The sequence below is a fragment of the Oncorhynchus mykiss genome, chromosome 16 (genome assembly GCF_057628025.1).
Source record: "Oncorhynchus mykiss isolate SJ-2025 chromosome 16, ASM5762802v1, whole genome shotgun sequence".
NCBI lineage: Eukaryota > Metazoa > Chordata > Actinopteri > Salmoniformes > Salmonidae > Oncorhynchus > Oncorhynchus mykiss.
Genome location: NC_143037.1, coordinates 50,837,110 through 50,892,669, shown reverse-complemented (window position 1 = coordinate 50,892,669; position 55,560 = coordinate 50,837,110). Strand labels below are relative to the sequence as shown.

The 55,560-nt window shown below is 41.1% G+C and overlaps 1 protein-coding gene across 2 annotated transcripts; it reads right to left on the bottom strand.

Moving 5' to 3' along the window:
• Positions 1 to 7,839: 7,839 nt before the first annotated feature.
• LOC110492157 (chemokine-like protein TAFA-1) lies at positions 7,840 to 37,026 on the bottom strand. 2 transcript variants are annotated; one of them, XM_021566214.3, is made up of 6 exons: positions 36,546 to 37,026; positions 34,715 to 34,865; positions 11,708 to 11,848; positions 9,007 to 9,131; positions 8,707 to 8,765; positions 7,840 to 8,571 (listed from the first exon to the last, which is right to left on the bottom strand). In XM_021566214.3, exons 2-5 carry the CDS (start codon positions 34,860 to 34,862, stop codon positions 8,724 to 8,726), a joined length of 456 nt encoding a protein of 151 aa, XP_021421889.1. In that variant the 5' UTR covers positions 34,863 to 34,865; positions 36,546 to 37,026; the 3' UTR covers positions 7,840 to 8,571; positions 8,707 to 8,723. The 2 variants fall into 2 exon arrangements, with proteins under 2 accessions (XP_021421889.1, XP_090059265.1); XM_090203139.1 differs by having other exon boundaries at positions 34,715 to 34,862.
• Between the last annotated feature and the right edge of the window lie 18,534 nt (positions 37,027 to 55,560).

Here is a 55,560-nt window from a genome sequence, read left to right as displayed (position 1 = left end):
ATATATACTTCACAAGGCGTAACCCTGTAGATTTATCACTGTAGCACTTTCACAAAATAGAATGATTGTATTCTAAAAAAAGATTTTGAAATATCACTTTCCCTGACCTTCATTCTAATCTGTATACTATATAAGTATGTTATTATCAAACATGCTATATGTATAATTCATAGGAATTAATCAGTGCATTAGATTACTGCCAAGTTGACGTCATGACATGATGACATACAGCAACAATTTTTACACAAATGCTTAATGATAATATGTTGAGTGAATAATGCTATGAGTTAACATCAACTGGTATACTATTAGTAGGATTCATACATGACTCATATGATGTCAGTAAATGTTTTAAAGATGACAATCTAGGGGCTTTTAAATCCCACAAATCTGGTACTGTTGAATGTGTTATTGTTTTTGTTTGCTTGATCAAGTCTTTAATCATTGATAGAGCCCAAATGGTGTGGCGGCCCCGGCCTTCTCAGCATGAATGATTTAGATGAAAGCTGGAGGAGCCGGGAGAGGAACCTGATGTCAACTTTAATTAGAATCCAGTTTGGTCCACGTTATCTTGACTTTGAAATCCCAGCATCCCACAGGGAAACAAGGAGACAGTGCCTGGTTTGCGAGGATGTGATTAGACTTGGTAATATATTGGTGGCTAGCTGCTGCCTGTTGTACTTGGAGAGAATGGCAAACACTAGAGCAGTTTGATTTACTCTCCAATCTATGTACAGTCTGTATGTGGCCATGCATTGTTTTTTGCCAGTTGTCCACATAAACTACTGTACATTAGACATTCACTTAAATGTAATGATGGCTGAAGTAGTGGCATTCACTTTAGAGGTTCATTAACTCCCTCTTGATACAATCATTGACTTCATACCTGACACCACCCATCATGATATTGATACTGACTGACTTTGAAAATGTGTAAATGGGTTGCTGCAGATCTAAAGTACCACATTGAGCATGAATATACTGTCAGTGTCACCCAGTTTGAATATGTTCATATCTAAAGTATTCCATGGGGATCCAGCAGGAAAGGGGTCCCATAGGTACCTCAATGTTCAGCCTGGTCTCAGAGACAAGACGTAACATATAAAATGTAAATCCGGGACACTCAAGTTAGTATGTGATGTTACGTTTGGTATGTTTACATAAGACAGAAAGTTACTTAAGGCAAAATCAAAAGGAGGGTGGTTGTTCGGGAGGATGGGTTAAAGTATAACGCGAATGTCTAGCAAACCAAATGCTGCGTGTTCGAATGTCATCACGGACAACTTTAGTATTTTAGCTAATTGGCTACTTTGCATGTTTGCTAACCCTTCCCTTAACCCTAACCTTAATCGTTTAACCACCTAGCCTAGCGAACGTTAGCCACAACAAATTGGAATTCATAACATATCATACGCACTGCAAATTCGTAGCATATTGAACGAATTACAATTCGTAACATATCATACAAATTGTAATTCGTAACATATTATACGAAATGGTTGATGGATATGCACTAATTCATACATACCATACAAAACATAACATATCATACTAAATGGAGGAGACAGATTTACAGTTACTATGTTACGTCTCCCCCTGAGTCCAGATTGCACTGTTGTCCCATGATGCCTCAATCACGTCCTGACAGAAAGTCAAGGCGGATCAACGTCAGTTGTCACGTATTTGTCACGGTTCTGCACCCAAATGTGAGAAATCAGGCCCCTTGGGAGAGGCCCAGAGCGTGACTTAAGAATGTCTGATTTTATGGTGCTGGTGCTACTTCAGAAACTCCTGCACTTAGCTGACATTAAATTATCAATAGTGCCACAGTGTTTGGTAGTGTAAAGGAGGACCAAACAAATCAACTTTAGTTAGAAACAGAATATGGCTGAATGTCAGGTTCCGGGGAAGTGGGAGAGGAGAGTGACTGAATGAGACAATTGGAAGCTGAGATTGAGTAGCTATTGGTAGGATAAGCAGCCGTATTGAGAATGTCGCTCGGCCAGAGCACCAGGATTAACACCCATATTCTGGTCACACAATTTTGAATGACCACTGAGAGTCAGGACCTCAGTTTCAACAACTCATCCACAGATAATTGAAGATGAGGACTTTTCAGAGTACTTCAATTGAGCTGATCTGCGCACCAATTTAGCTGAGCATGCGCAGATCAGCTGGCAGTCTTGTTCACAGTAATTATCATTCTCTCCTTGTCCCAGTCTGTAATCCCCACATGTTTTAAGATGACTAACATCCTTCCTGTTCCCAAGAATTCTAAGGCTTTATGCCACAATGATTACCACCCTGTAGCACTCACAGCTATAATCATGAAGTGCTTTGAAAGGCTGGTTATGGCACACATCAACTCCATCATCCCAGACAACATAGACCCACTCCAATTTGCATACCGCCCCAACATAGATCCATAGATGACGCAATCTCAACTGCACTCCACGCTAGTCCCCTCCTGTACTCCCTGTTCACCCACGACTGCGTGGCCACACATGACTCCACCACCATCCTCAAGTTTGTTGACAACACGACGCTGGTAGGCCTGATTACAGGAGACGATGAGACAACCTACATGGAGGAGGTCAGTGACCTGGTAGTGTAGTGCCGGGACCACAACCTCTCCCTCAAAGTCAGCAAGACCAAGGAGCTGACTGTGGACTGCAGGAAACGGGGTGAGCACGCCCCCATCCATATTGACAGGACTTCAGTGGAGCAGGTCGAGAGATTCAAGTCCCTCGGGGTCCAAATCATTAAGACTTAAAATGGGCCACACACACACACACAGTCATGAAGAATGCACAACAGCGCCTCTTCCCCCTCAAGAGGTTATAAAGTTTGGCATGGGCCCTCAAATCCTAAAGTCTTACAGCTGCAACACTGAGAGCATCTTGACTGGCTGCATCACTGCTTGGTATGGCAACAGCACCGCTCTCGATCGCAGATGGTAGTGAGGACAGCCCTGTACATCAATGGGGCCAAGCTCCCTGCCATCCAGAAACTCTATATTAGGTGTGTGAAAGGAAGGCCCAGAAAATTGTTAAAGAGTCCAGCCACCCAAGCCATAGACTGTTCTTTCTGCTTCTCTATGGCAAGCGGTACCAGTGCATCAAGTCTGACACCAACAGGCGCCTGAAATAGCTTCTATTCCCAAGCCATAAGACTGCTAAATAGCTAACAAAATGGCTACACGGAATATCTGAGTTGACCCTCGTAATTATTTTATTTGTGCATTGTCTCTATGCACACTCACAGGACTTTACACACTCACTGACACTGACACTCTAAAACACAAATGACATGCACACATTTATACTGACTTTGCAAATTCAGTTTCTATTGGGCAAATTCAGGTATGTTTATCCCCATTTCGTTCCGTTTGAGAAACATTTTTCAACCTAATCGGTGGAAGGAATCCACCCATATCACACACAAACACAGTTCACTTTCATAGCAGCCACATAAACAGCATGATCACTTTGCTCCTTGTATATGTAATTACTTCTCACAAATATTCTCCTCCTCTCACCTTTTCCCTTTGCTTGTGGACATCAGTGAAAAAGGCGAAAAAACTTTTCCAAGCCAAACCTTCGTATCATGACCGCTAACTACTACACACAGCCTACATCGTTGTCAAGTCATAGTTAACGAGAACTACAGTACTAGAACTAAAGCGTTAGTAAATCCGCTACATTTATGCAGTACAGTACAGACAGAATGCAGTTTAGCAGTTACAGTGTACAGACAGAATGCAGTCCCCGGCGGGCCAAGGTGGCAATAAATTAATAAAACCAAAAGCTTACCTTGATTTGGAAGAGTTCCAGTGTTGGATAGCCATAGCCAGCTAGGTAACATAGCATCCCTCTCTGTTTGAGCCAGGTGTTTGAGTAGGTTAAACTAGCTAGCCAAATTTTCTTGCTAAGCGAAAGTGAAAGTTTAAAAAATACAACCAAATATGGCTAACTTTCGCTCTCTCTTTATTGCTTCGCCTTCATTTTGGAAGAAATCAATTTGTTCAAAACCATTCAACTATTGTCTTTCTCTCTGTTTGAGTCAACTACTCAACACATTTTATGCACTACAGTGCTAGCTAGCTCTACTATAGCTTATGCTAGATTCATTCACTGATTCTTCGATTGGGTGAACAATATGTCAGTTCATGCTGCAAGAGCTCTGATAGGTTGGAGGATGTCCTCCTGAAGTTGTCATAATTACTGTGTAAGTCTATGGAAGGGGGTGAGAACCATATGTCTGCTAGGTTTTGTATTGAAGTCCATGTACCCAGAGGAGGACAGAAGCTAGCTCTCCTCTGGCTACACCATGGTGCTACCCTACAGAGTGATTCCAGCTAGCACAGTGGATCTGGGCCAATTCCAGCTGAGAGTCGGGGTACTTGGCTGAGAGTCAGACTCGGCTGACGTCAGTCTGGGCCGCCTTCGGCAGTATTACTTATGGCTAGGATGCAGGGATTGAGCTCGGGCTGATTCCGGTGTGAGTTATCTGACCCAAATGTATTACTTGGGGCTCGGGCCGATTCCTGTGAAAGTTATCAGGCCCAAATGTATATATTACTTGGAGCTCGGGCCGATTGGGGCAACTCTCTGGCAGATTATTACACATTTCATTATTTCTTTATTTTTCCATATTTTCCTCATTGTTTGTTTCTGTGATCAACATTTAAATGAAATTCTTTAAGAGTCCTATGTAGTATTTTTGTATTTTGCTACTTTGTGCAAGGAAATTGATAAGCATTAAAAACTTTGTGGCTGGAACTTCCCGAGTGGCGCAGAGGTCTAAGACACTGCAAACTGCGTTTCTACAGATGCTGGTTCGAGATCCGTTCCGGCCGTGACCGGGAGACAAATGATGCGACACCCAGCGTTATCTGAGTTAGGGGTGGGTTTGGCTGGCCGGGATATCCTTGTCCCATTGCGCTGTAGCGACTCCTGTGGTGGGCTAGGTGCATGCGCGCTGACACAGTCACCAGGTGTATGGTGTTTCCTCTGAGACAAAATGTTTTTTTTGTGGATGGGTATAATTTGTATGTATAATAATAATATTTAAAATTACTAAATCGGGAAATTTTGTATACATTAATTTAAATTTGCATCGGGCCGCTTCTGGGGTGATTCTGGTAAGATGCCGGCAAAGTCGGCTGAATTCTGGTAGACGGAAACGGCCCGATGAACTTGGGCAGATTCTGGGCAGTCATTCATTTTGATTCTGGGCCGAGTCCGACACCCGATTCCGGGCCGATTCAATCAGTTCCGGCCCCCCGGGCTGCTTCTGGGCCGATTCCTCATTGCTAGCCGGGCTGTTGAGGCTACTGGAGACCTTCATTGCAAACAGTGTGTTTTAATCAATTATTTGGTGACGTGAAAATATTTAGTATTGTTGTATCTAAAAAGGATAACTTTTTAAATGTTTCACTATTTACATTTTTGGGAAATTTTCTGAGGAAGATGGTCCTCCCCTTCCTACTCTCCTCACTCCAGTATCCCTGCACATTGTAAATGTTGTATTGGAACTGACCCTGTATATTCTTACTTTCTCATTTTATTATTATTATTTCTTGTGTGTTTTTGTTCTACCTTATGCTATTTTTTTTGTACTACATTGATATTGATCACTGCATTGTTGGGTTTAGAGCTTGCAAGAAAGGCATTTCACTGTACTTGTGTATGTGACAATTAAACTTGATTCCCTCCATGAGGCAAAATGCTGCATACCGTGGTTTCACCTTCAACTACCGTTAACCTCTCTCATTTATCTTTTTCCCAGAATCCCAGCAGCCCAGTCTCACCAGCTGGTGTCCTCTGTGCTTAATCATTTCATCTGCAGCATGATTGTAAAGGGAGCCTTTAAAGGAAGCACATAGTCCATTAAACAGTGGTTAAGTAATTATTTTGCTCTCTTAGACTGTGTCCTTACACATGTAGTGTGCACACTGCCAGTTTATCAATCGGTCGTTATAAATAAAATGTCACAATACAGTGCACATCATTCGATTTTGAGATGACCAGCTCCACTAAAACCATTGACAGCTATGTACCGTTTTCAAGGGATCGTTAATTAAATGTTAGAATTATTTGCTAAGGATATCATCACCTCTGGAAGAGTATAGTAAGAACTACACATTTCCGATTATTCCACATTTAGCTCTATCATCAGAGTTATACAGCAAGTAACAGCATGCTTTTCATGATCACTAAACATCAAGTGATCATGCATTTTCAGACACATGAGGGTAGCCTTTTCATTTGGCAAATAGCTAGCTAGCTAAGCAAACAACATGTGTCATTTAGCTTGCTCCATCAGAGATTAGGCTTTTGGAAAGAGCTTGATAATGGCAAGTCCTCATCCTGGTAAAGTTGTCAGTCAGACTACTGTCATCGCCACTATAGATGGCAAGCAAATCAAACAATATTTGGATATAGCCATCTAGATTATCCCCTGAAAGTTAGCTAGTTAACTAGCCATATTGACGTAATCTGTTATTAGCTAGCCCAAAGGCTGGCAGATGGCGATATTGAGTCTTTCCATCTTACAGTCCAAATGCATTCGAAGCCACTAGCATGGTGGTGGAAAATGCCTTTGCAGCCTGAATGGACAATGTTTTGGGTACGAACTGTTCCACGAGAGATATGAATGCATTGCCAGCTACATACAATGTGTTTGGACAGTAAGATGAAACCATCAATACCATATCAATATCAACATCTGCAGGCCTTTGGGCTAGTTATTAGCTTGCTATCTAATTGACGTGATCAACCAATCAATGTAGCCCATCATGCCAGTCAGCAGCAATCGTTATTAAACACTCCTAAAAACAATGTTGAAAAGGTGATCATGTTAGCAAACTTTGCTAGGTAGGCCTATGATGAAAAGAAGGGACTCCTTGTCCCTCAGCAGGCAAATCGAACGCTCTGCAGCTTATTGTGATACTGATAACAACCTATTGTTCAGTTTGGAATCCTCTTTAAGAAACGGTATCCACAAAGCGTCCATATAATCTTATTCATTATGATCTAAAAGGCTAAACTGATCTTAGATCAGCACTCCTACTTTGAGATGCTTTGTGGATACGAGCCCATATAAGACTTTCTAGAATACAGTTAGGATACAGTGCCTTTACTTGCATATTGCATTGTGTTGTCTCTAGCCTTCCTGTCGTTGGTGTGATGTGATTTCAGTGTGTGTTTGTACGATCTTTTTGATCCACACAAATGAAGATTTCAGAAAACATGTGCCAGAGAGCAACACTCAGGGTGTCTGGTGGATTTAAATCAAATTTGCCCACTGGCTGCTTGGTTCCCTGACGCATTGTAATAGCACAGTCTTTGTATAATCTGCTTCATGCTCCGTTGAGCATTCTTTGTTAAGTGGAAGACTTCAGAGAAAATGTGTTTTTCATTGACTGTCCTTATTAGTCCTAAACAAGCTCATTTCTTATTTACAAGGAGAGCAGGATACCAAAAAAAAATATTTGTTAGGTTAGAATTATGTCAGGGAAGAGAGCTGGAGTTTTGTTGTTTTAGTGGAACAACTGGTCTAGTACCCATTACAAAGATACATGTACAAATTTAACATTGATATTCTGTTCATGTGTTTTCCTCTACTTACTTAACCCAGTTAGCAAGCTAGTTGATTGTGATCGTTGTGCTTTCTGACATCTGTGCGCTATAGAGGCAATTATTATCCAGATTTCATCACTTAGTAGGATAGGCTGATTAGTCGATACTTCAATTTTAGAGGTAAATGGCTCTGTGCAGCCAGTACAAAATATATGTTTAATTACATAACACAACATACTTTAATTCAATATTTACGCACAGAGCAATGGTAGACTTTTAATATGTTGTTGAAGAAGACACACATAAGGCATCTAAAGGAGTAAAAAACAAAACAAGCATACTGTATTTTTGGTGAGCAATCAACCTTTTGAAGGATAACTGGACTATTGTGTTGTTATTTCTAAGAGGGATGACGAAGCAACTGAGTTGACTGAATGCATTCAAATACAAAAACGTTTTTTTTCCATAACAAAAATATGTTGTTATATTGGTCAAATTATTCCTTTTAACAACCAATGTACAGTTGCATCCTCACGTGATGTAAAACCTATAGGTTATTGAATGTCTGAGAAATATTAGACTTTTGGCTGTGGTCTGAAACCTAGAACACATGGACAAGAACAGAACAGATCAGGGTTTGGAATCATTTACATCTCACCACCATCATACTGTAGACAATGCTCTTGTTAACATGAAGACACTGAAACATGGTATATACAGAATCCTGACTCCCCACTGCAAGTACTTGCTAAAGGTAACCCAGAAATGTCTGCCCATCTCGCAGAGTCTGTCTGAGTTTTCTGACGACAGATGTGCTGTACATCCAAAAGCAGTGTTTCCTCAAAGAACAACATTCAGAATTCAATAAGGTCCCCCATTGGTATCCTTGAACTGCATCATTCCCAATACCCTTGAGCAGCAGTTTCTTTTGAGAATTCACACATCCAGGAAAGCAAACTGAGTGTCTTTGTTGGGTCCTTGGATTGATCTGAAACAAACAAAAGGGAGAGCACTAAGATATTGTGATATATTGCAGTGCAGCTATAATGTTCATCTTGTTTATTAGAGGATTTATGATAAGATGGTATACAGTAACAGCTCCATGGAACATGTCAAAGCTGACCTCTGCAGTTGGTCCGTCTAAAGTTCGAGGTATTCTTCGCTTGCAGGCTGTTGGGTGTTCTAAAAAAGAAAGGAGACATTAGTAAAACAAATCAAAGTGTACAGTGAAATGCTTACTTACTGGCCCTAACCAGTCAAAAATAGGTATTAGGTAGTATAGATATATACTTCAGTCAATACCTTGTGCCTTTGTCTTTAAATGTAAAGTCTGTATTGTTCTATTGGTGCAAATTCCTCATGACTGTAACTCTCCCTCCTCTAGTATGTCTCTGTTTCAAATGGTAACGTGAGGCTATCTTACCCGGGTGGTTTTGATCTTGTTCCCAGCGTAACACATCCAGCCTGAGTTGTCAGGCAGCGTCTTGCACTCCTCTCCCTCCAGACAGGGCTCCATCTCGCACCACCACTTCCCAATCACTATGGATGCTGCAGGCAACAAATGGATAAGGTGACCTGAGTATGTCTTACCCAGTGGAACTGTGATAGTGATAGCAGTGCATGACTTGGAGATGGATTGGTGACTAGAGGGTCTGTTGCTTTGTTCATCAAATGACAGACACACACATCTAAATTGTGGGAATCTGTCTGACAAATATCAAAGTAACTGTCAACTCTCCCTTGTCTTAGATCTGTAACATCCCTACCTGTATGGTGTAATAATCGATCAAAATCCAAATCGGAATCCTTGTACCAGTACTTACAAAACAAAATATGCACTGAAACAACCCTATGTGAATTATTGAAAGAATTGTATATCATTGCATTTCTTACATGCGTCATAAATCAAAGAGACAGACAGACGTCTAGACATGTGTAGGAGGAGGCATAGCTGTGACTCTAATGCAGGCCATATTCTTGCTCTGGGAAAAGAAAATTGCCTTAAATACAGGTTAAATGTCCAGCACATCTCAGATGTTTGACAGAAGAAAATACCCTGTCAGTCCTGACAGACAGAATAAACCTGAAATTCCCTCACTCTGTCTACTCTGCTCAGTAATTATGGCAACATCATCTAATGGTTAGAATCTAAAGAAGCATACAAGCAGGTGAGAAGTAATGCTCGCTGTACAGCACAGGAAGAATATATAGGGAGGGATATAGGCTAATATTGGCTTCTGTTGGATCTTTACTAGAGATGGTAAAATTGTGCCTCATCAGTCAAAAACCCAATACATACAATTCATAAAGCATCACTGCAATTCCGCAGTACAAAATGAGGTAGTTGTGTTGTATGTGGCCAGTAAGTTCAGAAAATATTTGGTTTGAGTGTTTCAATTCAAATCAAATGTTATGGACTGTATAACACTGTATTTACAAAAAAGAGTGGGTAGTGACTTGGTCACACAGTGGAATCAATAGTATATAATTGAACAACAGCGTTGTGTGTGGTGTGTGTGTGTGTGTGTGTGTGTTTGTGTGTGTGTGTGTGTGTGTGTGTGTGTGTGTGTGTGTTCTAAATGTGTGCGGGTAATTGTGTGTGTGTGTGTTTTATAGGTGTTTGTGTGTGTGCAAGTTTGTGTGTGAGGGTTGGATGTTTGAGTAGTCAGTGCAAATAACCTCTAAGGTGTATATAGTCTCTAAGGTCCAGGTCTGTGCAGGGAGACAGCTAGAGTTAACTGTTCAGCAGTCTGATGGCCTGGTGGTACTAGCTGTCTTGGAGCCTGTAGGTCCGAGACCTCATGCTCTGATACAGCTTGCCAGATGGTAACTGAGGGAACAGTCCGTGGCTTGGGTGACTGGAGTCCTTGACGATCTTTCGGGCCTTCCTCAGTCACCGCCTGGTGTAAATGTTCTGCCCCCAGTGATATATTGGGCTGTCCGCACCACCCTCTGTAGAGCCTTCTGGTTGAGGGCGGTGCAGTTGCCGTACCAGGCGGTGACGCCGCCGGTCAAGATGCTCTCGATTGTGCAGCTGTTTTTGCCTACCCTCACCACCTGGGGTCTGCCTGTCAGGAAGTCCAGGATCCAGTTGCAGAGGGAGGTGTTCAGACCCAGGGTCCTGAGCTTAGTGTTGAGCTTGGAGGGGACTATGGTGTTGAACACTGAGCTGTAGTCGAGGAACAGAATTCTCACATAGGTGTTCCTCTTGTCCAGGTGGGACAGGGCAGTGTGTAGAGCGATGGTGATTGCATCATCTTTGGATCTGTTGGGGAAGTATGCTAATTGGAGTAGGTCCAGGGTGTCAGGTAAGGTGGAGCTGGTGTGGTCCTTGATCAGCCTCTCGAAGCATTTCATGATGACAGAAGTGAGCGCTACAGGCCATTAGTCATTAGGCAGGTTATTTTAGTTTGCTTTGGTACAGAGACAATGGTGGACATCTTGAAGCATGTGGGGATCACAGACTGGGACAGGGAGAGGTTGAAATGTCCATGAACACTGCAGCCAGCTGGTCTAACAGTGTTCTTTACTGTCGCAGTCTAAGTGGTTTTCCAGTCATACATATTCATCACCCATGAGGACCTCACTTGGACCTGTTCCTTATGGTAAACAGGGTTACCAAGGTTTGTTGCCAGGAGGCTGGTCGAACCAAGGTTATAGTGCATCTATTAATCAATAACAACAACTCCTTGGGCATCCTGTCTTAGACTTGACACTATTTAAAACAAAATGCACAATAAATAAAGAACCATGGCAGCTTCTCTAGGTCTAGAAAAGTATTGCCATTGATGAATTGTATATGTTCTCCGATACGTTCTCTCATGTTCATACTTCTACAGTCATCTAATCAGATGAAAGGGATAGAGCATGGGGCTCTCTATTTCTACTGGCCACCTGCTGTGATATTTGCTATTCCAGATCTATTGGGAAAGGCGGAAGCATCATACACACTCCAAATGATATATTGTACTACTTTTATGCAACCCTGGAGAAACATATTTTAAAGAACTGTTGAATATGGGTTCTATTAGCAGCACCTGTGTGAGTCCAATCAGTGATAGTGCCAACACTTCTCTTGCGCCTGCAATACCAATGGGGATTGTGATGGTAGTGGTGGTACTCACCGTCAACACAGGAGGGTCTGTTCCTGGTAGTCCCTGCCACCTTCCCTGGTAGACAGGAACACTTGACTGTCTGGGACCGCTCTTCAATCTTGTTCTTATTACAGCATCTGTGAGCAGCAATCACCTCACATGTTCCTCCCTCTAAGAAAAAAAACAATTCAGAATAACTCCTGAGCTTAGTCCAGGGTTTCTTAAACCATCACTGTATCCCAAAGTGGGCCCTGGGCATGTGAGTGATAGGTCGCGAGTTAGGAGGATACATCTATAATCACATACTATTTATTTTCAATTGGGGTCATTGTAGGAGGATTTGGGTCATGGAAGAGCGGTCAATTTCTCATTTGGGTCTGAAGCTGAAAGATCCCCTGGCTTACTTGATAGCGAAGTCAGCACAATTAACAATGATTTATGTAGCTGTATATGTAGGATTGTTGGTGGTCTGTTAAATAGCTTCACCACCTGTGTATGTTTTAGGTTTTTATCACAATATCAACATACAGTAGATGGAATATCTTTATGCAAGACATTACAAGTTTATTACATGTGACAGCTATTAATATGTCAAGCAGATTTATCATAAACAAGAGTAATGGCTGTTGTGCTTTGACTGAGTGAGGCCCCTGGTGTGTGTGTGACAGAATGATGATGATAATGGAGAGCCAGTAGATAAAGACATATCTATAAGCAGGATGAGAATGTCTTCAGGGGCCATCCCTCCCCCTCAGTCTGAATAATGGCCCTTCATGTAATTATCAGGAGGTTGGTTATCTTTGCCTACAGGACACCTGCCCGCTGTCCCTCTTTATCAGCCTGGCTGGCTTACTCTGCCTACAGGACAGACATCTCCCTATCAGGAGGCCCCACCTGCTGTCCTCAGCAGTCTACCCCTACACCTAACACTGTCAACACAACAAGTAGGACCCATCCAACAATTAGGCCTGTCTGTTGACCAGAAACAAGGAAGGTTTATTGTGAATCAGGTAGGAGAAATGTAAAGCTTCCCATTTGGAGGAGTTTGTAGAGAGAAAGTATATTCCTTTGTATTTTCAAAATGAGGCAAGTATGAACATTTTCCCACTTGGAGAAGTTTGTTGAGAAATGTATATGTCATTAAGTTTTAAAAAATGTTTTATGACTAGAGAATGTAATTGCAGAGCAGCAGTGGATATCACCTGCTGATGAAAGTAATACCATGGAACATATAGCCCATGAGACTGGGTTGAATAACACTCGTGCTATAATCTTACCTTGTGCAATATCCAAAGATTAGTCAAATATAGCCAACGGACTTTTCACCAACTAGATAGAAATTTTGATTTGTCTTCAAAGATATGAGATTTCAAGTAAAACCCATATTCAGAGTCAAAACCCAGATTAACATTTAAAAGAGCTTAAATTCAGGTTGGAGATGAGTCGGTGTCAGTTTCATGCTATAATTCAGACATCATGGTAGAGCCTGATAAGATTATCTAACACCACCTCGCCTGACCCTTGGATGAAAGGAGACCACACACTACTCTCCTACCGATTCACTTGCTCAGTCATTCCAACACCTTATCTCATTAGCAAAATAATTCCGTTCACATTTTCAATAAGACATGCAAAGACTATTTAAGAGGCTTCCAAATGTTACCATTATAAGTAAGGGTATTAGGATTTGTGATATTCTTCACCCACCCACTGTCTTTATGCATCATAGCGTTGTGTTTTTCAGAGTGTGCATTGTATCAGATATCTGAAATGTCTAGGATCGACTGAGAAGTGACTGCAAATAATAGCAGCAAAGCCGGGAAGTGACGTTAGAGACAGCCTAGAGGTTTAATTGGTGGAAATAATTGTAATACAGTAATTAAACAATGGTAATTGATGTTTAATTGAGGGGGAGGAAAGTAATTACAAACTTTGGCTTCCCAATTCTCAGAGGGGTTTTTGTGACTCAAGGCTAGTGGTTGAGAAAAAGTCAACAGCCTTTGGCAGAAGTTGAGGAGAGACCATAAAGTATATCTCTGAGCCTGGTCGGTGTACTGTATAACAACAGGGCATATTTGCACAATGTTGATCCTGATATAGCAGTGGAAGCAATAGGGCATCAGTTAAAACAACAACAGCCCACAGGGGTTTGTTCTCTTTAATGCATCTTCTTAATTGCATAAGACAAGACCCAGATTCATCCTTTGATCTATTTAAAACCACACTACTCAACAGAATCCACTTTGTTCGTTGCTTGTTGAGAGGAGAGCAGCAGAGAGAACACACGTTTGAGTCTGGATATACTCTATAATTGGAAATCATTACCGCTGAAGAATATATTAAAATCAAATAAAAATGCAAATAGACTTGGTTATTTCCAGCTGGGCAGGTGTATTCGGTGGCTTCAAACAAAAGTAATGTAAAACTGATGAGCGTTCTTTAAGCTCAGTCGGCGTGGAGTCAGTTTGTGACTGCCACACACTGCATGCCCCAAGACCACATCTCTGCATCATGAATATATCAGGGGAGATGGAGAAAAGCTGCCTATGGATAATAATAATAATGGCTGGAGATGAATACTGCCTCATCAGGTGACGGCTGCTGGAGCCATGCCAGGATATAATCATTTTCTGTATTTCCATTCCCCTCCTCCATTATCAATGACTGAGAAGAAAGTCAATATGACAAATGGTGTCAGAACTAGTGTGTGCATGCATGTGTTTATGTAGCTATAGGTCTAATAGAAGCTGTGATATTCTATGGAAGGTTGAGTTTGTGTATTTTCCAAAAAGCAGAAAAATATTAGTTTAATATCTCCCATCTCTCCTGGAGAAGCACATTATGTGAAGCATGTCACGAGCCAGTTCCTGATCTCTTAGCTTATTGATTCTACTGCCGTTGTGTTGACTGACAGTCATTCCAGGGGGTTGGTGGTAAAGGCAGGCAGGAACAGGAGGAGCTTTTCTAGTATGGCACTGTTTTAGTTGCCATGACATGTTTCTGCTAGTGCCCTCCTCCTGGCTGCAGGACTTTGAACATTGGATTTGTCAGCAACACAGGTGCCAACACACAACCTGCCACCCGATAGATCTGGGCCGCTTTTTTTATTTTCTTTAGAGGCATTGACCCTTTTCACTGTATTTCGAGGAAAGATAAGGTATAGTCCTGACATTTGACAATGTACTTTCTGTGGTACTCAGGGGAGATGGTTGTAACATTTCAAACCAGTGTAAAAGGGGTTTGGGAGCCCCGGTTCATGGGGGCTGCAGAGACAAACCTTTGTGTGAACACTAAATAATTTAAGAACCCATGACTTGGACAGGTCACACAACACCTGGTGTCTATGGTAAATCACTTTCTGAGGACTAACAGAGGAGTATATCAGTTTCTGGGGAGTCCACAAAACAATCAAACACATGCTGAAACCCAGTGAAACCCAGCGGAAATGAAGAATGATGATTTATTACCCCTAATATAGAGGTTCATACTGTAGTGCCAACACATGCATGACAACGACTCACAACATTGATATTCCACAATTGCGTGGCTCTGAGATTCTCTGTGTCTAATGGAGGTGAACAGGGGCAATATGGGACCAATAATTGACTATTCACCAGTAATGAAGCTGCTATTTCTCAAAGGCAAATGGTCGCTACATCTCACTAGAAATGTCACTAATACTATATGCCATAAGCATGCCATGACTTGCTGTCTACTATAATTAACATAGAGAGTATGTGTGTGTGTCACTGGCGTAATGCAGTTTCAGTGGACCCCTACAAGGTCGGAGATGCCCCCCCCCCTCCTCCATAAAAAAATGATTAATCTAATGTGTCAGCCAGACAGCCACTCACAAAGTATAGAATACCGATAGCTGTCCATAGTGCTGAAATTGCGATATGTTTCTGTGGTTGATTTCTTATCGAATCGATGATAGGCTTTCTGTGGTGCTAGGGCATATCCAGCTTTGCTTTAACTAAGGGGCTCCTGTGTGGTGCAGCGCTCTAAGGCACTGCATCTCAATGAAAGATGCAGTCCCTGGTTCAAATGCAGGCTGTGTCACATCCGGCCGTGATTGGGAATCCCATAGGGCGGCGCACAATTGGGCCAGCTTTTGTCTGGGGTAGGCTGTCATTGTAAATAAGAATTTGTTCTTAACTGACTTGCCTAGTTAAATTTTAAAAAATCTATTGTATTTTTTATTTTTTATTGTGAAGCCTATTTGGTCATCATTTTGTCATGTTAAGCCTAAGATTTCACAAAGCTATACACGGTGTTGCAATGCTGTCATTTTAAGATTACTGGCTGGTGGCAATAATGTAATTACTTGTTCGGTAATTAAAGTTGGAAATTAAAACATTGCAGATAGTAAAATACATTTTTTATGCAACAGCAATGAGTTACCAATAGATTGTTTTGAATATACTATATAGGCTACCTGAACCTGCATGACATGAGCTGTCCTCACTCTCTCTCCCAGCTTGGATAGAAAGTTGTTGTGCATAAAACCAGTCTATTAATTCCAAATAACACAAAACAGTAGCTTACTAGGGATTGTTTCATTATGCATTGTAGTCTACTATCTACAGTGCTTTCAGAAAGTATTCACACCCCTTGACTTATCCCACATTTTGTTGTGTTACAGCCTGAATTCAAAATGGATGAAACAGTTTTTAGAAATTAAGTACAGAATTATCTCATTTACACAAGTATTCACACCCCTGAGTCGATACTTTGAAGAAACACCTTTGGTATCAATTACAGCTGTGAGTCTTTGTAAGTCTCTAAGAGCTTTCCACACCAAGATTGTGCGACATTTGCCCATTATTATTTTCATAATTCTTCAAGCTCTGTCAAATTGGTTGTTGATCATTGCTAGACAAACATTTTCAGGTCTTCCCATAGATTTCCAAGCCTATTTAAGTCAAAACTAACTTGTCCACTCAGGAACATTCATTGTCTTCTTGGTAAGCAACTCCAGTGTATATTTGGCATTTTAGGTTATTGTCCTGCTGAAAGGTGAATTCATCTCCCAGTGTCTGGTGGAATGCAGACTGAACCACGTTTTCCTCAAAAAGTTTGCCTGTGCTTTGCTCCATTTCTTTTTATCCTGAAAAACTCCACAGTCCTTAATGATTACAAGCATACCCATAACATGATGCAGCCACCACTATGCTTGAAAGTATGTAATGTGTTGTATGTGCCCCAAACATAACACTTTGTATTCAGGACAAAAAGTGAATTACTTTGTCACATTTTGTGTAGTATTACTTTAGTGTCTTGCAAACAGGATGCATGTTTTTGAATATTTTATTCTGTACAGGCTTCCTTCTTTTCTCTGTGTCAATTAAATTAGTATTGTGGAGTAACTACAATGCTGTTGATCCATCCTCAGTTTTCTCCTATCACAGCCATTAAACTCTATAACTGTTTTACAGTCACCATTGGCCTCATGGGTGAAATCCCTGAGCGGTTTGCTTCCTCTTCGGCAACTTAGTTTGGAAGGATGCCTGTATCTTTGTAGTGACTGGGTGTGTTGATACACCATCCAAAGTGTAATTAATAACTTCGGTCACCTTTTTTACCCATCTACTAATAGGTGCCCTTTTTGTCAAGCATTGGAAAACCTCCCTAGTCTTAGTGGTTGAATCTGTGTTTGAAATTCACTGCTCAACTGAGGGACCTTACATACTGTATGTGTATAGTACAGAGATGAGGCATTCAAAAATCATGTTAAACACTTTTATTTGCATACACTACGTATTTGCTGAGTGATCCCATGCAACTATTGTGACTTGTAAAGCAAAGATTTACTTCTGAATTTATTTAGGCTTGTCATAACAAATGGGTTGAATACTTCCTGACTCAAGACATTTCAGCTTACATTTGTTTTAATTAATTTGTAAAATAAAAATAAAACATAATTCCACTTTAACATTATGGGTTATTTTGTGTAGGCCAGTGACACAAACAATCTCAATGAATCATTTTTAAATTCAGACTGTAACACAACACAGTGTGGAGAAAGTCAAGGCTTGGGAATACTTTCTGAAGAAACGTATTTATCTGCTATTTATTAACTTTTTAAAATGAAAATTACACATCAAATACACTTTGGCTTGAGGATAAATTCAGCAACTATTTATTGTTGAACTCAGCGGGTTTTGTCAGGCTAATGGCCTAAACAAATGGGCTGCAATATTCAAGGTAAATAAAATCAAATAAAATCTAACTTGAGGGACTCCCCAAGGCTTCTGAAGTCCTTTTGTGTGTTTTGTTTTACCATGGTATGTGAGTCCAGGCCCGACTGTTTTCTATACTGAGTATTGCCAACACAGATAGTCTTTCCTGAGACATGGTGCATTGTGTCCATTGCACTGCACACAATTTAAACGTAGTCTTGAATGATGAATGCCAAGATATACCAGAGATAAGGGACTGCTTATATTGCAACCACACAACTCAAATACCGGTTCACCAGGAAACCGATTTTTTTTGTTCAAACCCTCAAGAACTGTTGTCCACTAAAGATCTGTTTGCATCTGACAATTTATTGGCTGTCCAGTATCCAGACGACCTGTACCCAGAGCTTTCTATACAGTTAATCTCTTTCCGTATTAAACGTGTTGAGGCCTGCAACCAAGGAGAAGGAGGCTCAATTAAAGATGTTGCAGAACTGCTGTATTTGAAGCACCACTCCCTACTGCCCAGTTTCCCTGATGTTGCTATGGCAATCAAGCTGTTTTTACCATCACTGCAACTGCTGTTTCTACAGAGATATCGTCCTCTAAACTAAAACTCCTACAGAACTACATTAAAAGCAGTAGGCTCTCGGTCTGATACAAACTTTTGAACACCTGAGTCATCTCCACTCATTGCACTGGCACCGTCGTAGTCGTGACAACGGCATTTGTTCCTCGATATATCCCCTTATACTTTCAAATTGGTTAAAAAAAAACACAGATGCATGAGACACACATGCATGAGCATACACACACTCAGGTGACATGGCTCTCTCCCACGCTCTCACGCATCTACGCACACACACGCATTCAGGCATAGACATTGGTGTGTGATCTGCTAATCTAGGACAACTCCTTCAGAACAATGCCATGTTTGGCTGCCTTCAGAGATGTTTTTAAAAGTTACATCATGTAATTATTGCCTTTATTACATAATTTGAGGAGGAAATAAGAATGATTGGTATTGATGATGTCATAACAAAGGAAAGTAACTGCTCTCAGTAAATATTACACTTAAATTGTAGCAAATATTACATTTGCAACCTAGGTCCCTCTTTTGTGTGCTCAAATGTTATAAAAATAACAACTAACTTAAATGAAACAGCAGGACAGATCTCCAAGAGTCCTGGAAAACCACAGCCCATGCTTGGAAGGAAGCAGCATGCCTGTCACCATTAAATAGAAGATTTGCTCAAGGTGACCCGTAATAGGCAGCTCTTATGGTTCATTCTCTGTAGAGGTCCATGCCAGCAGGCTACCACAGCCCTGTTACTGAGGTAATGAGACAACCAGATTAGAGAATGTCAAATTAATGCAGATGGAAGACAGCGAGAGCCACAAAACACAAGCCTGCATGGTGTCAAATTTAAGGACTATGTTTCTCCCTCCAGTAAAGTCCCTACAGTGCTGTTGTTATTCTGGTCTCAAATGCTTGGGGAAAACAGAGAGACATGGAGACAATATTGCATGATAAATTCTATGATAAATATGCCGCTCGTGAGAAATTTGTTTCTGCAGAAAAAGAACAGCGTAAGATAACATGATATGTTTGCCAATTATAACTTTGTCTTTTGAAATTCAACAGACAAAATGAAATCTAGATGAATCGTGTGAGTCATGGCACAAAAAAAACCCTGAGTAACTGAATGTTATGAACAGCTCAATGTTAGATCAATGTTTCCTTAGAGCAAATAACATGGCTTTGAAAAGCACTGAGAAGTCCCAGTAAGTGTGTGTGCGTGTGCATGTGCATGTGTGCATGTGTGCATGCGTGCATGCGTGCGTACCCCTGTTTACCTACCCTCCCAGAGCAGAAAGAATGATCCTCCCCTCTCCCCCTCTGGATTGGATTTAGCAAAGTCCTTTTTCACAGCATGCACAATTTACACATGGCTGAAGAAAAATATAAATTGCTACTTTGAAAAAGTAGGGTCCATGACAAATATAAGCAAGGAAATGTATGAAATAAATGGCTGGCAGCACTGTCACTTTAACACAGGAGGGTGAAAGATATGTCCTATGCAACAGGCCACCTAGAATGGGCAATACTTTATTGAAATGCAAACTGAGAGGAGGGAGCTGCTGCTGCTGTTTTGAGATGCATGAAAACAGCATGGAAGAGAGGGACCAGAGAGTGAGGGACCAGAGAGAGAAAGGGAATGTTTTTTTCCTCCCATTTGCATCTGAGCCTCAAAGCCTGTCTCCACAGCTGTCATACAGGGTGGCAGAGGCTGTTGTAAAACTGGTATTGATCAAGGGTATGAAATCGTATTCCCAGTCTTCCCTTATGTGAAAAACTGCCCATGGTGATTATGTTTTGCTGCGGATATACTGTATTTGTGTGCTGTCGGTCGTGACAACAAACTACAGTAGCAAACATTCAATGAAAGACATACATGCCACTTTGGACTTGCATTATCTGGTGAATGGTGACATTGGTAAAGTAGGACAAGAAACATGGAACATGAGCCCCTAGTTTCCTTACTCCATTGTTAAATGTCAAAGCTTTGTCTGCCTGTCTATGTATCTGGCCCTGGCTCTCTCTGCCTGCTACGTTTCCAGGTATTTAATATCTATAGATAGCCTTCCCTGATGACAGACTTTGAGTCTGCATGGAGAAAGAAAGAATGAAAAAAAGAAAGAATGAAAGTTAAGAAAGAAAGGAGGTAAGTGATTGGCGAGCGCTATTCAAAGAGTCTTCAGTGGACAGCTGCTTAGCTTGGATCTGTAGCGACGTCGTTTCCTCTTAGGGCTGGATGGACGGACACTGCGGTCTGGTGCTGGGTACTAATGTGTCTGGCTGCCCTGCTACTGCACTCTGCTGCAACATGTGCTCTGTGTGATAATGCACTGTATAATAGAATGCTTAAATAACCTGTCATACAATAAGACATGTACTCTCCTGGGTTGGGTAGTAATGATTACGTAAGTTTCGCAGGGTGACAGTGCTGGTAAAAGGAGTTGAAGGAAATGGTGAATGATTAATTCAATATGCTGGTGTTGTGCAGAGATGTCTTAGGTAACAAGCATTTTCAGTTATCTTAATCGTGCGTTAGGAATTAGGCCACGTGGGTGTTGGTGCCGTGTACAGCCTACTGTTTCATGTTTTATCTAACTTCTAGCCTACTCTCCAGTCCCGTTGCCACCAGTGGACTGTTTGGTTCATATTAATGAAGGGGCAGTATACCAATCATCATTTCTATACAATGAAGTACCATTAGGTACTTTCTTATCACAAGTGTACCAATGTGAGACAATAGGATGCTGCTCCAATTGATGCTCTCTAGCCTAACTCCATCCCTCATCCTATGATAGGGTTCTCGTTATTGCAACAGAGCAGTCATTTCTATCTATCACCCCTCTACTACGGCATCGGCATGCTTAACATCAGCTCTGAACCTGCTGTAATTGGATGGGTGGTTGAAATATGTAAAGTGATTTGTGGCACACCAAGGAGGTATAAGAGGCATAAGAAGCTGAAATCTGCAATAGAGCCTGATACTCACAGTATTAATTACCTTCCTTATTTATCATACCAATCCTTGGACCTAATTAGGAATTCAAGATGCTATTTTTCTAGTTAATGAGGTTTAAGTCATGATAATGAATTGCATATCCCTGTCAAGCATTTGAAATAACTAAGAATGGAGGGTAAAGACTTATCCTGCAGATATACTGTCGGTGTACTGGACATAGAGTTTCCTTTATTGACAAGGGTCAGAGTTGAACCAGAGTGTGGACATCATGAACCGGGGTGTGGACATGATGAACCCGGGGTGTGGACATGATGAACCGGGGTGTGGACATGATGAACCGGGGTGTGGACATGATGAACCGAGGTGTGGACATGATGAACCTGGGGTGTGGACATGATGAACCGGGGTGTGGACATGATGAACCGGGGTGTGGACATGATGAACCGGGGTGTGGACATGATGAACCGAGGTGTGGACATGATGAACAGGGGTGTGGACATGATGAACCGGGGTTAGGGTTAGGGTTATGGCTAGGGATATAGTTGAGAATAGGGTTAGGTTTGAACCAAGATGTGGACTGAAAGCTAGGATTAGGGTTAGGGTTGAGACTAAGGTTAAGGTTGAACCAAGATGTGGACTGAAAGCTAGGGTTAGAGTTAAGGCTAAATGGTCACAAACACATTTATTTGCAAGAGATTAGGACAAGAAAAAAACAGCTGAAATGAAATGACTGTAAGGATTGAGTTATTTTCTGGTGGTTACAGTTCAGCCCAGACACAGCATCAGATCCAGGGGAGGAGTCTTCCTTGATGATACCTAAGGGTCCTGATCTTGTCTCACTGAGATGTACAGCAGACTCACAACACTAATAGTTTAATACTGATTAGAGTTGACGCCGGCATCATGATAAATTAATGTTACTCAGAAAGAAATGTCAGACATCAAAATCCCATCAACTGGTAGGGTGGTATGAAAGGTATTACCATTAATACTGCTTTGTAGCTTATCATATATTCTAAGAAAATGGTGGATGTGGATGTTGTGGCTAATGGTGGTCTGCGGACATACCGCAGGTGGATAATAACAGTTGGGAGTATGAATGGTATTAAGCAATTTGACCATTTTTTACTTTTCACAATTCAAATTGTTGCAAATAATAATAGGCCTTTAATTTGTTACCTTCACTGCTCTACTCTGGCCTTCTACCTGGTGCTGACTGTTCAAGCCATTAATGGTATTTTGTTTTTTTATTAGGATCCCCATTAGCACCATCTACTCTTCCTGGGTTCCACATAAAACATGAAACATGATATAATACAGAACATTAATAGACAAGAACAGCTCAAGGACAGAGCTACTCACATTTAAAATGTCACACAGCCTACATTTCAGTACGTACACACTAAATATCTAGGTCAAATAGGAGAGAGCCATTGTATTGTGAGCTATTGCCTTATCTGTTTATTGAAACCAGGTTTGCTGTTCACTTTAGCAATATGAGATGGAAGAGAGTTCCATGCAATCATGGCTCTATACAGTATAATATTGTAAGTTTTCTTGAATTTGTTCTAGATGTGGGGACTGTGAAAAGATCCCTGGTAGCATGTCTGGTGTGGTAAGTGTGTGTGTGTGTGTGTGTGTGTGTGTGTGTGTGTGTGTGTGTGTGTGTGTGTGTGTGTGTGTGTGTGTCAGAGCTGTGTGGAAGTTGACTATGCAAACACTATGGCATGATCATCCATCTATTGAACTATTTGTTGCATGTCTTTTTACATTTTTAACTAAAATTGTATTTGGCTCGCTTAAAGCGCTTTGAGATTGTGGTGAGAAACGCTGTAAAAATTAACTAAATGTGACCACCAATATATTTTCTTTAAAAAAAATGCAGTGGCATTGCGAATGGTGGTCCTCAAGATCTTTTGACAGTGATTTGGTGGTCCTCAAGATCTTTTGACAGTGATTTGGTGGTCCTCAAGATCTTTTGACAGTGATTTGGTGGTCCTCAAGATCTTTTGACAGTGATTTGGTGGTCCTCAAGATCTTTTGACAGTGATTTGGTGGTCCTCAAGATCTTTTGACAGTGATTTGGTGGTCCCCGGATCTGAAAAGGTTGGGAACCACTGACATAGGCATGATATGTTCACTGAAAGGATTATCACTTTACTCTATTTCAAAATCAGATCTCATTAGGATTAGGATAAATAGTATTCTTCTAGCCTCCTTCATCCTCATGCTGTTGTTGTGGAGAATGGCGAAACGTGAATAGAGGATGATCGCATTGAATGTGGAGGCTGTTTGACACTGTGTTGATGGATTGCTGTTTTCGTGTGACTCCAACATGCAAAACAAAACAATTCCCCTCCACTCTACACTTTGTTTGTGTGTGTGTGTGTGCGTGCATGTGTGCGTTCTTGGAGATCCCCCTACGCCAGCGGCCACTGAGCCTAGTGGGAGTGAAGTAGCATGGTTATTAATGCACGGAGATCCTCATACAGAGAGTCTGAAGCTGCTAACAGCTGGCAGAGGCAGAAAAAGTGCTGGGTAATTAATTAAGCTGTAGGCCACCAAAATTCATTTTGCACACACACATTGACCTCAAACCATAGCCCTTTGCGCAATGCTGCTGCATGTACATTTTCAATTAACATGTTGTATAAACAACTATCTACAAGCACTAAGCCCACATGTGTCTTGTGTATTGAATTATTCATGGTTTCCAAGAGAGAAAATTGTGAGGAAATCGAATTGTAAAATCCAATATCGCTCCTATACTGAACATAACAAGGGTATTGCATGTCCAAAGTGTCCTGTATCCATACATGATTATTTTTCACCTAGTTGAACCAAAGACACAAAATAACTGAGAATATGTGGCCCAAATCCAAAATCCAAAATTGGCACATCACTAGTTTTTTTATCCTCCCCTGAAGGAGACCCCAAAGTCTGATGTGGCATGTGGCAAATGCTATGAGAATAGTTTATAGACTGGACATTAGTCTAGAAAGGTTCCCTACATAGCATAATGGAGCTGTATGGAGTGTTGGTCCTCTGGGGTCACACTGTGGCATGTATGGAGAATATTGTGCCAAAGTGGCCTTGGCAGGCTCCAGATGTAGCAGGGCCTGGAGCTCAGGCTGCATGCCACTTCCCATAAACACTGCAGGGAGGCTGGGATGAGACTGGTGAGACCATGGCTTCCTGGCTCTGAGGAAGACCTGGGTTCAAATACTATTTGAAATCATTTCAAATATTGTATCTGTGCTTGATTAAGCTTGCCTGTTGCAATGGAACCAATACAAACATCTCAAAAGTGCAAACCCCTCCCACCTGGCACTCCAGGCAGACCAAAGCAAATGCTCAAAGTATATGAAAGATTTCAAATAGTATTTTAACCCAAGCCTTCTCGGCGGAGAGGTCTGAGGGCGGGATGAGGGAAATGTAAGTTAAATAACGCGCCAGGAGGATGCATTATATAAGGCTATTAAACTGTCACTCTCTAGAACTCAGCAGAGATGGATTCAAACAATGTTTGCGACAGCTGAAAATCCATTTTCCATGTTTGTTTCTGGCGAGGACTTAGCACTGTACCCTGGTTGCCGTCTCTGTTCAGCTATTACATTCCACTCCTTTCCTCTCCTGTCTTTGGCAAATGAGTAGTACTGTACTAGTACACTGGCTGTTCTTTATTACACAGCATGGGGGAAACATCTGTGCTCCTTTTCTTTCTCTCTCACTCTGTTTTACAGAGCAATACACAATGAAAAACATGTAGCTTGCAAGCAACGTTAAAATAGTGTAACCTACCTATAACCTCGGCCTCTAACCTAAATATTATACTTTGACGTGTGTGGATTCAGTTCTGATTTCTTTATCGCAAAAAAATATATATATGTAACGTTTTTGTGTCTGTCAGTTAAAGCATTTATTTGCACAGAGAATTAAAATGATACTGGGAGTCTTCGTACACAAACATGATGTTGATGTTTTATCTTCAGGGCTTTTAGGAAAGAACCATTCAGCCAAGTAGAGTTCAACACTGTCTGAGTTCAAGCCCTGCCAGCCGTAGTGTAGGTGAGAGCGAGTTGATGAGACCACCTCAGGCTTCTGTCTCCTTCCACCTCCTCTCTGTTGTCTCTCTTGACACCTCCACATGGAACTAAGCTTTAGGCCAACCACTCAACAGGATTCTTCCTATCTAAAGCACCAATCTTTCCTCCTCTTTGAAGAATGTACATAATTACAATACAATCACTCCAGATTAATTTAAGATGGCATGTGTTTCCCTCTACTGGATATAGATCACTGTTAAGTGCACACACACCACATGGGAAAATGGACTGTCTGACAGACAGCATTTTGCATTTAAAATAAATATAACTTTGTACCTGGGGGCACACCCCTTTCATACACTTATATACTGTATATATATATATACAGTGCCTTGCGAAATTATTCGGCCCCCTTGAACTCTGCGACCTTTTGCCACATTTCAGGCTTCAAACATAAAGATATAAAACTGTATTTTTTTGTGAAGAATCAACAACAAGTGGGAAACAATCATGACGTGGAACGACATTTATTGGATATTTCAAACCTTTTTAACAAATCAAAAACTGAAAAATTGGGCGTGCAAAATGATTCAGCCCCTTTACTTTCAGTGCAGCAAACTCTCTCCAGAAGTTCAGTGAGGATCTCTGAATGATCCAATGTTGACCTAAATGACTAATGATGATAAATACAATCCACCTGTGTGTAATCAAGTCTCCGTATAAATGCACCTGCACTGTGATAGTCTCAGAGGTCCGTTAAAAGCGCAGGGAGCATCATGAAGAACAAGGAACACACCAGGCAGGTCCGAGATACTGTTGTGAAGAAGTTTAAAGCCGGATTTGGATACAAAAAGATTTCCCAAGCTTTAAACATCCCAAGGAGCACTGTGCAAGCGATAATATTGAAATGGAAGGAGTATCAGACCACTGCAAATCTACCAAGACCTGGCCGTCCCTCAACTTTCAGCTCATACAAGGAGAAGACTGATCAGAGATGCAGCCAAGAGGCCCATGATCACTCTGGATGAACTGCAGAGATTTACAGCTGAGGTGGGAGACTCTGTCCATAGGACAACAATCAGTCGTATATTGCACAAATCTGGCCTTTATGGAAGAGTGGCAAGAAGAAAGCCATTTCTTAAAGATATCCATAAAAAGTGTTGTTTAAAGTTTGCCACAAGCCACCTGGGAGACACACCAAACATGTGGAAGAAGGTGCTCTGGTCAGATGAAACCAAAATTGAACTTTTTGGCAACAATGCAACACGTTATGTTTGGCGTAAAAGCAACACCCTGAACACACCAATCCAATCGAGAATCTGTGGAAAGAACTGAAAACTGCTGTTCACAAATGCTCTCCATCCAACCTCACTGAGCTCGAGCTGTTTTGCAAGGAGGAATGGGAAAAAATGTCAGTCTCTCGATGTGCAAAACTGATAGAGACATACCCCAAGCGACTTACAGCTGTAATCGCAGCAAAAGGTGGCGCTACAAAGTATTAACTTAGGGGGGCTGAATAATTTTGCACGCCCAATTTTTCAGTTTTTGATTTGTTAAAAAAGTTTGAAATATCCAATAAATGTCGTTCCACTTCATGATTGTGTCCCACTTGTTGTTGATTCTTCACAAAAAAATACAGTTTTATATCTTTATGTTTGAAGCCTGAAATGTGGCAAAAGGTCGCAAAGTTCAAGGGGGCCGAATACTTTCGCAAGGCGCTGTATATATATTTATATATAACCATATCACTATAGATTAATTGCATATGTTTGTTTTGAGCATATGGTTCAGTTTGTAAAGAAAGTTCAAAACATGGGACAAAAGCTTATGCATGAGTTAACTAAGAGTTTGTAGAGATAAAGTGTGATTGAAAAACTAAATAATACTTAACAACAGTGGCAAGAGTGTTTACTTTTCATTACTAATCAAATAAAATCAAATAAATTTATATAGCCCTTCTTACATCAGCTGATACAGTGGGGCAAAAAAAGTATTTAGTCAGCCACCAATTGTGCAAGTTCTCCCACTTAAAAAGATGAGAGAGGCCTATGAGAGACAAAATGAGAACAAAAAATCCAGAAAATCACAATTTTTAATTTTTAATGAATTTCTTTGCAAATTATGGTGGAAAATAAGTATTTGGTCATTAACAAAAGTTTATCTCAATATTTGTTATATACCCTTTGCTGTAAGTCTTCACAAGGTTTTCACACACTGTTGCTGGTATTTTGGCCCATTCCTCCATGCAGATCTCTTCTAGAGCATTGATGTTTTGGGGCTGTTGCTGGGCAACACGGACTTTCAACTCCCTCCAAAGATTTTCTATGGGGTTGAGATCTGGAGACTGGCTAGGTGGGACCTTGAAATGCTTCTTACGAAGCCACTCCTTCGTTGCCCGGGCAGGGTGTTTGGGATCTTGTCATGGTGAAAGACCCAGTCACGTTTCATCTTCAATGCCCTTGCTGATGGAAGGAGGTTTTCACTCAAAATCTCACGATACATGGCCCCATTCAATCTTTCCTTTACACGGATCAGTTGTCCTGGTCCCTTTGCAGAAAAACAGCCCCAAAGCATGATGTTTCCACCCCCATGCTTCACAGTAGGTATGGTGATCTTTGGATGCAACTCAACATTCTTTGTCCTCCAAACATGACGAGTTGAGTTTTTACCAAAAAGTTATATTTTGGTTTCATCTGACCATATGACATTCTCCCAATCTTCTTCTGGATCATCCAAATACTCTCTAGCAAACTTCAGACGGGCCTGGACATGTACTGGCTTAAGCAGGGGGACACGTCTGGCACTGCAGGATTTGAGTCCCTGGCGGCGTAGTGTGTTACTGATGGTAGGCTTTGTTACTTTGGTCCCAGCTCTCTGCAGGTCATTCACTAGGTCCCCCCGTGTGGTTCTGGGATTTTTGCTCACCGTTCTTGTGATCATTTTGACCCCACGGGGTGAGATATTGCGTGGAGCCCCAGATCGAGGGAGATTATCAGTGGTCTTGTATGTCTTCCATTTCCTAATAATTGCTCCCACAGTTGATTTCTTCAAATCAAGCTGTTTACCTATTGCAGATTCAGTCTTCCCAGCCTGGTGCAGGTCTACAATTTTGTTTCTGGTGTCCTTTGACAGCTCTTTGGTCTTGGCCATAGTGGAGTTTGGAGTGTGACTGTTTGAGGTTGTGGACAGGTGTCTTTTATACTGATAACAAGTTCAAGCAGGTGCCATTAATACAGGTAACGAGTGGAGGACAGAGGAGCCTCTTAAAGAAGAAGTTACAGGTCTGTGAGAGCCAGAAATCTTGCTTGTTTGTAGGTGACCAAATACTTATTTTCCACCATAATTTGCAAATTAATTCATTAAAAATCCTACAATGCGATTTTCTGGATTTTTTTCTGTCATTTTGTCTGTCATAGTTGAAGTGTACCTATGATGAAAATTACAGGCCTTTCTCATCTTTTTAAGTGGGAGAACTTGCACAATTGGTGGCTGACTAAATATTTTTTTGCCCCACTGTAGGTCTATATACACTATATATACAAATGTATGTGAACACCCCTTCAAATTAGTGGTTACAGCTATTTCAGCTACAACTGTTGCTGACAGGTGTATAAAATTGAGCACACAGCCATGCAATCTTCATAGAAAAACATTGTCAGTAGAATGGCCTTTCTGAAGAGCTAAGTAACATTCAACGTGGCACCGTCATAGGATGCCACCTTTCCAACAAGTCAGTTCATCCAATTTCTGCCCTGCTAGAGCTTCCCCGGTCAACTGTAAGTGCTGTTATTGTGAAGTGGAAACGTCTAGGAGCAACAACGGCTCAGCCGCGAAGTGCCGAAGCGTGTAGCACGTAAAAATCATCTGTCCTCGGTTGCAATACTCACTACCGAGTTCCAAACCGCCTCTGGAAGAAACGTTGTTGAGAGCTTCATGAAATGGGTTTCCATGGCTGAGCAGTCGCACACAAGCCTAAGATCACCATGCACAATGCCAAGCGTTGGCTGGAGTGGTGTAAAGCTCGCAGCCATTGGACTCTGGAGGAGTGGAAATTATTTCTCTGGAGTGATGAATCACGCTTCACCATCCGACGGACGAATCTGGATTGTGGCTACCTGCCCCAATGCATAGTGACAACTGTAAAGTTTAATGGAGGAGGAATAATCTGTCTGGGGCTGTTTTTCATGGTTCGGGCTAGACCTCTTAGTTCAGTGGTGGAAAAATATCCCAACTTGAGTAAAAGTAAAGATACCGTAATAGAAAATGACTCAAGTAAAAGTGAGTCACCCAGTAAAATACTACTTGAGTAAAAGTCTAAAAGTATTTGGTTTAAAATATACTCAAGTATCAAAGGTAAACATTTATTTCAAATTCCTTACATAAAGCAAACCAGATGGCACAATTGTCTTGTTTTTTTAACTTATTTACAGATAGCTTGGGGTATGCTCCAACACTCAGACATAATTTACTAATGAAGATTGTGTTTAGTGAGTCCGCCAGATCAGAGGCAGTAGGAATGTTCTCTTGATAAATGTGTGAATTAGACAATGTTCCTGTCCTGCTAAGCATTAAAAAATGTAACGAGGACTTTTGGGTGTGCGAGAAAATGTATGGAGTAAAAAGTAAATCATTTTCTTTAGGAATGGAGTGAAGTAAAAGTTAAAAAACATTGCAATTATCACAACACATGCTGTAATATGGCTTTTCTACCCAGCCTGGCTTCCCCAGTGATTTTATCCATGCACCCTTACTGACAATCTGTTCCTCTTTTGTGCGCTGTTGTTCACGCTCCTTGCACCGGATAAATACGGCACCTTGTGATTCATGTGACCCTTAGCTCAGCAAGCCACACTGTACGTCTGCACCAAAGGTAAAACAGCCCACGGCACGTCTGAGATTGGAGCTCTGGCTGATGCTACATCCTATAAGTACAGCTGCAGGGTGGAGAGGAGGACACTACCTCCTCCTGATTCACTGGACATACATAATCATCTATTCAGGAATCCTACTTCCAACTAGAGTTAGAGTGTGCTGGGCCTGGGCCTGGAAAGACTTCGGGCTCTATTCAATATGTAAAGCTGAAGTGTTACAGATTCCGCAATAGAAATGTACAGGTCATTTCCCATTCAGCCGACATGTGCAGCGTTTACCGTGAATTCAGCCTCCACTGAAGCAGGAGCATTACCTTTAAAATCCAATCACACTGTAAAGCTGAACGTCCACGATGTGGATTGAATAGAGCCCTTAATGCTACCGGGAGGACTGTCAAGTACTACCCAATGAACTGTTGTTGGGTAACCAGTATCCTTGCAAAGCAGAAGTAATCACGAGTGTGATCATCTCAAGTACAGGGAGACTTGGGATGATTTGTGCTGTTTTTGCAACACATTTCAAAATTGGCTCAAGGCAATTATACATATAGACCTACCTGTGTTCAAGGCTTTCAAAGTGAATGTCTATTGTTTGGGATTAGGTGTTGTTTATATAGGACATCATGTGAGTTGCATTTCTCCGTGATCAGCATGTAAAGAGTCACAACCTTCCATTTGGCTATGCCTACCATTTATTCTGATTAGAGGCCCTGTTTACCCCTACAGCCTAACACTTTCCTTTGGCAAGGAAACAACTGATCTACAGCCACTTGTGATCTCAATTACCTGTGGTAACACCAGTCAATTTGAACTTATGGCATGTCACTGGCTTCAATGATTGGCCCAACGGTCTACAGCCAATGGCCTTCCTGCCACCAATTCATGACCCGTCAACCCCAATACTGCTACCAATCCAACAGCCACACAACACATAACACAGAACAAATGCCCTGGTGTCACAGTCAATCCAGACATCCCATTCTGTTCTCATAACACCGGCATCCTGTTTATCCTGGAATGAGGATAAGGAAAACTATGGTATTCAGGATTGACAAGGCTTTTACACTTTCCCCTGATCCAGAAAAATAAGGATTGTATGCTTTGTACAATATCAACTAACAAGGATTCACGTTTGGTGGAATTTGTAATCTCTCTTAAATGCTTGTCTGAAACGTGTGTTTGTTAGAGGGTATTGTGCCAACATCCCAAGTGATTGATTCTTCAGTGGAAGAATGTAATTATGGTCTGTACCATCACAAAGCTCATAGAACAGCAACACTGACGTCTCAGAGGATATTTCATAAGGTCATTATTTGGTAGCTAGGGCTCTCAAGCTCAGCAAACATAGTCTCCTTCATTATTGTTTAGACATTTTTGGGGGACAGACATGCAACTGAAACACTCAGCATTTACAGTCCTATCCCAGTCCCATCTCATCTGTGTATCTGTTTATCTATGTACAAGGCCATCTCTTAAATGGCTTTTTGGGTCGTTTTAAATGGCTCTCGGTGTAGTTTTTACTCTCAAGGACTGGAGCTACTAATATGACATCCATGTTGTGTTATTCCTCCGTCATTGCTTTATGATTCAAGCAGCTAGACTAATTAGCTGCTTTCAGTGCCGGCACAATCAATCTTTTCAGGAAAGCTTATGAGCAGAGACATCTAAACAACAAAGACTCACGAGAGAGCAGTAACTCCAATCAGGCGTACAGCTTTCTCCAAATGAATCTCACTAAAGTGGATATTTGACATGGAAAAGAACAGAACCTAATGAGCATGTATCCTGCAGCATGTTGTGCTTTGTTACATTGACCCAATACCTTTTTTAAATGAACACTGAACATTTACTTTAAGTATAAAAAAAAAAATGCTGTAGGAGGATGTATAAAACAATTTAAATGGTGCACAGTTTCTTCGGAACCAGTCTTGATTGCTGCTTCACTAGGCATCAGGACATGAACATGGAATTTTATATTGTAGTGTGAATAATTGTCCTGACATTGACAGCATGTTGAATACCAGCAGCAGCTAACATGCTTTAGCACTACTATGACATTACACATTTAACAGCCACTGAGGAGCTGCACGCTCAATTACATTTATGTCATTTAGCAGACGGTCTTATCCAGAGCAATTAGGGTTAAGTGCCTTGCTCAAGGCACATCAAAATATGTTTCACTTAGTCAGCTTGGGGATTCAAACCAGCAACCTTTCAGTTACTGCCCCAATGCTCTTTAACACTAGGCTACCTGCCACCCCAGTTAAAAGCACAGGCACAGTTCTCTGTGGAAAGCCTTGACAAGATTCACTATACAGCGTGGGAATGCTTCTCTCTTTATATCATATGAACCATATGACCGGTAGTCCACTTCCCATTCAGCCCAATTTCATAGAGATTGTAATCACCCAAACCAGAAGGAGGAGAATAGTTTGTTGGTAAATAAACTCACACCTCAACATTGAAGTTTACTGGGGGTCATAGTTCTGTCAGATCCTGCAAACTGTCGCTCGAAATGACTAAACACTCAATCTAGCCAGGTGGGCTTGGACTTTTGCAGCAAAACATCTGTGCACAAAAGGCAAACGCAACACAGTGCAATGTGCATGCTAGCTAGCTAATGGGTGTTTAGTCCGAGCTTATTAGAAATGAAGGCCTTTGTCAAATTAAGGCCCCACAGACACCACACGCACCATAACCTTTTCTAAAGCGGTAAGAAAAATATTACAATCTTTCTCCATGACTATTTACAAAGAAGATACAAACACACACCATTCTACATATACTGAACAAAAATCTAAAAGCAACATGTGAAGTGTTGGTCCCATGTTTCATGAGCTGAAATAAAATATTACAGAAATGTTCTATATGCACAAAAAACACATTTATCTCAAATTTGGTTCACAAATTTCAATTGAATGATTTCTGTAAATCAGTAAAATCTTTGAAATTGTTACATGTTGCGTTTCTATTTTTGTTCAGTGTAGAATATAGTTATGTTGCCCAAGCCCTCCTCCCTATCCCCTTCCAGTTAAAGCTGAGATCTGTGATAGGTGAAACAGCGCCACTGGCAGCCCCATGCGCATTTGTTATTGATTTTGTTTTGAGGAAATAAGCATCCAGCAGTGTGGTCAAAAACATTGCAGTACATGCTCTGCTGTTCTATCGCGTGTGCTATGATGTCCTATGATGTCCTATGATGCCCTATGCTGCCCTATGCTGCCCTATGATGTCCTATGATGCCCTATGCTGTCCTATGATGCCCTATGATGTCCTATGATGCCAAATGATGTCATATGATGTCCTATGATGCCCAATGATGCCCTATGATGTCATATGATGCCCTATGATGTCATAAGATGCCCTATGATGCCCTATGATGCCATATGATGCCATATGATGTCCTATGATGTCCTATGATGTCCTATGATGCCCAATTATGCCCTATGATGCCCTATGCTGCCCTATGATGTCCTATGATGCCCTATGATGCCCTATGATGCCCTATGCTGCCCTATGATGTCCTATGATGCCCTATGATGCCCTATGATGTCATAAGATGCCCTATGATGCCCTATGATGCCCTATGATGCCATATGATGTCATATGATGTCCTATGATGTCCTATGATGCCCAATTATGCCCTATGCTGCCCTATGCTGCCCTATGATGCCCTATGATGCCCTATGCTGCCCTATGATGCCCTATGATGCCCTATGCTGCCCTATGATGCCATATGATGCCCAATGATGCCCTATGATGTCCTATGATGTCCTATGATGTCATAAGATGCCATATGATGCCCTATGATGCCCTATGATGTCATAAGATGCCATATGATGCCCTATGATGCACTATGCTGCCCTATGATGCCCTATGCTGCCCTATGATGCCCTATGATGCCCTATGCTGCCCTATGATGCCATATGATGCCCAATGATGCCCTATGATGTCCTATGATGTCCTATGATGTCATAAGATGCCATATGATGCCCTATGATGCCATAAGATGCCATATGATGCCCTATGATGCACTATGCTGCCCTATGATGTCCTATGATGCCCTATGATGCCCAATGATGCCCTATGATGTCATATGATGTCCTATGATGTCATAAGATGCCATATGATGCCCTATGATGCCCTATGAAGCCCTATGATGACCTATGATGTCCTATGATGTCCGAGGTAAATTAAATTGTTTGTTATTTGAAGTAACGTCTTTGTTGTTGTAATATCTTATCAAACACACGTGGAGTAGCACAAATATCCATACAAAGGCTATATAAAAACAATAAACCTCATGAAATTTGACTCACAAGGTCAGACTTGCATTCACACAGCTGAAAGGAGGAACAAAGCAGAAGTCGAACAGGGTGTTGTCGTTGAGAAGCCAACTCACCAATCACGTGAATGGAGGTCCTTCCAGGCCGTGTCACATGGTGCTGCTGTAGCTGTATGGTCTCATAAAAGGTGGCCTGGCACAGCTGGATGGACCTCCCACTGACCCAGAGGACCAGGCACAGCAGCCAGGACATGACAGGACACATCTGCTATAGAAGGGGGAGAGCACAGTCAATGTCATAGGTCATCATGTCACACACACAGGAACACACACACACAAGCACAAATGCATTTATGACCGCATGAAAGCACACACACACACACAGAAAAAGATGTCCTGGTACACTGACCCAGCTGAACTTCCACATAATCGCCATAACAAGCAGTGTATCATTAAGCGTGATTATCAACTGCTCATTTGTAATCTTTTTTATTCCTGCCCTATCTCGTCCCTGAGCCACAGCGCAGCAGCAATTGTGGAATGGCCCCTGGGGACGTTTTCCATGCAGCTGAGTTTTCCTCTGACAGGCTGACTCCCTCTTCAATTCCTGACTCTCTCTCTCGCTCTCTTCTTGCCTGCCTTTAAACCAAAAATTGAAATAAAAAAAGACAACATTTCTCTCCTGGCTCGCAGGCAGTTAGCTGCCAACTCTTTTCTATGGATGGCTTTTGGATATCACAAGGCTGTGACAGTGACAGAACTGTAATGGGAATCCAAAGACATGTAATGTCTCTCAAAAGCTGTTTATATAAGGCACATGCAGATCCCAGGTTAAGGTTAGGGTTGGTTTCAGAATTATTCAATATTTGAAACAATTGCCTCTGTCAAGAGATCTTGACATTAACAAACGTTGTAGAGGTGATAGCATTAAATTGTGATTCTATTGAACAGAGTACAGAATTATCCAATTTTAGTCACGCTTGTGAAAGAGAAATAGCTTTTGGTCCGGTGCCTTTGTCGGGTAATACGATTTTTTATTAGATTCCATTTCAGTGCCTTTTTTTTCTCAGTTATAAACCAAAGAATTACCTCTGTCAAAAGATCCTCACATCAACAAACTAGAAGGGTTGTCTGCAAGCAGTGTTTCTGTTCAACAAATTACAAAATAATACATTTTCAAGGAGCATGTCAAAGGCAAATTAGCTTTTAAGATTTTGTTTTAGATTAGGTTTCAAACGATTTTGCACAGCCTTTTCTCTGAATGCAGCCTACCGTGTCTGCGTGAAATTTTAGCAGAGTTTTTTCTTCTAGCTAAAAGGATTGGGTTTCAAGAATGGTACTTCCGTGAGGAAATTTCTTCCAGCAGCTCATCTTAGATATTACAGTGTCCGTGATCTAGAGAACCTTACCTTTGTAAAAAAAAAGGTGGCGAAGTCAGCAAACCATATTACATTTCTATGAGTTATTTTTGATGCTCTATTAAATGTGTTCATGTACTCATGTGTGTTCATGTAAGTACTGTAAATAACATAAAAGGTTGAGAAAATGTCAGTACATTTGATCCTTCATGCATTATGTATTTGAACAGGCTCTATGTAACCTGCACTTATTTGCCATTGACATTTGGTATAAATGATCCTTGGAAAAAGAGAGAAAAATTAAATCCACAACATAAAATAAACAGTAAATATTGAGTACGCAAAGCAATGTTACTACAAATAAAGTGTGTGATAGAAACAGAGCACCGTACCTCTAAGGAATTTGCTTAATGCAGTACATATGTGCAAACACACTTTCATCTTTATGAACATGTTAAACAAGTGATGCTGATTTTATAAAACTGTCTCCATTTATTCATTTGAATTCACTTAGGTGAATTTGTATTTCTACTTCCCTCCATACAGTAAACGTGTCTCTCTCTCTCTTCTTTAAACAGTAAGTCTCTTACCTAAGTATTCTAACACGTTGTTTTAAATCCATCCATCTTGAGGCTGATGTGGAATCCCCATCCAACTCCGTCCTTGATTTAGGTTGAGACTCCCAAACTCCTTTGACTCGTCACACTACTCTTCCTTCCTTTTCTTCACTTTGTCTGAGGACAACCAACAGCGTTGAGCACAGTGACTGAAAGCTGACAGCTGAGCCAGTCAGAAACAACAGATTTAGAGCCTTGCCATTTCCACCTTTGAAATATCACTGGCTTCCCTTGAGGAGACCCTGGCACTGACACAGAATAGATTTGGCTTTTCGCGTTTACAGGCACATAAGGAGCAATCCTTAATTTACTGCTGTAGAATCTCCCCTCTCGCGTTCTCGCTTTCTCTCTCTCTCTCTCTCTCTCGCTTTCTCCATCTGCATCCTCCTCCCATTGAGAGGCAGCCTCTGAGCACACGCTCTTGCTCTGTCCCCTTCAGCGAGCACTAAGTAATGAGTGTTCCTCTACAGCCCGGCTGAGTGTAAAGACTGTATCACATTTCTTAAAGCAAGACTGCCCTACTATCAAACTGGAACTGCATGCTACTGTAGGGTACTGTATGAACAAACCATGATCATCAGCTTCTCACAGTTGCAAATCAGCACAGGTGGTCTCACATAGGAAAACCCACTTGAGAACCTACAGACACTCAGATTTCCCCAGTAATCTTTAATGGATTTTTGTCAACATTTCATTTCTCCCCTCACTATAGATATACATAACACCCTGTGGTTCATGGTAATCTGACATGCAATTGCATGCAGTCTAACTACTTTTACTGTACATTTGATATACTCAAGTCTGTTGATTACATGGAAACTGCAGATAATACATATTCATCACCAAATAGACACCTATTAGAAATAAGAAGTTTGAAGAAGAGAGTTGAAACCAACCTTCTGCTGAAGGGTGATTTACTAGAAGGTTGTTCATAGACTGGACTGCTGAGGGGGATATTCAAATACCGAAGTCGAGTTCATCAGTCATGTGATGGAGGTTTAATGGCTACCTTAGGAAGTAAGGGAGAGGTAAGTGTCATTACAGGGAGTAAGTCAGCCCTGATCAGTATGTGTGGGAGACGGTAAGGCTGAGAGAAGCTGTCCTCCCTCCTCCATACCCATGGCATGACTTGAAGCCAGCTCCACTCCTCCACTCTATTGTGCTCAGGCTTTATCGCTGGTATACAGAACACGCCTGCGGCCCTGAACTCACACTGCTCTTACAGCGGTAAGAAAACTTCCATATTTATTGGAGTTGCTTGATTGGAAAGGTGAGGTTAATTCCCATGGTGGGGAATGAGTGAATAAAAACTTGGAGCAAGAAGAGAAAGTGTGACACACTCCTCTCAGGTGTTATGGCACAACCGCTTTGAATGATTGTCTCTGCTGCGAGGCTATGGAATAATCAACACTCTGACGGGGATGGGGGAGACAGGATGTGGAGGAGAGGATAACAGTGGAAACAGACTGAGAGACAACTTAAATCTCTTCGAACAGAATCAGAGTTCAACGTTCATTCCCACCGTCAGCCATCTGCAGCATGAAGCATCAGCCTTTAACATTGATTAGATGTTTCTTTGACAGCGTTAGGAGCGAACGATATGCTTCAAAGCTCCGTTGGAAGCAGTGCAACAATGCAAGGATCTCATTGAAAACCAATAAGTCCTGGCATCAACAAAGCACACGTCAAGCTTATGCAGCGCTGAATGCTCAGTGGCCAGGGTAGAACATTCTTTGGTCTCTGTTAGTTTTCTTTATTATGACCATATTTATGATATAGCTAGGTAGCGGGTACAATCACAGGATAGTTTCAGCCTGCTTGTTATTACGTTGCACACACCCATCATCTAGTCATCTTGCTATACCCTATTATGTTGACCATGTTAATTCTTATGAATTAATAGGTGATTTTTTGAAACAATAAACATTGAATTGAGATTTTAGAAAAGTTCTGATTCCGTGTGATAAATATGCTAGAGAACCTTTCTTTATTCGTTGTGAAACCTGCTGTGGTACCATCTGTTTCTCTGACCTACAGACCACTACTTTCTGTCTTTAACAGGCTTTGTGTACAGCCGCTGGATGAGTGTTTCTGACAGCTATCATCCTTAGAAAACAGAAACCAATTACAGTAGGTAGGTTGTTGTAGAAAAGGAACACTCTCCTTCAGACAGGAAGGTTGTTATTGTTGAGGATGTGAGTCTCTCGGCCCTGTAAATGACCCCTCACATGTCTGTGCTGTCGCAGGTGTTGCAGCACTCAGCAGTCCACTGACACAGTCTCTCTCATTATAGGAAGTCCAGGGAAGGGAACACATGTTGTTGCTATCCTCAAGACCAAACAGGAGAATACATGTTTTAACAAATACAGGGCAATTTTGGTCTGATACACAGCGCTGAATGCATCATAAATACTGTACTATTTATAATATACTGTAGGATGTATCTCAAAACCTCTCTTCTCTATTTTGGTTAGGCCAGGGTGTGACTAGGGTGGGCATTCTATGTTCATTTTCTGTGTTTTGGATTTCTTTGTTGTTTGGCCGGGTGTGGTTCTCAATCAGAGGCAGCTGTCTATCGTTGTCTCTGATTGAGAACCATACTTAGGTAGCTTTTTCCCCACTGGGTTTTTGTGGGTCGTTATTTTATGTTGAGTGTTTGTATCGCCTGTCAGAACTATGTAGGTTATTCCTTTTATTATTTTGTATTTAGTGTTCAGTTTCAAATAAATAATATGAACATGTACCACGCTGCACCTTGGTCCTCACCTTCTTCCTATGAATGCCGTTACAGAGAGATGGTGGTGTTAATGTACATATGTCTGAAGTGAACAGTGCGTGTGATGCAATTGTGAGATGCAGTGTCCCAAACTAGTTCATATTTTTCTCCCCTCAGCAACAGTAATGTTTACCGCTGTCGTGATTGACCAAATTCTGAAAGGTTTTGATGTCCCAAAAACCACACATGACATTTGGAAATGATATTGCTGACAGTGACATTTACTCCTGAAGGCTCATTGTTTTAAGACAGGGACTTCATGGAGCATGTCAAAATGTGTAATTATCTTGTAAAGAGCATTAGCTGTCACACACCAAAACATTTCTATTGGAGGTGCTGACTAATGGAGAGTTAACTGTATAAAAAGAAAGAAAGCTGAAAACTATATATGCTCTCAAGAATTTAATGGGTAAACATAACAAATGTTTCGGAACGCAGTGCCTTCTTCAGGGAAAATGTGCGACTTAAATATTTAAAAAAAAATCCTAGTTACTCTATTTTATATATTGTTGGTTATTCAGAACAATACAAAATGTTAAACCTACCTCAAAGATTTCATACTTCATATTAAATGTATTTCTACTACATGTGAGCACAGTGAGGGGCATAGGCATAGGAGTAGTTGAACAGCTCCTGTTTCAGCACCATGGCCAATTCTGCGTTCTACAGCACCATCAAGAGGCCCTAGTTCAGCAACATAAGACAGCTCTACTCACTACAACACCATCAAGAGGACCTAGTTCAGCACCATGGACAGCTCTGTTCATGGGCATCACAATGAAGAACCCACATTTGAGCAGCCTGGAGAGCTACAGCCCTAATCACTATAGAACCATGCTGGCCAAGGACAGCCAGCCCCTTGTCACTTGACACACAAGACGCCTGTATAGCGTTACTTATCAACACACCTGCAAGGCAGTCTCTAATCAACACGGTGGCATGAAAGAGTGGCCTGAGGTTCTACACCAGTGGCACAGTTGGAGGGACATAGCCACAGCTTGCCAGCAGACCCCCATTGTGTTTTTAGGTCTCTCTCTCTCTGCAGGTTGCTCAGAAGGATATCTTATTTTAACCCTTCCATTGAAGACAAAACACTGCCTAAGTAAGGGAAGCCAAGCAGTTAGCATCTTCAGCCATCACTCGCCTGAGGGCTCTGTGAACTTTTTTGGTTTGATAGTCTTGTTTGTGTGATTTACTCATTGCCACCTGTGTGTATGTGTTTTGTCTTTGTAACAGGAATCGGTATTCATTTCTCTCTCTTTCCGGAGAGTGAGAGGGAGACTGAGACAGATACAGAGACTGATGTGGAGATGACAGAGACAGACGGACACAGAGACTGACACAGAGACAGAGACTGACGACATGTTTGCAGCTGTGAATGTGCCAGCCACCCCACCAGGCTCTGTTGTTCATAATCGAATGATCATTTCTTCAACTGACATTAATAAAGAGTATAATTTAAAACCCATTTTAGTGACGTGCTGAGGAAACACTCAAGACTATTTAAAGAGGAAGAAATGCCTTCCCCTTATGGTCCAAATGCCTTTTCTCACGAGGCATATCAATCACCAGTGTCAATAAACCACACCGGAGAGACAGCATGAGATGATGAGGGATTCCTTTCGACTTCCATCTATTAGCATTTCCATTGAGTGCTTCTGTTTTAAGCACAGCAATTGTGGCTTGTTTCTTTAAAGGTCAATGGTAAACAGTTAGGGGCTGATAGATCTGCATGAGCCACCTTGCGGCTTCAGCCAAGTAAGAAATAAGATTATCTTCAAAGGGAGACCTAGTCTGAAAGTCTGAAAGCCGAGGCCTTGAATCTTATATAGTGGTGCATTAATATGTTGGGTAGGATTCCATCAAACCATTATTAGAATAACTGATGTCTCGATTTGAGGAAGCTTGGTATTTTTCAATTTATTGACTTCTCAAGTTGAATTGAGTGTCTCCCCGTTTTACACCTGATGATCCATTTAATACATTTAATAGATTATTTTTAAGGATGTTTTCCGTTTCATATTTGTTATGGATGAGAATGAGAAACAGTTGGAATCTTTCCCCCGGCAAACACTATTCATTAACTTACTAGGTACAAACTTCACTATTCATTAACTTACTAGGTACAAACTTCACTATTCATGAACTTACTAGGTACAAACTCACTATTCATTAAGTTACTAGGTACAAACTCACTATTCATTAAGTTACTAGGTACAAACTCACTATTCATTAAGTTACTAGGTACAAACTCACTATTCATTAAGTTACTAGGTACAAACTCACTATTCATTAAGTTACTAGGTACAAACTCACTATTCATTAAGTTACTAGGTACAAACTCACTATTCATTAAGTTACTAGGTACAAACTTCACTATTCATGAAGTTACTAGGTACAAACTCACTATTCATTAAGTTACTAGGTACAAACTTCACTATTCATGAAGTTACTAGGTACAAACTCACTATTCATTAAGTTACTAGGTACAAACTCACTATTCATTAAGTTACTAGGTACAAACTCACTATTCATTAAGTTACTAGGTACAAACTCACTATTCATTAAGTTACTAGGTACAAACTCACTATTCATTAAGTTACTAGGTACAAACTCACTATTCATTAAGTTACTAGGTACAAACTTCACTATTCATGAAGTTACTAGGTACAAACTCACTATTCATTAAGTTACTAGGTACAAACTCACTATTATCGATGTGAGATCAGTTGGAAACAAATCAGCGACACAGCAGGTTAAGATGTTTACATAATGTACTCTCTGGTTTTTGGTTTCGAGTAGGCCCCTAGTCTAAAAAAGACTGAGCAATATGCAAAGCCTCTCTGTATAAGCCGTCTTTTTGAGCTCATTGTGGGACAATTACCCCCATTTTTTTCCCTCACTTTTATGGTTTTACTGCTAAGTAGTAACATCAATGCATGCACATGCAATTTCGAAAAGGGGTGAATACAGTAGTGCAATCTGAGGCATAAAATAAAAGACATACAGATGCATTTTAACATAACTACTCATTATTTTATCCCGGGCTGCTGATGACAGTCTCCTGAGAGAGCAGATGCTTTTTCTTCTGGCTCGGGGCCTCACCGTTCCATCTCAGTAAGTGCCTCTACTTCTCCCCAGATCTGCTATAACAACTCTCTATTCAATTATACAGTATATTACTTTCTTGCTGCTTTTATCATTGCCATTGTCACTGAGCACTTGTCAAATCAAGGTGAAAAGAACGAAGAACAGATGTCAACTCGGATGTGTCTTTATTCTATTAAATGTGTTTGTACTCTTAAATACATGTTTTATTAGGCAAGGACATTGAATTTACTCATCTCTCAAAACTGTCAACCTGTCCACTTGATTTAAATCAATCATTTGGAAAGAGAAATTCATCGCTGCTGCCACTGAATGATTCATTACATCGAATCGTGTCATATTGACATACAGCATTGAACCAACTCAAGCTGTGGATTACTAATGGATACATTGTGTATTGTACTATGTCTAATATTTTTCTCCTGTGGAAACTTTGGAGAAAACATATCATTTTCACTTTTAAGATATGCCAAATGTGTGAGGCTCAGCCAATGCAAATGCCTTGCGTGGCTCATTCAATTAATTATGGCTCCATCGTGTCAAACGTTCCCAAAACTGTGGTTGAATACATTATTGCACTTGTCAGCTCTTTCCTGATGAATGTGTTTGTCTCTAGAGACTGCCAGACACAAATGAAACCATAATGTGCCATAATGTGTTCAAAGATTCTGTTTAGCATCTGGAGGGTGACATCAACATCATGTCATATTAATCTACCATCAACATGCATGTCACTACATCAGCCATGAGACGAGGCTGAATAATATTCATGGACCTTGTATATAGCCTCGTTATTGTTATTTTATTGTGTTACTATTTTCCCTTCAGATGTTTAGCCGTTTTTTTTAAAAACTGCATTGTTGGTTAAGGGTCTACCTACACCTGTTGTATTCGACGCGTGTGACAAATAAAATGAGAATAAAATGTGATTTCTACATTAGATGCTGCAGGGTGGTCTTTGCACCATGCATACAACACATACTGAAAATAATCCAGACGTCTTGGCAGTACAGTGCCTTGCAAAAGTATTCACCCCCCTTGGCGTTTTTCCTATTTTGTTGCATTGCAACCTGTAATTTAAATGGATTTTTATTTGGATTTCATGTAATGGACAGACACCAAATAGTCCAAATTGGTGAAATGAAATGAAAAAAATAACTGGAAAGAATATGGCACCATAACAAACCTGCCAAGAGAGGGCCGCCCACCAAAACTCACGGACCAGGCAAGGAGGGCATTAATCAGAGAGGCAAAAAAGAGACCAAAGGTAGCCCTGAAAGAGCTGCAAAGCTCCACAGCGGAGATTGGAGTATCTGTCCATAGGACCACTTTAAGCCGTACACGCCACAGAGCTGGGCTTTACAGAAGAGTGGCCATAAAAAAGCCATTGTTTAAAGAAAAATTAAGCAAACACGTTTGGTGTTCACCAAAAGGCATATGGGAGACTCCCCAAACATATGGAAGAAGGTACTCTAGTCAGATGAGACTAAAATGTAGCTTTATGGCCATCAAGGAAAATGCTATGTCTGGCGCAAACCCCAAATCACTCATCATCCCGAGAACACCATGCTGTGGGGATGTTTTTCATCGGCAGGGACTGGGAAACTGGTCAGAATTGAAGGAATGATGGATGGCGCTAAATACAGGGAAATTCTTTAGGGAAACCTGTTTCAGTCTTCCAGAGATTTGAGACTGGGACAGAGGTTCACCTTCCAGCAGGACAATGACCCTAAGCATACTGATAAAGCAACAATCGAGTGGTTTAAATGTCTTGGAATTGCCTTGTCAAAGCCCAGACCTCAATCCAATTGAGGATCTGTGGATTGACTTAAAGATTGCTGTACACCAGCGAAACCCATCCAACTTGAAGGAGCTGGAGCAGTTTTGCCTTGAAGAATGGGCAGAAATCCCAGTGGCTAGATGTGCCATACTTATAGAGACATACCCCAAGAGACTTTCAGCAGGGGGGGGGGGGGGGGGGATGAATAGTAATGCACGCTCAAGTTTTCTGTTGTTTTGTCTTATTACTTGTTTGTTTCACCCCCCACAAAAAAAATTGCAACTTCAAAGTGGTAGGCATGTTGTGTAAATCAAATGATACAAACCTCCAACAAACACGTTTGAATTTCAGGTTGTAAGGCAACAAAATAGGAAAAATGCCAAGTGGGGTGAGTACTTTTGCAAGCCACTGTATCTGTTGAGTTTGTTTTTGTGAACAACACAACAGTTATTTTTTTGTTTTTCAACACATGATTTGCTAAATGTGTTCTGCAGCTCTACACAGCTCAATCGGATGAATGTTACTACAATAAAGTGTGATGTTCCTGTAAAATCAAATGGCATGTTATTTAGTCGTCATATGGGTGAATTCTGAGAAATCATTGGTGATTTGGTCACCACTATAGGAATGTTGCCTGAGTGATAATGCTCACCAGGCCAAGGAGATCTAAATTGTTTTGTCACCTGTCAGCCATCATTGTTTTGATACCTGTCACCATAGTCTCCACTGTCTTTCAACACAGCTCTTCAGAGATAATTCTGCCAGTCTGGTCTGAGCTTGTGAAATGATAATGTGTTCTTTAAGAAGCAGTCTCACCCACTAAACTTAAGTGTCTATTTGGGAATATGACTTTTTAAGCAGCTGGATGTAGTTTACTGGCTGGAGGAAGCAGATGGCTCTTGAGACTCTGCCTGAGTGATGATGATAGTATCTTACTTGTAGTTACATCATACTGTTCAGAGATGACAGGAGGCGGGGTCAACAGGCGAAGAAAAGGAAGAGTTCAGCTGACATCGTTTTACTGGAGACCAGGCACTTGGAGCAGATGGGCGATTCTCTTGAGATGCTGTGATACAGTAGACTGAGAACTGAGAACCACTCATGGGACTGCGCTTTAACAATCCTAGGGATGGTTTCTCAAGTCTAAACATAGCATTGAGCAGCCATTGCCTAACTCATTGTGGAATGATTGAATGCCTGTTCAATAGAGTACAGTACTGTGCAGTTATGTTCAATATAAAGCTTTGTTATCCGAACAATACACATGGACCAATACAACATAAAAACACACAATTAACAGATTTCACAATAAATCAAATCAAATGTTAATTACACCCGAATACAACAGGTGTGTAGACCTTACTGTGAAATACTCATTGACGTGCCCTTACAGTTCAAGAAATGGAGTTAAGAAAATATTGAAAAAATAAACTAAAGTTTAAAAAAATGATAAAAAGTAAAAGAATAAAATAACAATAATGAGGCTATATACAGGGGGTACCGGTACCAAGTCAATGTGCGGCGGTACAGGTTAGTCGAGGTCATTTGTACATGTTGGTAGGTGTAAGATAGATAGATAGATAGTAAACGGTGAGTAGCAGCAGTGTAAAAAAAGGGGGGGGGGGGTCAATGTATGTAGTCTGGGTGGCCATTTGATTAATTGTTTTACGATATACGGTATGCAAACAAAGATAAGGGTATTTGTTTGCTTGAAAGAGCAGTATACATTTTTCCTGATAGGACAAAAAAGACTTTCAAAATACCTTAAAAGGATAATACCTTTTCTACTACAGCATGCTGTGAGTCCAACCGGACTGGGGGAACATGAAGTATATGAAAACATCCCCATGAACATTATTGTACCGTGCTTTTGTTCAAAAGACTGAAGCAGTGGGAGTCGGTTACTGAACTCAATTTCCTTACATCCTCCTCCTAGGTGTTATCGGAAAATTGTGAATATAAAAGTTGAAATGGTATTCTTTCCATTGTAAAAAGAGAGAAGATTGCATGCCAAGTTGGCCTGGGTTGAAGTACCCACGGTGAATCACTCCTGTGAGGTTGGAGGAGAGGGGGACCATTTTTCCTTCCACCAATGAAGGAGTGAGTCAGGTTTATTACTTCAGAGAGCAGGGGGTGGCCTTTATTTCCCTGTGAAGAATCATTATTATTACCCTGCAAATTTATGGCTGGCTCCCAGAGAGGAGCTACAGGCGAAGGGACTGTCATTTCTCTCGCTGATCCATGCATTATTTATAGGTCTATGGTCCTATCATCTATTGTGCTTCATTGCTATAGATCACTGCTATAGCAGCTAACAGCAGAGGGCTTGTGAGAGACACGTTTGAGTCTCTGCTCTTCTCTTTAAGACATTCCCAGACTATCTTGTCCAAATGTTAATAATTGAATTTATTGCATGGAACGTTTTTTGCTGTAAGTAAAAATTATTTTTGAAAAAGACATTCAACAGCTATACTAAAGGTTACTTTTCAGTTGTAACCCGCCATGATATTATTGTAATGAACCTATTTGTTAGAGCTCTCGATCATTATGTTACATTATATTTAATAAAATAATTACACCCAATTTTCCACGACAATTACTACTACAGCCTCCTACGCTCGGACGAAAGGGAGCAGCACGCTTTGCAGCTTTGTCATAAACCACTGTCCTACATTCACTGTGTTGGGTTCATGTGGTGGTTAACATGACTGACAAAGAGGAGCACTGTAATTGGAGACATAACGTCAGAATAAGTCTGATGACCAATGAGAATATGTATCCATTGTAATAACTGTCTCGTACACTGGGGACAAGAGTAATATTTTCTTCTGAGCTGGGCTTAGTCAAGTAATAGGCTTATTCATTATATGCCACCTCCTCCTTATAGGATTTGAACAACAAACACCTATAAGACTACAATAAATTATAATCCTAGCTTTCATCAGTGATCAGTCTGCGCAAAATGCTTTGACAAGGCAACAGCTGCATCCACTTGGCTACATGGTGGAGCCCTTTCCAATTCTGACCACAGATCTGGAACCAGAGATGAAGAGGAGGCCCCTACTAGACCATGGAGCATTTGTTTGATTGTCTAAGGATGCCGTTACATTGTAGAGCTATAAACGGATTCATGGTGGCAATTTGTTCTTAATTAGCCAATTATATGAGGGGCTAATTAGATTGTCAGATTGTTAAGAGCCAGGATGCCCATTCAAAACCACTGAGCCTACAGCAATTGCACTGATTAAGTTCTCTCCTATAGCCTTCAGACTCCCCTCACTGTGGCATGAACATTCTCACAGGTTTACTGGAATGAGTATAGCCCCAACTAGACAGACCATGAACAACATTTCCTGCTGTTACCTGTGGCAGTGTACTCTTTTCTGTTATGTCAGAATGAGAATGAGTGGGCAATGGAAGTGCTTCTCACCTTCATAATTATTTTGCACTACTGCAACACTACCCAGGTCATTGTTGCAAATGAGAATGTGTTTTCAATCAACATACTGTACTGGGTAAAATGAATAAGTAGACAGACCATATCTGACAGTGGTTGGTAAATACAACACACAGACCCTTGCTCAAGCAGAGAGTGTGTTCTGACTCACCGTCAAGAGTAGATGGCCAAGGTGTGGGATAAAATGGCTAATATTCCTCCCACATTGTTCAGGGTTGCTCAACACGAGGCTCAGCCCCGCCCACATGTGTGTGTGATAATCTGTTCCCTCTGTTCTACCAAAGCTTCTCGCTCTGAAGTAAAGGGATGTGGGCCTCTGCATTTGGGCCTCTGCATTTTTCATGTTGCATGCGGTTGGGAGTGTGCGGTCAGATCAGACAACTTTGGGATGAAAACATATTTGTTGTCCCTCAGATTATTTGGAGATGGTCGTCTTTCTTCTTTTTAATGCGTTAGCGTAGGCCTGACTATTGTATTAAAATCACATCTTTTGTGGCATTGTTCACACACTCAGAATTAGCTGCTTCAAGTAGCCTACCCCTTCTCTCCTAATTAGGCGCGCGGAGATCAAGTGCGTCTAGTAGGTTTATACACTCAAACGAATGTGGGGTTCAACAAGGGTTCTTCTAAGACCCTCAAAGTTCTAATAATAGGGGAGGTGGTAGTTCAAAAATTAAACCCAAAAGGTTATTCAAAAGGTTATTCAAAAGGTTCTTTGAGGATCCATTAAAAGGGGTTCTTTGAAGAATTTATAGGGGTTCCCCCACTGTTTAAATTTGATGAAACCCTAAAGGATACTCCAGGAACCTTTTCTTTTTAGTGTGTATGTGTGGTCTCAATGAACAACTTTAGAGTAGGCTGAATATGTATGGGCGGAAAACCAAGGGGAAATGAGTTATATTCCCAAAGAAATGTACTTCCTAAATATGATTAGGCTATAGTTACTACATTGCCTAGAAATAAATATTGATCACCCATATGTGTAGCCATCTGAAAATCCTCACACTCATAAATGGTAGCAGTAGCTCAAGACAAATGCCATGTCTCTTCAACTCAGCTCTCTTAAAACTAGCTGTAGCCTATTAGCTGATATACCCCAGTAATACCGATAGTCTAATTTATATTGCCTATAGGGCGCAATATTACTGCCCACATGGCTGGCAAGTGAGTTGCATGTCTAGCCCTAAAATCACATCGCGGGCCTGCGGTTGGGTTCGGGACCAGTTCTTGCGGCAGCGGGTGGGAGTCGGACAGAAAGCCAGCGGGTGTGGGCGGGTGCGGTATGAAAAACTGCGGGTGCGGAAGGGAGCGGGATTAATAAATCACTTCTGCGCCGACCTCTACTCTGAGGACCCTTCAAATCCGATGCAATCATCCTATTGAGACAGCTGAACAGAGTGCTTTGTGTAATAGGGTTCTTTGCAAGAGTTGTTTTGCCAAAGCCTGCAATTATTACCTGAAACAATGTGCATTTTGATGTTTTCAGTTACCTGATTTGTTCTTTGGTTTGGTTTGCATCAACTGACTTTACTTTACTATCATGTATACTTTACCTATGTAATTATGCAGTAATTATGTCTCAGACCTATAAGTTAGTGTTGCATTTCCATCATATTTCAGGAAGGACTCGTGTTTTTCCTGGAAAGAATGCCTTCACAATATTGTACAACCTTATAAGAGAGATTGACAAAAACAAAGAGGAAACAAAAAAACTAAATGGATTCCCTTTTCATGGCTCATTGGCTTAGTTAAGATCATTTTCAGAGTCCAAATCATTTCTGTAGCCTACTACTGACCCACGTTAGGAATACATTACAATACATTACGGCTGTTTTGAGTGTAGAGTCATGAAGGGAGATGTGTGGTTTGTATTCAGAAGTAGTTTGTGGCATGAAGTCCCTGAGGTGATTATGCATACTGTCTTTGGTAATAGGAACTTTTGCTCATTTCAAAACGGCATCTTGAGTCTACTGCAAATGCTTGTGTGAAATTCATTGATTTTAAGTGGAGTGGAAAGATAGGGTCTTCTCAAAAATAATTTAAATTATGCTAAACTAAGCTCTCGACCTGGAAAGGAAAGTTTCACATTGTTGAGTGATTAGAAAATACATTTTTGCACCTTGGATTTGGGAAAAGTAAGTGGTGAGAGCTTCAGGTTGCCTATATGAGAGTATTCTTGAAGCCTACAGTAAGGATGTGAATTAGTTTGCAATTTTTCATTTTTAGTTCTTAGTGAATTATTCATTATAAATGAATAGCACCATAAATGTATAAACGTACTGTTTTTGAATATTTTACCCACAAATCTTTCCAATTCTAGTATATAAAATATATCTGAGGGATATGGTCCATTCTCAGGAGATAAGGCTTCTCTTATTATACAATATAGTTGACTACTACACATTGGTCATGTCCGAATACCCACACACTTAAACTGCATACTATTTAGGCTACTCATCGTTGCATACTATTTAGCATGTATTGTTTAGTATATGCAGTATGTCACAGCCGCAACGCAGTAGCGGCTCCTGATTGGCTGAGTAGTTGGGGCTGGGCAGAGTGTGGGTAGATTTTTCCAAATTCAACAGACATCCATTGTATTAACCAGCCTGATAATAGCTTATTTCCGATTTGATTAATTTCTCTAAACTCTGAATAGAAAAGGTTTGGAGATATAACCAGCTTGAGAAGGCATATAGGCAGACTATCACATTAGACCTACACTGTAGTAGACCATATAGCCCATCTATCTTATTTAAAAAGGACTGTAAACAGAAACAAATAAGATGGTTCCATTTCCATTTCACATACAGTATCAGTCAAACGTTTGGACACACCTACTCATTCAAGGGTTTTTCTTTAATTTTTACTATTTTCTATATTGCAGAATAATAGCGAAGGCATTAAACCTATGAAATACCACATATGGAGTCATTACTGACAAAAAAAAGTGTTAAACAAATCTAAATATATTTTACCCTTTGCCTTGATGACAGCTTTGCACACTCTTGGCATTCTCTCACCCAGCTTCATGAGGCAGTCACCTGGAATGCATTTAAATTAACAGGTGTGCCTTGTTAGAAAGTTAATTTGTGGAATTTATTTCCTTCTTAAAGCGTTTGAGCCAATCAGTTGTGTTGTGACAAGGTAGGTGTGGTATACAGAAGATAGCCCTATTTGGTAAAAGCCCAAGTCCACATTATGGCAATAACAGATCAAATAAGCAAAGGTAAATGACAGTCCATCATTACTTTAAGACATGAAGGTCAGTCAATACAGGACACTTCAAGAACTTTGAAAGTTTCTTCAAGTGCAGTCGCAAAAACCATCAAGCGCTGGATGGAACTGTCTCTCATGAAGACCGCCACAGGAAAGGAAGACCCAGAGTTACCTCTGCTGCAGAGGATAAGTTCATTAGAGTTACCAGCCTCAGACATTGCAGCCCAAATAAATGCTTCACAGAGTTCAAGAAACATCTCAACAGTTCAGAGGAGACTGTGAATCAGGCCTTCATGGTCAAATTGCTGTAAAGAAACTACTACTAAAGTACATCAATAAGAAGAAGAGATTTGCTTGTGCCAAGAAACACGAGCAATGGACATTAGACAGGTGGAAATCTGTCCTTTCATCTGATGAGTCTGAATTTGAAATTTCTGATTCTAATCACCGTGTCTTTGTGAGACGCAAAGTAGGTGAATAGATGTTCTCTGCATGTGTGGTTCCCACCGTGAAGCATGGAGGAGGAGGTATGATGGTGTGGGGGTGCTTTGCTGGTGACACTGTCAGGAAATGTTATTTAGAATTCAAGGCACACTTAATCAGCATGGCTACCATAGCATTATGCAGCGATGCGCCATCCCATCTGGTTTGCGCTTAGTCGGACTATCATTTGTTTTTCAACAGGACAATGACCCAACACACCTCCAGGTAGTGTAAGATATATTTGACCAAGAAGGAGAGTGATGAAGTGCTGCATCAGATGACCTGGCCTCCACAATCACCCGACCTCAACCCAATTGAGATGTTTTGGGATGGGTTGGACCACAGAGTGAAGGAAAAACAGCCAAAAAGTGCTCAACAGATGTGGGAACTCCTTCAAGCCTGTTGGAAAAGCATTCCAGGTGAAGCTGAAAACATAAATCCACTTTGGGTTTAAAAAAACGTTTTCAATGACGTAGCCTACGATGCAAAACTCATGATCATTTTGAGGAGAACAAAAACGACTTAGCCAACACACCACGGCAGAAGTTTCGGGCCTCTTCCCAATTAAGTAGTCTAGATTTGTTGTTGGCTACTTGAAGAGAACTAGGGCCTATCACTCGCAACCCAACTCTTTCAATGCATTGTGGAAAAGTGGGCATCGAATTGTACTTGATGAAGACACAAAGTTAGTTTAACATCCTGGCATTTAATCCATACTCGATTTTCTAAATGTTGCATACTATATGTTCTACTTTCGCATACTGAGAATGCGTCATGCATGAATGCGTTGTTTCCCGCTAGTCATTGATTTCTGTAGCGCATCCCCACATCTAGCCTAATTGATCAGACTGTTGGAAAAGCATTCCAAGTGAAGCTGGTTGAGAGAATGCCAAGAGTGTGCAAATCTGTCATCAAGGCAAAGGGTGGCTACTTTGAAGAATCTCAAATATAAAATATATTTTGATTTGTTTAACACTTTTTTGGTTACTACAGGATTCCATGGGTGTTATTTCATAGTGTTGATGTGTTTACTATTATTCTACAATGTAGAAAATAGTAGAAAATAAAGAAAAACCCTTGAATGATTAGGTGTGTCCAATCTTTTGACTGGTACTGTATATGATAATAAACATATACCCTTTGTAGAGGCGTGACTATTTGGTGAGCGTGAACACCAGATAGCAATATTTCCTAACCAACCCTGAAGAAGCATTTAATGGCCATTTGCACAAGGGAAGCGTTCCCCCTTCATGAGTGATACAGTAAGATTTAAAGATAACAGTTAGGTTTTTGAAGCAGACTGAAACCGAGGCTGCTGAACGTGAAGGTATGTCCTAAATGGCACACTATTCCCTATAGTGCACTACTAGTGAAAGTCTACACACCCCTTGCAGTCTTAACATTGTGCTGCCTTAAAAATTAAATCTAAAAAATGATTGAATTAGAGTGAAAGAAGTTTTAGAAAATGTTCCTAATAAAAAATAAAAATAAAATGAAGACATCTTGATTGTGTATGTCTTCACACCCCAGAGTTAATACTTGGCGGAGGCACTTTTGGCAGCCATGACAGCTGTGAATAATTTTGAATAAGATTCTACCAACTTTGCATAACTCTTAGGGCAACATACACTGAGCGTAGAAAACATTCTGAACACCTGCTCTTTCCATGACATAGACTGACCAGGTGAAACCAAGTGAAAACTATGATCCCTTATTGATGTCACTTGTTAAATCCACTTTAATTTGTGTAGACGAAGCGGAGGAGACAGGTTACTTGAAAATACAGTGGGTTTTACTCTGTGTTGTGTTGTATAGGATTTGACCCAAACCTGTAGTTTTTAATCCAAAAATAAAATATAATTACGTCTTTACCGTGTTGTCTTGTAGTATTACTTAACAGCCTTGTTGCAAACAGAATGGATGATTTGAAGTGGACTTTTGATAATAATAATAAAATAAAATGTTATTTGTCACATACACGTGGTTAGCAGATGTTAATGCGAGTGTAGTGAAATGCTTGTGCTTCTAGTTCCGACAGTGCAGTAATATCTAACAAGTAATCTAACAATTCCCCAACAACTACCTAATACACACAAATCTAAAGGGGTGAATGAGAATATGTACACGATGAGCAATGGCCGAGAGGCATAGGCAAGGTGCAATAGATGTATAAATACAGTATATAAATGTGATATGAGTAATGTAAGATATGTAAAGATTATTAAAGTGGCATTATTTAGAGTGCATTGTATAAAGTGACTAGTGATCCATTTATTAAAGTGGCCAGTGATTGGGTCTCAATGTAGGCAGCAGCCTCTCTGAGTTAGTGATTGCTGTTTAGCAGTCTGATGACCTTGAGATAGAAGCTGTTTTTCAGTCTCTCGGTTCCAGCTTTGATGCACCTGTACTGACCTCGCCTTCTGGATGGTAACAATGTGAACATGCAGTGGCTCAGGTGGTCAATGTCCTTGATGATCTTTTTGGCCTTCCTGACACATCGGGTGCTGTAAGTGTCATGGAGGGCAGGTAGTTTGCCCCCGGTGATGCGTTGTACAGGCCACCCTCTGGAGAGCCTTGTGGTTGAGGGCGGTGCAGTTGCAGTACCAGGCTGTGATTCAGCCCGACAGGATGCTCTTGATTGTACACCTGTAAAAGTTTGTCAGGGTTTTGGGTGACAAGCCAAATGTATTCAGCCTCCTGAGGTTGAAGAGGCGCTGTTGCGCCTTCTTCACCAAACTGTCTGTGTGGGTGGACCATTTCAGTTTGTCTGTGATGTGCACGCCGAGGAACTTAAAACTTTCCACCTTCTCCACTGCTGCCACTTCGATGTGGATAGGGGGGTGCTCCCTCTGCTGTTTCCTGAAGTCCACGATCATCTCCTTTGTTTTGTTGACGTTGAGTGAGAGGTTGTTTTCTTGACACAACACTCTGAGTGCTCTCACCTCCTCCCTGTAGGCGGTCTCGTCGTTGTTGGTAATCAAGCCTACTACTGTTGTGTCGTCTGCAAACTTGATGGTTGAGTTGGAGGCGTGCATGGCAACGCAGTCGTGGGTGAACAGGGAGTACAGGAGGGGGCTGAGCTCACACCCTTGTGGAGCCCCAGTGTTGAGGGTCAGCGAATTTGAGATGTTGTTTCCTACTACCTCCACCTGGGGGCGGCCCGTCAGAAAGTCCAGGACCCAATTGCACAAGGCGGGGTTGAGACCCAGGGCCTCCAACTTGATGATGAGCTTGGAGGGTACTATGGTGTTGAATGCTGAGCTGAAGTCAATGAACAGCATTCTTACATAGGTATTCCTTTTGTCCAGATGGGATAGGGCAGTGTGTAGTGTGATGGCAATTGCGTCGTCTGTGGACCTGTTGGGGCGGTATGCAAACTGAGTGGGTCTAGGGTGGCCGGTAAGTTGGAGGTGATATGATCCTTGACTAGTCTCTCAAAGCACTTCATGAGGACAGAAGTGAGTGCTATGGGGCGTAGTCATTTAGTTCAGTTATCTTTGCCTTCTTGAGTACAGGAACAATGGTAGCCATCTTAAAGCATGTGGGGACAACAGTAGGGAGTGATTGAATATGTTCGTAAACACACCAGCCAGCTGGTCTTGGCATGCTTTGAGGACGCGGCTAGGGATGCCGTCTGCGCCAGCAGCCTTGTGTGAGGGTTAACACATTTAAATGTTTTACTTACATCAGCCACGGAGAAGGAGAGTGGGGTTGCGCAGTCCTTGTTAGCGGGCCGCGACGATGGCACTGTATTATCCTCAAAGTGGGAAAAAAATGATGTTTAGTTTGTCTGGAAGCGTGATATCAGTGTCCGTCGCATGGCTGGATTTATTTTTATTTTTGTACTGTCTGAGCCATTGAATTGCGACTCCACCTTGTCCCTGTACTGGCATTTCACTTGTTTGATTGTCTTGTGGAGGGAATAACTACACTGTTTATATTCAGACATATTTCCATGGTTAAATGATCGTGCTTTCAGTTTTGCGCAAATGCCGCCATCCATCCACGGTTTCTGGTTGGGGTATTTATTTTTTTAAATGTAAATTATAATTTTTGACCCCTTTTTCTCCCAATTGTCTCATCTCATCTTGTCTCATCTCTACAACTCCCGTACGTACGGGCTCGGGAGAGACAAAGGCATCCTCCGATACACAACCCAACCAAG

What these genes read in the sequence shown, in the direction of transcription:
- LOC110492157 (XM_021566214.3), bottom strand. Translation starts at nt 34,862, where the DNA reads ATGTGTCCTGTCATGTCCTGGCTGCTGTGCCTGGTCCTCTGGGTCAGT. An exon ending in GACCTCCATTCACGTGATTG is followed by an intron (nt 11,849 to 34,714) that starts GTGAGTTGGCTT and finishes TTTTTTTCTTAG; the next exon opens with AGGGAGGAACATGTGAGGTG. An exon ending in ACAAGATCAAAACCACCCGG is followed by an intron (nt 8,766 to 9,006) that starts GTAAGATAGCCT and finishes TTTCTTTTTTAG; the next exon opens with AACACCCAACAGCCTGCAAG.